This window comes from Apodemus sylvaticus, chromosome 14, assembly GCF_947179515.1.
Source record: "Apodemus sylvaticus chromosome 14, mApoSyl1.1, whole genome shotgun sequence".
NCBI lineage: Eukaryota > Metazoa > Chordata > Mammalia > Rodentia > Muridae > Apodemus > Apodemus sylvaticus.
The window spans coordinates 82,071,520-82,143,044 of NC_067485.1; the positions used below are offsets into that span (position 1 = coordinate 82,071,520).

At 44.9% G+C, this 71,525-nt stretch overlaps 2 protein-coding genes across 3 annotated transcripts; one reads left to right on the forward strand and one right to left on the reverse strand.

The window, feature by feature from the left end:
- Positions 1-20,540: 20,540 nt before the first annotated feature.
- Positions 20,541-54,819, reverse strand: Net1 (neuroepithelial cell transforming 1). Of its 2 annotated transcripts, XM_052157386.1 has the most exons (12): positions 54,539-54,819; positions 49,024-49,090; positions 44,765-44,824; positions 26,453-26,560; positions 25,924-26,091; positions 25,523-25,585; positions 25,112-25,208; positions 24,914-24,990; positions 24,077-24,334; positions 23,548-23,718; positions 22,664-22,850; positions 20,541-22,438 (listed from the first exon to the last, which is right to left on the reverse strand). In XM_052157386.1, the coding sequence occupies exons 1-12, from the start codon at positions 54,664-54,666 to the stop codon at positions 22,035-22,037; spliced, it is 1,788 nt and encodes a 595-aa protein (XP_052013346.1). In that variant the 5' UTR covers positions 54,667-54,819; the 3' UTR covers positions 20,541-22,034. The 2 variants fall into 2 exon arrangements, with proteins under 2 accessions (XP_052013346.1, XP_052013347.1); XM_052157387.1 differs by lacking the exons at positions 44,765-44,824; positions 49,024-49,090; positions 54,539-54,819 and adding an exon at positions 30,516-30,757.
- Positions 54,820-62,633: 7,814 nt separating this feature from the next.
- On the forward strand, positions 62,634-71,434 carry Tubal3 (tubulin alpha like 3). The gene is made up of 4 exons (XM_052157388.1): positions 62,634-62,689; positions 65,999-66,242; positions 68,592-68,744; positions 70,294-71,434. The coding sequence occupies exons 1-4, from the start codon at positions 62,687-62,689 to the stop codon at positions 71,232-71,234; spliced, it is 1,341 nt and encodes a 446-aa protein (XP_052013348.1). The 5' UTR covers positions 62,634-62,686; the 3' UTR covers positions 71,235-71,434.
- Positions 71,435-71,525: the final 91 nt, after the last annotated feature.

A 71,525-nucleotide genomic window follows, 5' to 3' on the forward strand; every position in this document is an offset into this window, starting at 1 on the left:
AGAAATATCACCAGAGCGGTCTCTCCGGTCCCTCAGTCCTAGTAGATGTTCTCGAGTCTCAGGAACAACCTAGATAAGTTTTCTTTTCTATTTTCTCAGAAATTGGAAGGTCATTAAACGTGGCTCTCAATTCATACTCTCAGTTTCCTGAGTCAGACTCAGTTGTCCTGTAGGGGGCGAAGACGGAGCCTGTTTTAGCGACTCCACCCTGCTCAGGCCACAGATGACCTCACCTTGCCCCTCCCTGGGTTTCTCTCTGGCTTGACAGTGATCTGGGAAAGGGTCCAAAGGCCACTTTTGCAAGCAAGTTCTTGCTTATCTACAGGTGTTCACTATCTCCAGGGATGCGCAGCTGCTCCCTTCCACTGGGTGCTCCCTCTCTACACTGGGGGTGGGTGGCGGCTTCCCACATCAGCTCTGCCTTTCCCAGTATCCCGCCACTGGGTTACCTTGACTTAACAGCGTACCCTCAGCCTTGGTGGCTGGGAGCAGAAATCGGACGTTCTCATCTCTTGAAGCTCTTCTCTAGCTGGCAACTTTGAGTTAGATTGTAAGACTCGTGCCTCAGTTTACTCAACTGTAAAATGGGATAAAGGTCATCAGTCTTAATGTTGTGAGGACAGCGGGAGGGTTTTATGACCTATCCTTATTGAATACATAGAAACGCCCAGAGGCTTTTTAAAATGCCACCCGTGTGCCTACACCTATGCTGACACCCCCCCCCCCCAAACAGAGGGTTTTGGGAGAGGCCTGGGTGTGGTTGTGTTTTTTTTAAAGGTGCTTGCTCAGCCAAGATTGAGAAGGCAAGATTAAGAACCTCTGCTCTAACTTGCCTCTGGAAACTATGACTATATGAGACGCTCCCCACACCCCGCCGCTCTTTTGGTCCCCTGGGCAAATTGCCTCTAAGGGAGAGGAAGAAACTGGGGGGCAAGCATCCCACTCCATAGATCGTCACTAGTGGGAGATCTGTGGGTTGACCACATGAGTTTGAATCACTTTGCGAACATGGGTGTTGCATTGTTGGCCTATTGCCGAAGCCCACTGGCCACCTGGAGACCTGTTTCTGCCTGCTGTTTTTACTGATGTGGGAGCCCTGTCTTCACGTCCCAGCTGACTTCCCGGCTCAATGGGCACTGCTCCCCGTGCTCCCAAAGAGCCACAGTTGACTGTATTTCTCTGCATTATTGCAGCCCGGTATCGTGACAGTGTGGCAGAAGTGTTGATGGTCCTCATTCACCCATTCAGTGATCTCTCGGGTGCTCCACAGTCTTGTGGGACTTGGAGGAAGGTCCTGCACACGCCTGCGCCCTATAAGGGAGCCTAGATGAGATGCAGCCATGGAGGAACATAGCCAGAGGGAGGCAAGCACCTGCTCATGGTGTCCAGGCCTGGGAGATGGCTCAGCAGACAGCAGAGATGTGGGGGAGGTGGTACCACTCCAGTGCTGTAGAGGTGGGGTAGCTTTGACCAGGCACAGGTCCTGGATGAGGGAAAGCGAAGAGCTGTGTGTGTGTGTGTGTGTGTGTATGTGTGTGTGTATGTGTGTGTGTGTGTGGTGGTGGTGGTTACAGGCCTAGAGAGACGAGTTCCAGGGTGCAGGCTGCCCTGGTCAGACAAAGGAATATGGAGTTGTTGATTTTTTTGTTTTTTTGTTTTCCAAGGCAGGATTTCTCTGTATAGCCCTGGCTGTCCTGGAACTCACTCTGTAGACCAGGCTGGCCTCAAACTCAGAAATCCACCTGCCTCTGCCTCTCAAGTGCTGGGATTAAAGGCATGCGCCTCCACTGCCTGGTGGAATACGGAATTGCTAAATCTCGATAAAGCCACTCACTAGCTCTGTAACCCTGTGCAGGTCAGTGATATCCACGTGTCTCAGTTTACTCAAATCTAAAACAAGGGATACAAATCATAGCTGCCTTGACCTTGCAGGAAGACAACGTCTCAACCACTGTAAAAATATAATACAAACTCGGAAGCTGATTAAGTGAGAAGCATGTCGATCACATCTCTACATTTCTCATCTTTCTGACAAAATACAGAAAAGAAACAATGTACCGGGTGGTGGTGGCACGCACGCCTGTAATCCCAGCACTCAGGAGGCAGAGGAAGGAGGATTTCTGAGTTTGAGGCCAACCTGGTCTACAGAGTGAGTTCCAGGATAGCCAGAGTTACACAGAGAAACCCTGTCTTGAAAAACCAAAAAAAAAAAAAAAGAGAGAGAGAGAGAGAAGAAGAAGAAGAAGAAGAAGAAGAAGAAGAAGAAGAAGAAAAAGAAGAAGAAAAGAAAAGAAAAAGAAAAGAAAAGAAAGGAAAAGAAAAGAAAAGAAAGGAAAGGAAAGGAAAAGAAAAGAAAAGAAAAGAAAAGAAAAGAAAAGAAAAGAAAAGAAAAGAAAAGAAAAGAAACAATGTAAGTGACCAAGGGTGGGTTGGGCTCAGGCTTTAGGAGGGTTTCAGTTCATTATGAAGGGAGGACAGGAGAAGACGCTCTCAAGGGCCAAGAGCCTAAGGCAGAGAACTCAGCAGCAAGGAACGCGCGTGGGAAGCAGGGGCGTGCAAGCCTCCAAAGGCCTGTCCTGAAGTCTCACCCCATAAGGGCTCCCCGGCTTTCAAAATAACGCTGGAAATTAAAGACCGGGATTCAGAACATTCGCTTTGGTGGATGCTCTAGATTCAAGCCACAGTAAAACCCAGACCCTTTGGAGTTATATTACCAGGTCTCAGATTAAGCTTTAACATGCCTTTGTATTATATTTATCTGGTGTGTGTGTGTGTGTGTGTGTGTGTGTGTGTGTGTGTGTCTACATATGTGCCACAGTGCTCACGTGGAGGTCTGAGAACAATTTGGAGGAATCGGTAGGTGATCAGGGTTGACAATAAGCAACTCTAACCACTGGGCAGTTTTGCTAGCCCTCAGATAAGGTTTTTAATCAGAGCTGTGTGGTGTGTGGCCACATTGTGCATTTAGAAATGATTCAGGATAGAGTCAGTAGTGGTGTGAAGACCCTCCCGTGGGGGAGGAGGCGGTGAGTGTGGTCACTGGAGTCTGGGCAGATGGACACCCCTGGAGGCTGAAGGAAGTGGAATGTAACCTGAAGCAAGCCTGCGGAGGGTCTGGCTTCGCCACCTGTGGCTGTGAGGGTTGCGGGCTGAGTCAGAGGAAGGGCTTCTAGGAACGGGATGATTTCATCTGTGCCTCAGCCTTCAGAGTTTGGAAGGAGGAAGAGCGTGAAGCAGGCATTGCAGGGACTAGGCTGAGCCTCACCCCTGCACCCCCCGCCCCGCCGCTCAGGTCAGGTGTCCCTGCTGCTGCTGGCCGTCCTGGCGGCTAACAAGAGGCCACGTGGCCTCTTGCCTCATCCGATGGTGAAAGCCCACTAGAGTTCTCAGAATCCTGTAGCTGCTGAGAAGCCGGTGGTGTCTTGTTGAGCTTCTAGATAGAAACAGGGCAGAATGTGCTGTTTCGGAGCCTTTGAGCCAAGCCCAGGAGTCCCCTGGAGCCTGGATAGTGTTGGCCAAGAGCTGGGAGCGTGGGAGTTCCGTGTTCCTCATACTCGGCTCAGAGAATCTGGCTGTGGGGGCCAGCCTGCCTCACCTCTCCCTGCAAACCCAGGGCTTTCCACCTCTCTAGAGGTCACAGCGAACCTGAGACAAGTTCTGAATACCACACTTACCCCTCCCCTACGCTATCTTTAGAGGGAAAAGCGAATTTCTGAGATACTGTCCACAATTGTCCTGGGGCAGGCTGACCAAACAGCTAAGATTAGGGAGCTTTCCCAAACATGGGGTCAGAAGGGATGCTCAGCCCAGAGAGGGAGTCTGGTGTGGGAGGGCGGTGAGCTCTCCTCTTTCCTCCTCCCGCTCTGTCGTTCCTCTACTTCTTTGGTTTTCTTCCTTTATCAAAGACTCGCCACTACCATTAAAGATGGCCACTCTGGCCTATCTAGAAGAGGGCTTGGCTCAGCCCTGGCGATTCAGGAAGAACTCTCTCCACAGGATAGCTGGACACAGAACAAATGACTGGAGCTGGGGGAAACTACCAAGATAAGACTTTCAAACTGATACTGCTGTTGGGCTGTTGGAGGCTTCAGGTGGCTCCAGATTGGCCTCAAACTCGTTATGTGGCCAAGAATAACTGAGCTCCCCCCACCCTTTTAAGTGCTGGATTAATGTACCACACGATGCCTGGTTTATGTAGCACTGGGGATTGTGCCCAGGACCTCGTGTATGCCAGGCAACACTCTACCAACCGAACTATGCATCTCCAACCCCTAGGCACAATTTAGACACCAATTGTGCACTGTGAGCTTAGGGGAGACTGGAGTTTCTTGGAGATTTGGGGCTGCACTGCACTTTATTTCGAAACTGTCTCACAGGGAAGAAGACCAAGCAACACGGCGGTGGCTCTGAGAAGAACCTCTGGTTGCATGTAAGTGGAGCAGGGGTTAGGCTGCATCTAAGCTACCTAATCCTTTCTTCATGCTCATTGAAATTCTAGGCCGACGTTACTATTAATATTGGTATCCAGAGGGCTTGTAAAAGAGGTACTTCCTTTCCAGCGTGATTATCAGGGCAGGTTTGTACCTAGCAGTTCAGCCACACCCTTCTGGGTTGGTCCTGTTTGAGGAGAGGCTGCTGTCAGGCAGCCTGACAACCTGAAGGGATCTCAACCAGGCTGGCTCAGATCTGAGAGCTAAGTCATCAGGAGGGGAGAGGGCGGGGTGTTGCCCCATGACTTGCAGGCTTCCTGTTTTAACTGGCACCACCACCAGGCTCTTTATCTCAAAGATCTGGGTATAACTGTCAGCCCCTCAGATAGGCCAGACAGACCCTCTAACAAGAGCTGCCATCTTGTCACTCTTCACTGTAAGGCTGGACTTAACTCTGCCAGGGCCTCCTCCTCTCCTGTTTTTTTTCTTCTTGTTTCTCTCTGACTTCGTCACTCCTGCCGTCACAGTGAGGGGACAGCTTGTCCTTGCTCGTCCAGCTTATCCCAACGCCAAGATCTGGCTCTTTTTGACAAACAACTTGGAGATCCCCTTTGCTCTCCTTTCTAGGTACAAATGATTCTTCTGAGTCTGTCCAGACAAGAATGACAACAAGGCCTACTGTGTGTGTGGCAGTGGAGGTATTGAGAAGGGATTCAGCTGTGGAGAAAACCTGCACCACAGTAATAAACTGAATGAAGAACAGCTGTATTTGGAAGCAATTCCTACCTGTTTCTGGTAGCCTGCAGGCAAAAATTAGGGCTGTTTGTGGAAGCTTCTTCTGGATGCTGTGTACTAAGTCAGCACAAGGATGGGTTGTGTGGTCCCTTGGGAAATGGATAGGGGGGAGGGAACCTGCAGAGAAGGGTTTTATCCATGCCATGAAGGGATTCAAACATCTGCCCTTCTTCTGCAGTGCATGGACTGTTTCAAGAGCCTTGTTTTACTGAAAGTAACGAGTTTGCTCTAATTCTCAACATTGAGTTGAGTCTTTGCAACTATTACAGTTTCTCAGGCATATTCCTCTTTACGATTAACAGATGTTAGAAAGAGATGTTTGTAACGGAAAGCAATAGGTTCACCTTTTAATGAACACAAAGCCAAAGATCTGCACCGTCAAGTAGAGACTTTTGCAGGAGGTACGTAAAGCGTGAGGCCCGTCTCCACAGTAATTCCCCCTCACCCCATTGCATAGGCGAGGCTGCCAAAGGTTCCGTGTGCCTGAAGACGACCGTTACCGGTCTGATCCTCTCACCTCCAACTTCCCAGGAGACCAGGCACAAGTCACCATGCCTGGCTCATGTGGTGTTGGGGACCAAACCCAGCCAGGGCTTTGTGCATGCTAGGCAAACACTCTACCCCAACTGCTATGCTTACTTTAGAATACACAACATATGTACTGTGTACTCTTTCCATTGGGGCTGAAAAGTCCACATGGGCTTTGAGAAAATTCAAGAAAACAGCACCTCGTGGACTTCTCACACTCCAGAATTCAACAAAAAGGAAACAAGGCAAAGCAAAAAACGCAGAGAGTTTTCGGTTCACAGGGAATCTTAGTCACCGTCCGTGTTGTCATGGCTGCTCTGGTCTTTCTTACAGAACATCTACTCTTCCCCTGTGTAGCTGAGGACCTAGCCACAGCTCCACCATGAGCCCCTTGATCTGTTGCCCTAAGGGTCTAGCCTGGTGTGGGCAGGAAGGTAACAGAAGGAAGTGAAGAGAAAGGGAAATATTGGTTAGGGGATGGAATGGGCTGAGGTGTCACCCGCCGACATCGGTACAGGAGTCGCCCAGGATTTGATGCATTCCAATAAACCCTTCTCATGCAAAGATGTCCAAGTGCAAACATTCCCAGAGAATGGAGAAAAAATAAATATGTGGCATATTACATATACCATGCAATTTAGGGTCAAGTTTGGGGAGAAACAAACAAAAGACATCGAGAATGTTCCTTCATCCACACAAGCTTCCCATTGCCGGATCCTTACCGTTTGGAGCGTGAGCTAACTGGCCATGTCACCTGGTCAGGCTCACGATGCCCAGAGCAGATGAGGTGGATGATGATGGCCTCATCCCTGTGGTAGATCATTTCTACATTCTTTATGTGAGAGAGGGCACGGATGGCAGGATAGACAGTTATTCTGAGTCCCTTTACAAACCACTTTGTGATTCTCATCTTTCTTGTAGTGAGACTCCCAGGGAGTCACTAAATTTCTTTCTTTTTTTTTTTAAAGATTTATTTATTTATTATATGTAAGTATTATATGTAAGTACACTGTAGCTGCCTTCAGACACACCAGAAGAGGGAATCAGAGCTCACTAGGGATGGTTGTGAGCCACCATGTGGTTGCTAGGATTTGAACTCAGGACCTTTGGTTGAGCAGTCAGTGCTCTTAACCACTGAGCCATCTCTCCAGCCCCAAGTCTCTACATTTCATGAGTCTCTTAGTCCATTTGATGCTGCCTCACAAAGTACATGAGTGGTGGGTATTGTAAAAAGATGATAGGTTTCTTCCATTCACACATTTGACGGTTGAAGAGGCCACGCCAGGCAGCCACTTCTGGTGAGGGCCTTGTGCCCTCTGTCATAGCACAGTAGATGGCTTCGTGTGGTGGGATCCTGTGGGAAAGCAGTTAGGGATACCTAAGGAAGACACTGAACATTTTGTGAGGTGTCCTTGTTTTATAACAACGCACTCCCAGCAACTAATCCAATCCCAAGAGACATAACCCATGCCTTTAAGATGTGCATTAATTCCTGCTTCAAATGGTAGCCCTTGACCAAATCAGGTGTCAGGGTTTGGGGGTTTGGTTTCGGTTTTGTATATAAGTGGCATGTGTTGGCATATATATGAGGCCTCGTATTTATGGAGGCCTGAAGCTGATGTCAGGTATATCCCCATCACGCCCTCCTGTATTTACTGAAGTAGACCTCTCGCTGAACCCGAGCCTCATTGCTAGCCTGCTCACCCTAGGAATCCTCCATCTCTGTCAAGTGTTGGGATTATAGGAAGTCCTGGAGCCTGCCTAGTTCTATGCAGATTCTGGGGATCCAAACTCTGGTCACTTGTACTGCAAGAACTCTAGCCACTGTTCTGCCAGTTGTCTCCGCCTCTTAAAGGGCCCATCACCTCTCCAGATCATTGCATTGGGGCCCGTGCTTCTTCCCCAGGAGCTCAGCGGCACACACCATTTCCAAACCACTACAGCAGCAACTTTCTGCAGCCGAATAGGATGCCAGCCTGTGCTGATGGAAAATTTTCACTTCTGGAGCCTGGGTGGAGGCTAGTTTACCTCCCCAGGGCTGCTCCACTTCTCTCGGTTTTCCATGAGGCAGAAGGGGATTTCCTATCAGGAACCACTATGGTATCTGTCTCAGCCAGCAGGAGGGGATTTTGGAAACAGGGTCCTTTATCTCTCTCAAAACACAATGCTGGTCTCTTGTTGTATGGGCTGGCTGTGGAAAAAACAATAAAGGTCATTTAAAGCATCTATACTCGTAGACCAGGGAATTGTGGTTTCTCTGTGTGTTATAATTAGTGCAGCAAAGTGCCAAGAGCAGCTAGGAAGGAGACTTAAGGTTCATAATCAAGATGGCAGCCCCGGAAAGACTGCAGAGATGCTCAGAGGCAGTGCTCTTCACAACTGGGACACGTTCCCCTAGTGACATCTAAGGTGATTCGAGGGCTCCCGTGGACAGAGAAAAGAGGCGCATGGATCTTACACTATGAAATCAGCAAATGTAGCCACATCTCATCAGCGTGGTTTGCCTGCAGTAGGTTATTGTAGCTCGCTCTAAGTTATTGTTACTCTTTTCTTCCTATTTTTAGCAAAGGAAGCTGGCCTTCCACTTATAACAATGACATATGGTGTTCTTTTAAAATACACTTCTTAAAAACGGGAAGTGTAGATGAAAAATGTCAAGGAGATAATGTTTTTTAAAGGTGAAAGTATGATTTGCTACCCCAATAAAATAGCTTTTGAAAATAAATAACTCCAATCTCTCATGCTTCTGAGAAGGGTCAAGGCCAGGGTCACAGAAGACAGGCTGATGGTGGCTGGCCAGGGTCTCCTGAAGAGAGGCAGGGTGTAAGGGAAATAAAGCAGGTAAGATCATGAGTTCCCCACTTCTGATCTTGGTCTGCACCCCAACTTGGCTCCTGACACACCTCCAGGATGGTGGTCTCCCAAGTGGGGCACAGAACTACTTGCTTCCTTCCCATCCGTTGCTCAGATCCAGACAAGAGGTCATGGTCTGTGTTACCAGTGTAAGAATGGTCCTAGCCACTGAAGGGACTTCATGAAGCTTCTATTGCAGACTTTCTGATTCATTTCACCAAAGCTTTCCCAGAGTTCCTTGATGCCTCAAAATTGGTTTTTGTTGCTCATCAAAAAAGGTATAGTGGGTTACTTTTTATCTGTGACCTGTCAATTTTCAGCATACCTAAAGGGCCTCAGGGACAAAGGGCCTTTAGGGCTTAACACTGTTTGGCCTGCATAAAAAAGGAGAGATACTTTTTGTCCTTGAGGTCCAGGGAAACTTGACTCGAAGAACAATTTAATGAAAAGAAGAGCCTGGGGTAGATATCTAACCAATCTCAACAGCTCCCAAGTCATCTGGAAACATGTGTAGGTTCTGAGAGCGGGAGATTGAAATAATGCCTGCTAGAAGTCTTATTATGTCCTAGGAGTTGCTCAAGATAGAAGGTTCTGATGGAGGTGGCTGGGGAGATCTTGCACTGGCCACATAAGTATGAAGATCCGAGTTCAATCTCCAGCAACTATGTGGGTAAAAGGCTGAGTGTGATGGTGTGTACCTGAACTTATGGTAGACAAATGGTAAACAAATGGATGCCTGGGGCTCAATGCCCCAAAGAGTGAGTGAGTCTGTCTGTCTGTCTGTCTGTCTCTCTCTCTCTCTCTCTCTCTCTCTCTCTCTCTCTCTCTCACACACACACACACACACACACACCTACCTCCTTTGAAGGTATGGAAGGATGTGAATTTTTCCAAGGCCAGTCGTTCTCTCTGCATCTTATTTTTTGCAGGTATAAGCTGCAAAAAACTGGGCTCCCCATAAATGCATGGGCTTCCCAAACATTTGTAGAGGACTAATAGCCATGCAAGATGTAAGGCCAAAATACTTTTGAAATCCTGAGCGTAGGACCAAGTGAACTGCATGCTTTCTCAGAGGGATCCTGAAGGCAAACATGGGAGCCACGACCATCCCTGAAGGTCTAGGATCTTCAGATCACAGGAGTCGACAGCCAAGCCAATGATTTAGCTCATGTTTAGTTGTACAGATTAATATCTCTATGGAAGAGGTCTCTTGGTTAGGGAGGTGGGAGCAGGATGGGCGTGTGAGGTAGGCATCAGTGAGCCTGAAGAGTAAATGAACTGAACACACCCCAGGTGACCCGGAAGGGTCAGCGCACAGGAAAGGGGGACTTGACTGAAATCCTTGCTTCCTCATTATTTCTCACGTTACCTGAGCAGCCAAAGAATTTTGCTCATGTTTTTTGTGAAGTTCCCTTAGTGTTTTAGTTAGAGTTTTACTGCTGTGAACAGACACCACGATCAAGGCATCTCTTATAAGAGAACATTTAATTGGGGCTGGCTTACAGGTTCAGAGGATCAGTCCATTATCATCAAGGCAGGAACATGGCAGCATCCAGGCAGGCATGGAGAAGGAGGAGCTGAGAGTTCTACATTTTCATCTGAAGGTTGCTAGGAGAAGACTGACTTTCGGGCAGCTAGGATGAGGGTCTTATCTCCCATATCCACAGGACACACACCTAGTCCAATGGGGCCACACCTTCTAATAGTGCCACTCCCTGGGCTGAGCATATACAAACCATAACAGTTTTGGTTATGCAATTCTCTTCTTCAGATGTAAAATATTTTAGCATTGATGTACCTTAAAAAAATTCAGACAGGGTCTGGTGAGATTGCTCAGTGGATAAAGGCACCCATCGGCAAACCTGACGACCTCAGTTCAATCCTGGGGCCCATGTGGTAGAGGAGAGAACCAACTCCTGAGGGTTGACCACTTACTGCTGTATATGTATGTGACCCTACCTCAAGAAATAAATAATTATTTGTACAATCATAAACAATGAGCAAATATACTTTAAATAATAAACATAATAATAAATAAGTAAAATATGCTAAAAAATCAAAATCATGTGTGGAAGAACTCAGGGAGAAATGGTTAGGACATGGTATACATTTATTCTTAAGAGCTAATCTGTAATGTGAACTTGGGATGAGCTGGCTTCTCTGGCCTTTTCAAGGAGAGTCTTTTATTACAACATAAAATTTGGACTCTTCCTCAGAAGTAGCAGCAGCAAGTAATCTATTACAGCATATGCAACAATTTTCTTCATCCTGTGACACTTCTGTCACTGTTTCTTATAAATATTGTTATTGAAGCCCATAGCTGCATATATAATTGACAATGTGTGCACATGCATGTGTATGTCTTTGCTTAGGCTGCTCCATGAGATGAGGTTTCTCCATAGCTTCTTAACTTGAGGCACCATTGAGAGCTCAGTGCCATCTTGGCCACTCCGGATACAGCTCACAGCACTGGGACTTGAGATATCAGTCAATATTTGAAACCCCACTTTGTTATCTCTATCTGTGACATCTTGACACATCATGTCTTGATCATGACATGTCACAATCACAGACCCTTGAGGGAGGTGAGGTGTGGAGAATCATTGTCAGTCTCTTTGACATCTCATCTAGGTCCCTCCTGGTTTCCCAGAGTACATGTTGAGAATTTATAAACTCTCATCTGTGAATTTACGTCACTGATTTTAAAGTTCAGAAGAAACACCAATGTTCTTATGATGCAGTAATAAGGACAATTATACGTATGGACACAAGTGTTTGTTTGGGTAATTCACAGAATTAAATGAGAAATAATGGAAAAAATCATAGGCTCCCACCAGCTGCTACGTTCATTCATTACAATAGTGTGTGTGTGTGTGTGTGTGTGTGTATGTGTGTGTGTGTGTGTGTGTGTGTGTGTATGTGTGTGTGCACATGTGTTTGTGGTGTCCTGGTGTCTTAGTTAGGGTTTTACTGCTGTGAACAGACACCATGACCAAGGCAACTCTTATAAGGTCAACATTTAATTGAGGCTGGCTTACAGGTTCAGAAGTTCAGTCCATTATCATCGAGGTGGAACATGGCAGCATCCAGGCAGGCATGGTGCAGGAGGAGCTGAGAGTTCTACATCTTCATGTGAAGGCTGCTGGCAGAAGACTGGCTTCCAGGTGGCTAGGATAAGGGTCTTAAAGCCACACCCATAGTGACACACCTACTCCAACAAGGCCACTCTCTAGCTGAGCACAAACAAACTATCACACCTGGCAGGCAGAAACTATACCACAGACTGACTTCCTGAAGAGATAGAGGTGAGTTATGTGAATTGTTGAGGTTTTGCTGCTGTAGTCACTGACCATCTGAGGCCAAGGCTAGCATCAAGCAGGGCCTTGAAGAGACTGATAGGACTTGTTGGATCATATCCAGGGAAGCTTATTTCTAACTTCTAGAGTAATCGTAGTGGAGTGCTTAGTTTTAATTGTGTAATATAACCTGGAATCACCTTGGAAGAGAGTCTCCAGAGACAAAATCCAGATCAGGTTGACCTGTGGGCATATCTGTGGTAGACTGTCTTGGTGACGATGATGATGATGATGATGACGACAATGATGATTTTGGATTTTTGAGACAGGATTTCTCTGTACTATAATATCCTGGCTGTCCTGAAATTCTCTCTGTAGACCAGGCTGGCCTCACACTCACAGAAATGCCTCTGCCTCCCAAGTTCTGGGATTAAAGGTGTGAGACACCCTAAAGCCTGGCTGTCTTGATTATTTTAATTGATGTGAGAAGACTACTCTCTGGAAGTAGAAGATACCAGTCCCAGGTCCAGGACCTGGATTGCACAAGAGTAGAGCAAGCCAATCAAGCACTAATTATGGGACTAGAGTCCCTGAATTCTTACCTTGAGTTCCCAACAATTTCAGAGTGTAACCTGAGACTGTAAGTTCGATAAACCTTTCTCTGCCAAGTTGCTTGTTCAGGGTATTTTATCACAGCTACAGAACTGAAACTGGGACACTAGTCAGGAAGGAGGAGGGGTTGATGGTAGGAAATTTCAGGACCTGGAGATGAATGTCAAGGATATCTCACTGAGAAGAGTCTCTTCAGTCTTCCCACATGGCCATGTGGCCGCCACTTGAGTGATGAGGAAGACTTTGTATTGTTGCTGTGCATTGAGGCTTGGGAGGACCAGAGTGATCCTCTTTTGGAGAGTGGCAGGTAGCAAAGATCAGGGTGGGGGAGATGGAGACAGAGACAGAGAGGGGGAGGGAGGGAGGGAGGAAGGGAGGGAGGAAGAGAAAGAGAGAGAGAGGGAGAGAGAGAGAGAGAGAGAGAGGGAGAGAGAAGAAGAAGAAGAAGGAGAAGAAGAAGGAGGAGAAGGAGGAGGAGGGGGGGGAGGCAGGGAAAAAGAGGCTTTCTCTAATAGGTAGCCACCTTGGTTTCAGTCGCCATCTTGACACACAACTGAGTTATTGCCTTCACCAGATTGGCCTGTGAGTGTGTCAGAGGGCATTTTCTCAATTGCTAATTGATGTGGGTGGTACCAGCACACTATGGGTAGGTGGGCCTGGGGTATATAAGACAGGTAGACAGAGGGAGCAAGTCACTAAGCAACACTCTCCCATCTCCTCTGCTTCAGTACCTGCTTCTAGAGTCCTGTCTTGAGTTCTTGTCCTGACTTCTTTTCATGGTGGACTGTAAACTATGCTGAAATAGACCCTTTCCTCTTTAAGTTGCCTTGGTTACAGCAACAGAGAATAGGCTAGGGACATCCATTCGGCAAGAACCAGAGGCAGGACAACTGCCTCTTAGGGGCTATATGTCCAGGAACAAACTGATTCCCTTCAAGGTCTGCTTCCATTATAGCATGAAGGCAGAATGAATGGGAATCAGGTTAATCGACTGTGCTCCCTGAGACATGGGGTTTGGCTATAGAGGACCTGGGCCTCTGGTTTCGGGCCATGAGCAACACCCGGCAGATCTGTGGCCTGCTCCTCTGTTACAGGCCTCAGGGTCTCATTCTGAATTTTACTTCTTATTCATTTTCTCTCATTTGGCCTGGATATTAGGGGGCTTTCTACAGTTCCTTCACCACAGGTACAGCTTGGTATGGTCTTTAGGATATATATTTAACCAACATCATGAAAACTTCATAGCTTAAAGGAATAAGAAACACATCATCTGTTTATCTAACGCAACTTAGAGTGGTTCCATTCTGTCTTAGTTTGGGCATATTCACACACTTTAACAGTTCCAATAAGCAGCCAAGACTCCAGTGCGTGGAGTGACATTGGCCTGAAGGTTTGACTGGGCCACCTCACTGGCTGTCTGCTGTAGGCCATGGCTTCTCTACAGGCCTGTCCCTAACGCAACTTCACTGTCTTCAGTGACACAAAGGTTTCCTTCAAAGTAGAGAATTAAAACAAGAATATCAACTTTTTCTTTCTTTTCTTTTTTTTTTTTTAATGATCTGACTTCAGGAATCATACTGTCACTTCACCCTGTGCTACTGGCCTTATTCTAATGTGTTATCCCCAGTGCATTGTGGGTATGCATACGGCCCTGGAGATGGCATCCTTGGGGAGCCATTGTGAAGGCTGGCTGCACAGGGTTGTCTCGGGTATAAAAGGTTAAGTCTCTAATCAGTTTGCCATTTATTATATAAACTCCTGTTAAAGGTCCAGCTAAAAACCAGGCAGCTTTCGTGATTTGTCCAGGGAACAACTCTGAATGCATTCTCCATGTTAGGAAAAACATGGAGTTGGGGTTGGGGAGTAGGAAGCAGGGAAGGCACATAGATCGCTTTCCAGGCTGGAGCAACAGAACAAGCAAAACTATAGGGCCATCACTGCCCAGGCCCAAACCTTGCTGGAGTTACCGATCGCTAACTCTAGAGTCTTCTCCAACAATACATTTCTCATGCTGCGAAGCCGGCAGCTGCTCTTGTCTGTTATGGCAAACAAGAAATTCATCAGAAACTCCTGGAGCGATTCCACCGTGTTGGGCCTGCCGTCTGTCATGTCAGCACACCGGGGGAATGATGGAAACAGTTTCCATTGTGGAAATGACTGTCTCACGCTCCTTGGCTGGAGGCGAATGTAGTCCCATCCTTTGGAACCCCTCCCCATCTGCCCTCAGACAGGGAGTGCATGTATGTGTATTTATAGGCCTAGGTTACTATTTTCCTTTGTTTTGGAAGAGGCCTCTACCGGCTGGGATCACTAGAGGTCTGTAAAGAACACGTGGCAGTCACAGGCCCGCTGGGACTAGAGAGTCAAAAAGCTGTTTTGGGTTTCAGCCACCTCAGAAATGCAATTCTACATGCCTTTGTTTGGACGGAGAAATGACATGTGCTCTCGCTCTAATATTTTCTCTGTGAGCCTTGCAAGGCTTGCCCTGTGGCCTGCTTCGTTGTTGCCTTGGCTTATATATACCATCAGGGCAATATGTCCACTAAACATCTTCCTTCTGACCTGTGTGCTGAGAGCCCTTGACACATATGTAAGGCAGGACAGAAAAGGAGAAGGAAATGAAGGCCTACCCTGCTTCCCTCACGTCTGGCGTCAGGACGACTCACCTGCTTCCCTCTCCCTCAAGGTTTGCCCCTCTATCTCGTAGTCTTTACCAAATACCCACGGCCCCCAGGGAGGGAAGCTGAGGAGCTGAGCGCTGAGCTCACACCTGGCAGTCCCCCAGGATAGACTTGTTCAGGCCTGAGACTTGGGTGGGGAGATGTGGGGACCAGCAGGCCTGCACTCCATGGTTGGCAGCGGTGAACAGCGTCAGATAACAGTGGGCGGCTTTCCAGCCCTGAAGCGCTCACGGTGCAGGTGTGCAGAGAGGCCAGATCCTGGTGCCAACTTGCCCGAGTCAATTCAACTGACAGGTGAGGTTTGGAGTGTGGAGAGGCCTGGCGGGAAGAGAGAAACGTCGAACAACAGACACGTGGCCTGATGGCCCATGACCTCACGGTGCAAGTGCAGGCCTTCTAGGGTGGGAGAGGGCTGGGTTGCTGCTGATCAAGTCCAGTCCCACAGGGCGCTTGTGACCTCAGAGAGACGGCTGCTTCCATCTGCTCTCACAGTCAGGGAAGAGACAGGAGACACAAATGCAGACATAAAAGCTGTGAGAACAGGTCAGCCAGAAACAGACCAACTCCTGTCAGACTTGACTGGAGGAGGTTAGAAGGGGTCACGAGTCTCCTCACCCAGATGCGTGCTCTTCTGAGAGTCAGGAAATCTGTTGCCTCTCCTCCCCTGGTTGTTCTGCCCTCTGCCTTGAAGAACAAGTCCAGGCAGATTTCTGCACATGGTCGGAATCCAGTGCCCACAGGGTGCTGTTCTTTCAAAGGCTGTGCTTGGCCTGCGTTAGGCACCAGGGCCCCTGATCCTCCGGACAGAGTTCTCTCAGGAGCCACGGGAGTGACGGCTGTGACCCAGATATCCGGAAGGACAAGCTCAGGCTACCTTGCTGAGAACTGACATTCAGTTTCTGCCTACAGAGCTACATATTCAGGCACGTGGATAGTAGTTGAGGGAAATACAGACACGGTCCTTGAGTCTGGGTCATTTCTTTTGTTAAAAAGAGACTGTCTTCTGGAGGCCGAGGAGATAGTTCAGTGGGTAAAGTACTCGTGCAAGTATGAAGACATCAGTTCAAGCCCCAGCACCAGTGTAAAGGGTATGGTGGTATATGTTTGTTCTCTCATGCCGGAGGGGCGGGGACAGGTGACATATGGGGCTTGTAGGCCAGCCTGACCAGCGAGTCACTGAGCTTCCGGTTCAATGAATAGATCATTTCTCAGAAAAGAAGGAGGAACAACAAAAGGAAGACATTCAGCCTCAGTCTCTGGACACACATGTATGCATGCATGCAGGAGCATACACGCGTGCACACTCACACACACACTCACACACTCATACACACACTCACACACTCATACACACACACACACACACACACACACACACACTCGGAAGGAGTTGCTTTGTTCTGTCACTCTTCCCATGTGAGGATACCCATACATATTCCCATGTGGAGACATCTCGAAAGCAAATGGCGGCCCTCTTAAGCATCAGATCTGTTTGCACTCCGTGAACAGACTCCAGAATGATAAACAAATGCATGCTCTTTATAAATTATCTAGTCTCTGGAGCTTTGTAACAGCAGCACAAATGAATTAAGTATATGCATAAGCTATAGGGGCCTCTAGACAATGTTATTCAGCACTAAAGAGAAACGATCTAGCAAGGTAAGACAACACACATAGAAGCATGGATGGTGTGATACCAGCAGACCAAAGCCAAGTGGGAGAGATTACTGATACGTTTCAAATGTATCACACAGATGAAGAGGCAAAACTATGGAGGCAACAGACCAGTGATGTCTGGGGAAGGGAAGGGGGAGCACGCAGAGAAGGGGAGTCATGGGATGGCGGCAGTGCTCCTCGATTCTCACATTTGTCAGAGCACAGCAACGCTCGTCATGTAGTGAACGCTCCTGTAAATCACGGCCTCTAGGTGATGAGGAAGAAAGAGCTATCGGAGAGTGAAAGCGAACACACGGCCAAGGTACCCAGGGAGGCTGTGCCTGTGTGCGGACAGGAGCACATGGGAACCCCACACTGTGCGTGCATGTCCGTGCGTGGGTGGGCCAGGGCCATCTCCCAGTGCTCGCAGGGACCCTTTAGCTCTTTACAAAATGCACTCTATCACTGAGACCTGGGGGATCACCGGATGGGCTAGGCAGGCATCGTGGCTGCTCTGGTCTCCTCCCCAGTACTCGATCATGGCACACCACCACACCTGGCTTTTCTACACGAGCACTGGAGATACAAACGCAGGTATCCTTGTGGGAGTAGGTTCACTCCTTCTACCATGGTGGTCTCAGGGATCAAATTCACATCATTAAATTTGGCAGCAGGCGCCTTTGCCAACTGAGCCAGCTCACTGGCCCACGAGCTTTTAAGAAAAGACCTGACTTACCTTGTAAAGGGCTCCCCCCCACCCCCATGCTCTCAAACTGGCCATTAAGTTTCAGCATGAGAATACCAGGAGATACGTTCATAAAAGGGGCTAAGAAAAGGTGCTGTGGAGGGAGGAGAACTCGGAGAATATGCAGGGGCAAAAGACAAGAACTCTCTCAGAAATCTGTCTGCTTCTGCCTCCCAAGTGCTGGGTGGGCATGCACCACCACGGAGCAAGGCATACGGCAGCCCAGCCCAGCGACCGACCGGCTTTGGAAGGTGTGAACCTTGGGCATGGGAGGCATGCTAGGTTAGCACTTGGGAGTAGCTGAAGAGCTGGGACACAGGAGTAGGTTGTCACGGACACCAGTGGGATGGAAGTGTAGTTGTGAAAGCTCAGCATGGTGGTACTGAGGGAGACAGAAGAGAAAGCAGCAGTGGCTCAGGAGGCCAATCACCCAGTCTTCGGAGGCCGCAGCAGAGGAAGTCCACTCGTTCTCTGAGGCCTGTGCCCAGGATGGGGCTCACTTAGTAGGGCATTTGCTGGTTGTCTATCTGGATACCACAGAGTAGGGTAGGGAGGAGGCCCCGCCATGGAAGGGAAGGCTGGCAGAGACTGCACAGCAGGACAGGCTGTGCAGAGGACAGCGTCTGGAGGGTGACAGGGAGCAGAACTCTGGGGCCTCAATCTTCGGTTTGGTCTCCACTACTGGCCATTGTGTAATGAGACCTGGAAACTTTATCTTCTCAGGCTTGTTGTCTTCCAAATGGGAGAGCGCAGGGCCTCACAGAAACCCCTTAGTTTCAAGATTTTGACTTAGCTCCAAATTGGGTTAATGCACTCTGTTGAACAGATCTGAAGTCTTCCATTTCCTGCCCATTTCCCTCTTACCTACCCACCTCCATCTCTATCTTGTTGAAGAAACTTTGTCTTAGCGTTCTTGGGACTCAACACAGGCTCGAACTCGGCAGGCCTGCCTCACTTAGCTGCCCGTTTACCCGTGTCATGTCCTTTATGAGCTACATTGAGGCCCATGATCCATGAAGGTCCCTAGATGGTGATATATTACTCCTTCACTTAACAAGCTAGGCTCCTGCTGTGTAAAATCTTCCCTTCTTTACCCACTGGTTATCCTGGGTAATAGTAGTTTGCATAGGAAAAGGCAGGAGAGACACTTGATTATTTTCTTTCACTAAACAGTTATAAAACCAATAAATTGGTCCACTGAATTATTCAGTAGGGAATAAAACGTTGCACTAAAACTTAGATTTATTTTTCTTGCATGTGTGTATGCACGCGCACATGCATTTGAGCACACATCCGCCATGGTGCAGGGGCGGAGATCAGATGACGATCGTGGGAGTCTCTCCTCCATCACAACCATCGGGTTGTTAGGCCTGGTAGCAGGCTCCTTTCTACCCACTGAGCCACTTCCTGGCTCAAAATTCATTTCTAAAAGACTCATGAAGGTATGGGCTGTGAAGTGCTGTGATTCATTGTAAGTTTCTCCTTATGGATTCTCAGTTGTTTCAAGATCTTTTAAATCATCAGTTCCTGTTCTGCATGAGTTACTGCTCTGGGAAGTTCCCAGACTGTGGCTCATCAGGGCCAGGGAGAAAACTAGGCTCTCTTCAGATCCCCGCTGAGTGGCCAGTCCATCTTCTGTAGACACAGAGGGGGACATGTTGACAAGACTCAGAAAGTCACCATTTTGAAGCTAGGATGTATGGGATCAAATTCAGTTTTACAAAATAAGAAAAATAATTTTTTTATGGTATCTTGGAGAAAATTACATCGACAGTCAAATGTGTCACAGGTTTGACAGTGAAAGATGATACATTTCAAACAATTATTTGAAAGGGAGGGTAGGGGCATGCTTCGAGAGCCCACGGGAAGAACAAATTCTTCCTCTCTAGGTTGTAGGGCCCTACCAGGACAGACAAGGGCAGATCTGAACTTGAGTTCAGCGGGATTCTGGAAAATGCCTAAAGCTCCTAGGTTGTGTGGATGTGTATGCATGGCGACAGTTCTTCCTGGAGGAAGGGTCTGTGACTTTTCCTAGCGTTAAGCAGGCTCTGAGTGTGAGCTGGGCGTGGTGGCTCACACCTACAATCCCAGCTCTTGGGAGGCAGAGGCAAGAGGACCCGCCCTGAAGGCAGTGTGGGCTACACAGTGGGAGATGCTTAAAAGAAAGCCTGTTTTGGAAAACCATTAGGTCCACTTAAATGGAGTGGCCTCATGCAACCATGAACATTCAGTTAGCTCTCTGCTCCCTTGCAGCATCTGGATGCCGTGAGACGGTGTGAGTGAGGCCCAGGCACTTTACTTTTTAAAGCAGCAGTAATTGGTGGTGATGCCCAAACAAGTCTGGGAGCTGAACTCTGTCACAGTGCTGTCCAACAGAAGCACGTCTCCCGAAGAACGTTCACCTCACGTCAGGACTGTTTATTTTCTCCCAAGAGAAACCAAGCATCATTAGACCAAACATCATTCCATCACCACACTGGAACCATTTGCTCCTATATAACTCTAGAAGCTGACCAGAGCCACTCGGAGAGAAATTAAACGCCACACGACGACCTAGACAGGGTCACTGGCTTGCTCTCTGGTGTTGCAGATCACAACAATGGGTGAGGCACACTTCTGGATTTGAATTTCCAAAGAGAGGAGGCTGAGATACCTACCTCAGAATTGGGATTTAACCACATTAATGAAGATGTGTGCTCTTTGCTCTACTACGGCATCTAGAAGAAGGCCATATGGTCAGCTGTCTGCAGTACAACGGTGACCTCTGGTTACACCATGCCCTTAAAAGATCACATGACTCATGAGAATTAAACTATGGACCTTTCTTTCTCATCAACACATCTCAAAAGGGTAAATTACTGGAATTTCCTTAACCATTCAAGGTTCAGCTAAGCCTTCATGTCCCAGTGCATGGCTCCCCAAATAACCACCAGGACAGAAATGGTTTGGGTTCTTATGTGTGTGCTGTTTTTTTTAATTGTATAATTCATTTATACAAAGAAATCATTTGATTGATCTATTTACAGCCTTTTCCAATTTTCATTTCCACTGGAGATATATTTCACATAATGGTTAACAATGACTTGAACTGGTCACCAGTATCACCCTGGCTGACACGGGGTCTGTCCTTCTCCCCCCTTTAAGGAACACGACCCCATTTTTAACACAAACAGTTTGCAGTGAAGAATCACAATTTTTTTTTAAGTGAAGAGAACCAACCAGAATTAACCTAATATGGCCACATTTCCAACACACTGTACAGCTTCTTTTCAAACACAGCATTTGCAGGTCTGAGAAACCAAAGCAAACACAGTTCACCTCCCCTCTGCCTTCTGCGACTTCCTGTATCCCTCAGTCAGGCTGCTCCTACGCCATCCTCTGCCTCAGCCGGGCGATTTTACTTCAGACAAGCTACTCTTCCCTTTCTTCCCTTCCCTTCACTATCCCAGTCTCCTGCCTTCTCTCTTTTCAGACAACACAAAAACTTCCACCCACCCCTTCCTGTGGTTCCTTTCAGTAATCTAGAATATACTAAGTCATTTCATGGGACGTCACCACCCTGACATGATACACTGTAAAAAACTGCAGTTTTCTTAATTGGCTCAAATAATATGGCTTGGTTTCACTTGATAAAATTGACACACACACACACACACACACACACACACACACACACACACACACACAAAATTAGGAGAAAACTTAAAGGACATGCCAATTTAAAAAGGCATCAACGTAAAAAAATAAAAGCAAATAGTAAAAACTACTTTACAATAAAAAAAAAATTAAATAGTTGGCAGAATAAATGGAGAAGGCGACCCGTGCAGTGAGGCTGCCCCGGGCGGCGCTCATTCCAGTTGAGACAAAGGGGAAGAGATCAAGGTTCGCGCTTGTTCTCCAAGGAAAAGGAAGCAGGGCTTTGCTGTAAAAACAAAAGATTTCAAACTCAAATCTCTTCCATGTAGATTGTAGGTGCCATTATTAAAATTCCGTGCTTCATTTGAGGTTTAACAAAGAACACTGATAGTTTCAGCATTTGCAAACGTTTAAGTCTGGCAAACACTGTGACATTTGGTCAGTCCTGGAAAGTCATGGTGAGCCCAGCGTGAGGACAACACCGGCTCAACACCCGCTTCTTCTGATAAAATGTACCAGGTCGGTATGTGCCAGATAATCCATGAAGATACCTTTTTAAAGTCTTCAATTTAACAGTAATCTGTGTATCTTTAGCTGCCATTAATAACAACGACAACGACAACGACGACGACAACATGACGATTGGGGGTTGGGGGGAGAGGAAGGGAAAGAGAGAGAAAGAGAGAGAGAGACCCAAACCATGGACACATTACTTCTGGTACAGAGTAACCCTTGATGCTCCCATTACAAGAAGAAATATACACATTTATAAATAAACAGTTCCCACCAGGGAATACACACTTTATACCAATGTCTCTTTCTTTTTGCCACCTGACTGCACTTTGTCCCTTGCTCTCCGTAAGCCAGGCTGAGGCCGCTGAGCCGTCCTGTCCCCGGTGTCTTCCGCCGTCTGTACACTGGAACCACAATCTAGGGCGCTTCCGTCGTCTACCTGCGTGACACCAGGAGCCAGGCATGACCGTCGCTGGGCTCTGAGATTCCCAGCGGAAGGGTTGTTCTCCTCACACTCTTCGTGGAGGTCTGGCAGGCCCTGAAGGCCCGGGGGACTGGTGGCCCGCTGGACCGGGGCGGTGGCCGAGCGAATGCAGTTGACCCATTGCTGCTTGTGGAACACGTCGTTGGCCTGCAGTGTGTGGGACTGGCCGGGAGAGGGGTCCTGGAAGCGGACCCTAAAGATATTTTTAGCTGAAGGGAGGAAAAAAGAAACCAAGACTAAGAAAGTGGTCATGGAGTCTTGAAGAAAGTTTCAGTACTCATGAGACTCACACTGTTACAGACAGCTGCCAGCCAGAGGTCCCTGACCACCTCAATGCTGTGCCACCACAGGACTGGGGAATGCTTTTATTTTCAAACTTCTAAGGGTTGAGTCTAATCTCGTTTAGGACATTTGTTTCTTCTCTGGCCCCTCACCTTTGTCTGAGTTGCCGAAGGCCCCTCGGAAGGAGCCGCCCATGCGCACGTCGCCGTCCTGCAGGTCTTCCAGCACCAGCTCCTGCACCGGGATGGGCTGCCGGTAAACCTGGTAGGAGTGTCGCTCATTTCGGATGACAGGCCGAGTCAAAACCAAGATGTCTTGAAATAAGAAAATGTACAATTTCTGCAGAAATGAAGAAAAAAACCAACACCCAAAACTTACTAAATAAAGGATTAATTATTAAAGAACTGGATGTAACATTCAGATTTTCTAATTTCTCCTTTGTACATGGCATGTAACAGTGATCTATCTCCCGGCTCTGCAGGCCTGACTTGGAGCAGTCAAGCTCAGGCTACCGGAAGCTTCCCTTTCCCTTCTTCAGGCCGCACTGCTGGGCTAGGCAACACCTGAGCAAATGTGACGTATCTGAAAGGCCTGGTGTCAGCAGAAACAGTTTCAACTCCAGTTCTGCGCACTGCAGTTTCCAAGACACAGGGAGCCCACGTGTGTGTCGCCACAGCGTTCCGGGTTCCACTGTGTCTACACAAGCCTGAGCCCTCCCAAACAATTACGCTCTGTGACAGAAATCAGATAGGCTGGATTTCAACTTTTTTTTAAACAACCTCCAACTTACAAATGGAGCTGTTGGAAAGCACATATAAACCAAAAATAGCATTCACCACTCCTTAATTCCAGAAGGTTCTTTTGTAATGAATATTTTAAAAAGTGAAGGTTTTCTGCGTTGACCTTGCTGCTTATTTTTTAAAAACCTGCCTCACAATTTGCAGAGCTTGAGGGGAGGTGGGGAGGCAATGGCGCCCCTCCTGCTCACAGGGAAGCACTCACATGGCCGCCCTCCTGCTCACAGGGAAGCACTCACATGGCCGCTTTTGTTCTTGAGCTCCCCGTGGCACAGCAACACCTTGCTCGCCTCGATCCTGGGGTCCTTCTGCTTCTCATCCAGGTACTCCAGCTTGTCGATGTAATACTGACACTCAGATTCACCCTTCTTCAAGTTGATGTCAGAAAGAACTCCTTGTATTATAAATATCTAGAAATGATGAAGACAGAAGAACAGAGCCAGATGAAACAAGTGCGCCATCAGCCCGCCGGCCCTCCCTCCTTCCCTCCCTCCCTCCCTCCACAGCTAACATCCACACAAAGGACAGACTCTAAAGATCTATGGGCTCCAGAGATCAGTCCAGCCAGTCCCTTCATTATCCATGGGAACAGCCATACTGGGCATATGAATGAACCATACTAGTTCATACCTGAACCATACTAGTTCAGTGCCACTAGCCAGTGGGAGGGACTAGACAAGACCCCAGTTTCTTGATGACGTGAGACTGAAAAGTCCCCCTGCATGCTTTTCTAAGGGGCCTGCAAGGCTGCTTTATGGGTTTACTTACTGCTTCCTCCAGAAGCTGAACATCACGGTGGTCTTTGGGAGTGTGTCTGAGGATCTCCTTTAACAGTAAGGGGTACTTGACGAGGCGGCTTCGAGGGATATCTAGGAAACTCCAAAGATCTAGTTTTCGACTGAAAGGCGACTCCAGACAGCGCTGGAGGAAGTCTTGGACTCTTGGGTCTTGTTTCTTCTGATCCAGAAGAGCCTTGGCCGCCAGCTGGTTGCTACAGTAGCCTCTGTAGGCGTTCAGGCCGGGCAACTGGAGAGCAAAGACAAGCATGACGTCCCCACATGACCGTGCCTCAGGAGGCCATGAGCACAGCCACAGAAGACAGCAGGGCTCCATGCGTGTAGCCAGCTGTGGAGATCCTCCTGGCTCAACTGAGGACTCATGGCCTCACTAAGATGTTAGCTATCTGTGTGCCCAGGACATCGAGTTGCTTCTGTCACATGTCACAACGCTGATGCTGTGACAGGGCCTGCTCATTCTCTTGTTTGAGTTCATAAACATAGAAGCGGCCTTCATTACTGAGTGCCAAGCAATCCTCCTTCAACAGGTCCTGGCATCCAGTAAGCACGCAAGCATTTATTTACATGACAGATTGCGTACGCATCATAGCATTAAGGAAAGTCTGCTCAAGCAGAGACATTATTTGCAAGCAGATCTGTAACACAATAAAGTTCTGTAATTTTCTCAAGGCTGTAAGTTCTTATCATCATAACTTTGCTGGACTTTAATGTTTCATTGCTCTTAAGAGTCTGGTGGCAGACAAAGCTGCTGTGAGTGACCCTGAGGGTTGCAGCATCACTGGGTACACGGGACGACTTGTTTACGTACCCAGTTCACGAGAATGTGACCGATCTGCTCCACAGTCCCGTCAGGCTTGGTGGCTTCTCCTATCCTCGCTAACAGATCTGAAGGGCACAAGAGGGGAGACAGCAATGACACACTGACCAGAAAGGAGCAGCGATCGTGACATCATTGTTAATTCAAATGGCTGCTCGGAGGCAAATGGAGATGAAGAGCAAAGCTGACCTTCGTGCAGAGGTATGTAAGCATCCAAGTCCCCAAAAATTTGCGTGAGCTCCTCCTCCGACATGATGGACAGCTTCAACATGGGGTCATGGTAGGCCTATCAGAGGGAGAAAGGTGTCACACGAAGAAGCAGCCAGGGAAACTCTTGGGCACCCTGTCCTTGAGCACGCCCTAGGGACTCCATGTCAAGGACACAGCTTTTGGAGAAGTGCTACAGTCTACACTCACACCAAAACGTGAGCGTAGTTTACTAGTGGTCACACTTGAAAAACTGTGTTTTAATCTCGAGTCCAAAATGCAGCCATCAATCAGTAAAGCTCTGCCGCTTTCCACATGCAAGGTTAAGGAGCTGCCCCCTAGAAGCTGTGCGGTGTCCTTGGAAGGGCTAGCCCAGGGTAATGTGACACTGACCTTCCTAGCGAGCTTGAGATCCTCGATCAAGTCCTGTTCTCCTCGTGACAACTCATAAATTGCCTAAAAACATACAGCAACACCAGAAGTCAGACGTGAAAATCATGTAATTGATATTTACAGTGCTTGATTAGGAGACTTGGTCTGAAAATACTAATTTAGGATGGAATTTCAAGTGAGCTTGAAACCTTTTTCTATCATTTTATCCACAAGAGCTGCCAAATCTGATGACTACCACCACCCATTATGAATTGTAACAGACTGGGTGGCTATGAATAGTTGCCCAAATAAAAATAATCAGGTATTAGTTTCCCATTCCTCTGGCAAGATACATATTTAAAAGCATTTCTTCTTTTTAGTATAACTCAATAAACATGGCCTGGGTACTGAGTGCCAAGTACCTCCTGGCGTTTGATCTCTCGAGTGGTCAAGGACTCCTTCATACTGATGTCTAGCATCTCCGACCATAGTACACTGCTTCTTCTCTTGGTGGGTGTGGGGACGGTGGACCTGCTGAACGGCTTCTGGGCAGAGGCTGGGGATCTGTGGTCACCACGAAGGGTAAACGACTAAAGAGGCAAGCAAACAAGGTGAGGTTTGAAGGCTGCAACAGCTATCCTGCATTTAAACAATGCATCGTAACAAATTAAGACACATTTCTGAGGATTTCTCAATCTATAATGCAATCATTTAAGGTTTAACCTAACAGTAGTTGTGGGGAATGCCAAGGGCCTAAGAGGAGCTTTGACAAAGGATCCAAATGAACACGGCTTACACAAACACTACTCTAAAGTATTCCCCACCAGCAGACTCCAAACCAAACACCATGCATAACAACACAAGCTTGTTTGCACAGCTCAAAGGAAAACACGTCTTAGGCGTCCATAAAACCTGCCCTAGCACAAGCCCCCCTCCTTCCCGCTTTCATACCTGTATGGTTTGACCAAAGCGCCTGACTGCTCCATTTCTTACAGGAGAGATTAAGTTTGCCAAGGACGTGACCCGGGCTAGAGGCCGCACTCGTTTATTGCTTGGCTCCTGGGAAAACAAAACCAGATTATAATAAATATGTGTCGAGGTGTAACAATTTCATACAAGCCCAGACAACGCTAAACCGCTTACAAAACAGTGTTTGTATAAGACAGGGAGACAGGGAACTAAAAAAAAAGATTGTTGTTCTTCATGCTAAACTTGAACAACACCAAGTAACAACAGCTTAAGAAAACCAGTGTTTCATCTCTGTCCCAGTACTGTGTATTTCCACTCTTCACTACTTTAGTTGTAGGATAACTTTGGAGCATGTCGAATACTGAAATGGGTCAAAAACTGCTCAAGCCAAGGCAGAGGAGAGGCTCAAGGGACTCCTGGGCTGGGCCAGGCCCGGAAGCCTGCCTGGTTCCAGCTCTTACAATGGCACAGCCAGAGCCTCACCTGTCAGGGCTAAGAACCAGAACAACGTTTAAAACAACAAGAGCATAGCAAATGAGCCCTTAGCACCCTTGGATTTCAAAAGTTCACCAGGCTAGTATGAGCTGCATAGGACATGCTGTCCTTGAAATAAAGAGCTCCGAATCAAGTGTGTCTACAAGGGGAGCATACACTGTTGGCAGTGGTGCCTCTGACAAGTCTCACACGTGATAAAATGTGAGATAAATGGTGAGAATTTGGAAGGACATGTTTTAATATTATATTAAAGATCACCCAAGCCAGACATGGTAGTGCACACCTTTAATCCCAACCCAGGGAGGAAGTCAGGTGGATCTCTCTGAGTTCAAGACCAAAGGCCAGGGCTTATTTTAGACCCTGCCTCAAAACTAGATCAGCAATAAATTAAAAAGTAACAGAGAAACACGCTTGCCCCTAAAAATTCTGACAAGGCCCAAATTACTGTAAAAGAGTGGGGCAAGGAAATCAAATAAAAATAACCCTCATATAATTTAGGAACAAAGTGGGAAAAAAAGGACAAAACTAGGTAGAAGCTTAAATGATCCAAGAGCCCAGGAAGGTCCGTGCACACACGGGGACCAGAAAGGACGCCAACCACCGAAGGACTTCAAAGAGAACCCAAATGCTGGAGGCTTTCAGAGACAGAGTTGTAAACCACTCCCTCCCGCCTCCAAATAACTAACTGCGAAGCAGAACTTCAACTATAAAGTGCAATGCGCTGCACAAGGCGCCGCTGAGACACGCAGTAAAACCGCATATGCCGTCTGACAGGGCACGTGCGAGTGCCTTCAGCACACATCTGTGCAGACTGAGTGACACATGCGTGTGCAGGGCCAGCGTGAGGCATTCCTTTCCATTTAGTAAAGACAGCACAAAGAGTCTTCTGTTTGATGGAGATAGAATTACCTCACACAGCAAGATACCAACACGGGTTGGAGCGAGGCAGCTGCCTCACTCACTTCGGCTGTGGAAGCAGAGGTTAGCACCTCTTCCCTGGTCAGAGCATAAAAGTTTCACTTCCTAGTAAATCACCAAATATTTAATTTCCATTTGAAGGTCTTTAGAAAGGTGCACCTCCCAGTGAGTTAGAAAGTAAAAGTCAGTTTACCTAAGAAGACATTTTGTATTATTTTATTAAATAGACAAATTCTTGCCTTTTAAGATTAGTTAATATAAAACTACTAATTTATTGGTAATTAAAAACTATGTTATGTTTAAAATGAAAGAGAAATTATTCTGATGAATCCTGTGCTAAGGACTAAGCGGCCCCCTCACCTGAGAGCTACGACATTCAGACTTAGGAACTAAGTGTTTATCTAAAAGCTCTTATATGGCACCAATATAAATTTTGTGCCCACATTTCTTCAGGCTGCACTTGGTGGCTAAACACATTCACAGTTCTTTAAAAATAACTACACTATCACATCTTAAAAAGGACACCACTGTTTGGTGTGTCAAGTTTAAAATGTTTGGTAAGAAAGTATGGTGTGTGTAACTTGGAAGGTTTAAATAGAGGATAGCTAATAGTTCCAGGCCAGTCTGACTTAGCCTGGGCTACTCAGTGTGAACTGATAAAACAAAAACAAAAAACCAAACCAAAGCATACAGACAGAAATGGCAAACTTGGTGGGGCAGTGATGTGGGAACTCCTTTTTTGATAATGAAAAACTTTAAGGAAAGGTAAAAACATGTTACTGGAAATGGCCTACTGTCAATTTCAGGACAGAGACATTAGTTGAAGAAAAGATCATATGTAATTTTATTTTATTTTAGGTGGAGTCACAAGTAAAATGGATTAGGCATGCACAGTCAGCACAAAGGTAGGAGCAAAATCTGGATTTTTAGGCATAAGGATTACGATCTGAGCTGTGTAAATTATAAGCAAAAGCAGTCCCGAGGGTCCCAGAGAACCACCTCAGTGATCTGATTTACTAAGGACATGGCATCTGCATCAGGAGACTGCTGTCACACCCTCTTCTCCCAGACAGCACTCAGCAGGGATATTTGGACGGGATGAGTCCCCGCATTCAGACACCCACAGCATTCTGGCTTCCCTAAGGACTAGCAGCAAATCTGGGCGCATAACCACCAAGTGCTGACCGGCAGCTTCTACGTGGGCAGCCTTTTATGAGGGCTAAGGTTCGCTTGGGAGGGGACGCGACACTCTCAAGAGTCTACGCTGTTTACTTAGGTTAATCTTTAGTCAGACTATTATCTAGTTCAGCTGGCCAGAGCACCCACCCCACAGGGAAATCTGCCTGACCTGGGCTTTGAGAACTCGGTTGGGTTCACCTCCACCAACTCTGTGTCCTAAACTATTTCCAGAATATCTGTAAGAAAATTAAGTCTACTTTAAAGCTTTCCTGGGATGTATCTTATTTATAAACACAGCAGCCTGGATGACATCCTTTGGTGAATTTAGCTTTTTGTCACCCCCCCCCCCATGATGTCACTTCATTACAAGCCACACTGACACTGTGAAGGTCAGTCTGTGTTTCAGTTTTATTCTTTCTGGATTGCTCAAACATAATCTCTCACTTGGCAACAACTTTAAAAACAGAAAAACAAGAATAAAAAAGTTTTTTTGATAAAGATAAAGTCAAGTTTTGATCACAAAGTAAAGAGGCCAGGAAAGTGGCCCCTGTCACACTACCAAAGAGGCTCAGGCTTGGTGTCCTAGACCATAAGCTTCCTTGGGTCACAGAACTGTGTGAGGAATCATTCTCTACCAAGACAATGCTTATTCATTTTATAAAATGTAAGAAAAAGTGAACCCAAACAAATAACAGCATTCAGTAGCAACCCCCCCAAATAAAAGCACACTCCCTGGCAATTGTGCCCCAAGGTATAACAAAGTTTCCTTGAGGCATGCGATTAAAATGCTCATTTTTTAAAATGGACAATTATATGTATTTTTCACAAAAAAGAAAATCACTATCTTCAAAAGATTTGGTAGGCTGAAGCCATAACCATTTCTACCATGGGCGGGACTGGGCAGCAGGGCACACCGCAGCACCAATCAACTGCCAAGATTACAAAAAATTGCATTAAATAATTTTTTTCATAAATGTTCATAAAGACCAAAGTCAAAAGGACTTCAAGAAAAGCCAGGCAGGCAGAGCGTGGGCACGGCGAGCTTGACTACACGGGGAAGGAACACGGATCCCAGGTCGGACTTTACTCACTTATTCACCAGCATTGAGAGGAAAATATTTTTATTTTTCTTTCCTTCCTTAAAACAGTCCCCAAGACTTAGTAATGTAAGTTAGGAAGAAAAAAAAAAAGCACAACCATATTGAACATGAGAAATGTTTACCCAGAGACTCATATATTTAAAATCTCCTTTGTATGTAACTTTTCACAATTAAGCTATGCTAAATAAAAAACTGCTTAAACTTAGACCACAGTTCCTAAATACATTTCAGCCTTGCTTATAATAGTTACACATTTTAGGATGTAACACGATTAAAAGTTTGAAATGAACTTTAAAGTCTCCGAAGTTCTGGCGAGCTGGGAAACATTCCTTCGGCCGTTCGGTCGCTCTTACCTCCTGCTCCCTGAAGGGCTGGTTATTAACGTCTAGGACTCGGATCGTCCTTTTAATGGGCAGGAGACCTCCGATCTCATCATGCGCCACCATGCTTTACAAGTGTCCCTTCAAATCTTTCGGGTTAGTCCACATGCGAGTCAGCCCTGCAGGGGCTTTTCTTCCGAGAGCTCAGCCTGGCCCGGCAGCCATGCGCCCACACCTCCTGCTCGCTGCCGCCGAGCTCTGCGTCTGCAAAGGCAGCGGCTCGCATGCAGAGCTCAGGAGTCCGGGGCGGGGCGGGGCCGGGACCCACGTGACTCCCGCTACCCGCCGAGGGGCGCACCTAGGCTGCTCCTCCCGGAGCTGGGAGCAATAAAAAGGCACTGCAACTCTCACAGGAAGAGCAGAAGTCCACTGGAGGGAGGCTACACTACCAGAGAGAACGAACGCCAGAGGAACCTACCTACCTCAGTTACTTCTCCAGCACTTACTGACAGAGACCCTGTTCTGTAAAACTAGTGCCTTGGAAAGGGCTGAGTATGGGTTAAAAAACAGCAAAGACTTCTGGGCTAAAAAGTTGTGTGTTAAAGAGGAGCCTAGTTACCCAACAGCACTGGCTTAAGCACAACTGTAAAATCACCTGCCTCTTAAAACAAGGTTCCTATGGGGGCCAAGGGAGTAATGGGGGGAGGGGCATATATGAAAATGTCACAGTAAATCTGTTACTTTGGGCACTGAAAAAACTAAAGTAGTTCCTGCCCCCCCCCCCCCCCTTTTTAATTCAAGGACTGCTGGAACCCCAGTGAGCACCTTAAGTTTATTCCTGCTGGACCATCTACTCCTGGGTAAAGCTACACTGGCTCTGTATGCTGGTCACCAGACACTTAACAACTCACAACTTGGTGTGAGACATTTTATGCCAATACAACACGCAGCAGGACCCTTCCCTAAACTTATCTTGATGTGGTCGTAATAGAGTCTGTAGTCCAGCTTCCAAAGCCTGGCATTTTAACAGGGAAGGATACACCCACCCCAGGGAAAGTCACCCAGGAGAGGCAAGCTGCTGACTTTGCATAACTTCCCTTTATGGAGGGCTACTATAGCTCCAGTCAGGGCCTGAGATAAAGCAGACTTCCTCCTGTATTGTTTTGCATAGAAGGCTCATCTTAACAGTGTGCAGATATGATATCTAAACTGCAAAGCTATTGTTAAGTATTTATGAGCATAAAATAAGTCCGGTATGAAAAGGCACAAGTCCAGATACCAGGTGACAAAATGGTAGGCTTTGTAGCTGAGATCCTAGTATGTGGCGCAGGCTACATGGAAGGCAGGGATAAAGGCTTCTGGGAGTCCCAAGTAAGTGGTGCAGCTAGCCGGCAGTGCCACCCGGGGCCCTCCCCTGACACGCGGGTGGGAAAGCTCGCAGGCAGGACAAAGTCTAACAGTGGCGGTTCTGTGGACCTCCGATGCCAGGCTGCTTCACAGGATTGAATAGGAGCACAAGGATGAGGAGACGGACTCCTACCAGGCCACTGGCTGACAACAGTGCAGAGCCTGGCTGCTAACGTCGGGCTGGAGGTGTTGAAGGTGGTTAAAAGGTGACTGGGCAAACAGGCAAGTCTCCTGCGGCGCAAAGTACCAGGAGCTCTCTCTGCCTGAGGCTGGGGCAGTGGGAAAGGAGAGGACACACGAAATGTCAATGAATTTAAAAATATGAGCAACTGTTTCACAAGTACAACAATGATTTTGCAAGAAAATACTCAATTTCATTTTGATACACTGCATCTGAAGCAACAACAACACACACGTGAAGCCAGCCACTCAGCCAGTATTTGGAGTCATTCCGGAGGGGTGTGCGGAAGACATTTGCATGGATTTTCTTTGGGAAAAAATCTGAATGAAAACACAGTCCAAGGGGTAAACAGAGGAACGACTGTCAAGGGAGAGAGAATTTTGCAAGAGAGAAAGAGCAAGAAAGAGGGGAGGAGGGAGGGGTCTACACGTGCTCACTGAGCGCCTCTTGCCCGCCTGTCAGCAGGGACAGAGGTGAGGCCTGAGGGGAGGTGGTGGAAAACAGGAGAGGAGACTAAAGCCCGTTACCAACGTACCGCCTAGCAGCACCCCGTCTAGGAAGGGTCAATGCTGTGTCTGTGACTACCAAGGTGGTTTTTCTGGGGGAAGGGGGTGTGTCTCTAAGGAGCCACGGCTGGCCTGGAACACACTACGCACTTTCGGGCTCTGCGTCTGCCTCTTGTGTGCTGGACCTCAGGCCTGCGCTGCCACATTCAGACATCGACGGGACGATGCACCTGGCTGTTTTGAACTTGGAAATTTTGAGCAGTGGCGAGTGCTCAACTCGGCCAGTCACCTGTTACTTGGCTACACCCGGCTGACGGTGACTTAGCTTTAAAGCTGGCTGTGTATACACAGAGTCTACACAGCTCTCCTTGGAGGCACCTAGAGATTGTGGACTTTCAGGTAAGATCAAAGGTCTGCTTAGGTTCTTCGAGATAATACCAGTAAACAGTGTAGGCCAGGACGCGCTGAGACGTCTGGTCCAGTTAGCTTCCTCAGTTAAAAAACAATGCAAGTGAGGCCAAGCCCATGGCCACAGTCTCAGTAGGGAAGAGGACCACGTGCAGTGGCAGTTAGGAAAGAGGCGGCCAGGGAGCTCTCATGGGTCCCTTGCCCAATGTCTTCTCCGAGCTGTTTTTCCACTCAGCTCTGTGTGAAGTACAGCCAAGGGAGGGAGGGGAAAGGATAGCTCTCATCCCTCCTTCAGCTGGGACCCCAGAGGGAGGGCTGGCGTCTCAAGCACAAAGTCTATGTGGAGCAAATCGGATCTGGCATAATGGACCAGTTAAAACCAAAACAACAGCAAACAAACAAAAACGGAACTCTAGCTCTGTGGTACAGCTCCATGCCTGTGACTTTAATGATGCTACAAAATACCACTGCCATAATCTTAAAGACAGAAAGATGGGGATTTAAGAAACTTGTCCAAAGGTGCAGGTGACCAGGAAAGAGTGGAATGTGTTTAACTTTGTGGTGGTTTATCTTTCAGATAAGAGACCAGGCATAAAGCCCTGAGCATCTGTTCTGGTGCCTACACAGTGCCTAGAAAGCATTATTCAGTAGAACTAGGTTTCAAATATAAACCTCCTGAGTCCTGTGCTGATATTCATTTAATAACTGCCAATGTCTTATGGAGGAGACCACGGGTGAAGGTTGGGACTTGAGGTGACTTACAGTAACAGGACAGGCACAGAGATGATTCTGGTTGTTTAATGTTGGGTCTTATATCAGCCAGGGGACATGGCTGACGAGGCTGTCAATACCAAGTTTTTCACGGCTCTTGACTGACGGCACCATGAGGTAATTAGCTGATTCAATTTCCATTGTGTGGGGAATAAGATGTAAAAATTAAAACTTACCCTTCACTTATATAAAAATAACACAGTTTGGTAAATAGAGTCAAGTTTCTGATAAAACTACTGGTTGCCAAGGCCCAGATTTAGTTATAGATTCTTTGTTCTGCCTTGATGGAGAGAACAAGAGAAAGGTCATATTGTGTCCTCTGTCCACCACAAAGGGACTGTTAGGCGATCCTTATTACACCCCTCCCACATTTAATGTGAAGTAAACACGACCTTGAAAGTAACCACAGCTTTTACTGTAGGAACTGATTCCATTTTCCTTATCAGTAAGTTGGCAAGCAGGCTGAGGACTGCCAGAGACCAACTAAGTTCTCTGCTGCCCTCTGCAGGAAATACTGTGAAGTGCAGGGGCAACCTGCTTTTCTCAACAAGGCAATCATGTTTGTTTAGGTTATTATATAGATGATTACATAAGCAAATTTTTCATTTGAAGAAAAAAATAAATGACAATTAAAATGCATACTTCCGACCCTCATGTATCTAGTTAATAAAGTAGACTTTTTTTTTTGAATACCGTTGCGTAGTGCATGAGGCACTCTGCAGGTCAGAAACGCTTCAGCACTTTTTCCAAGTGCAAGGAACTGCTCTATTTTTAAAACTCTAGAGTTAAAATTACAAACCAGTATTACTTATCTAACGAAAATAGTTAAGTTATAAATAACATTTAAAATGTTACTAAAAAAGGAAGCATCAATAAAGACCTGGGAAGTTTTGGAAATCCACGCTTCTCAGTAGGAATACGCCGCTACCAAGGGCAGGCGCTCCGTGCAGGCCACGAGTAACAGAGGGGTTTGTGGATTTGTTTTTTTTTTTTTAAAAAAAAAGTCACTGATTTTAGAAGTGTGTGTATTCAAGCTTTAGTAAGCACTTTGGTTTAGAAAAGAGCTTAGCTGAGATCAATTAAGTGCTATTGTTCTTTGTAAAGACAACACAAATACCAAAGAAAGTGGGTACTGCTGTCTGTGGTGACTTTGTCTCAGATACACAGGATAATAAAAATCACAAGTACAGTGTATTATTTCCTGTCTTGAAATCTTTTATTACTATTACTGTTGTGTGTGTGATAGGTATGTGTGCAGATATAATTCAGAGGACAACTTTAGGGCCTCCTTCCACTGTGGTCCTGTGGATCAGACTCTGGGGGTGTGGCCAGTGCCTTTCCCCCTGCATCCTCTAGCCAGCCCACATCTCTTCTGATGCAGGAGGATGCTGGAGTCCTCCCATTTTCTCTGACCCTCCACCGGCCCAGGCCACGTCTGTCTTCAGCACTCTTCCCCGGCCTCCACACAGCATCACGCCTCACCTCAGAGCATTGCTTGCCCTCCACTGTGCTCATTAAAAGCTGCTGTGTGCGATTTGTGCTTAGGCTATGTGGAATAGGTGATGCAGAGGGCGTGCTAAGCCCACAGAGCTGGCCGTGTCATTACCCGTGTAGGTAATAAGCTCTCCTCTTCAGTTTCCTGAGGAAACCACTCCATGGTGTATTTTACATGCCTCCTCATTGTGTCCCAGCAAGAACAGCTCTGCCTAGGGTGGAAACTGGCTTACACACATCACATGTTCATCTCCCGGTTCACTGTCCATCTATTACGTGAGATGACATCTCAACATAGGCCATCTGTCAGTGAGAGCTCATTCCAGGGCGGGACCCCAGGCTCCGTGACCTACACTGTGCCTGGCCTTACAGACAGGAAATCCTTACAGGGTTTCTGCAATCGAATCCCTCAGCGCTACAACGCCGAGAGGACTGTAGATGAGGGTTCTACTAATGCAGGGCAAGGCAGTGGCCTTATAAAAAGTGCTGACAAACGAATAATGGGGGAAACTGTAGTTTTTGAGAACTGCTTTACATTTTAAATTTTAATTACTTTTTATTAATAAAATTAATTTTTACCATGAATCTTTAAAAGTCCTGGAAAAAATATTCAGCAGATCCTTCTGAATGTTTTCTGAATCGTGGTGGCAACAGCCAACTTCAGTGTCCTTGTTGTCTGAATCCTTACATTTAGGCTGAGATCTGAAGCGTCAGTACTGCCTGCTGGGAACACACTGAGAACAGCCATCAGGCAAGGAGTGGACTGTGGGCGTGGTGGCCTCCTACACACACACACACACACACACACACACACACACACACACCTCTTGAGAGCTGCTTGGCGGGCTGTGGTGAGAGGCAGTAGGCCGCGGTAACCGGATGTGGTGTTTCTTCCTCTGCCCGCGTACAGAGTGCTTGGTCTCACTGGGACAGCGCCTCTGGCGTCTGGTCTCTGACTGTTAACCTGGTCTGTGTTCTTGGAACTGTCACCGGGTGACCGCAGAGTCAATCAGTTTATGAGGGGAGGATGGGAGTCCGTATTCTTTCATGTTCTGAGTCTGCTGGCTGTCTTGTTGCTTGCCACTGACTTTGCAATGACCCCGATAGTCCATAAAACATTATGTTAGTCTTAGTAAACAGGAAGTATTCTGGATGCCTTAGGAAATCAAATACATGCCATGACAACTCAGAGTTCCCACACTGGGAGTTTTAATAGAGCCAACGGCTGGAGGCTTTCTGGACTGTCCTTTGAAGGACAGGCAGTCCGAAACTGCATCCACCAGGACGAGAACACAGCCGCAGGCAGGGCCCAACAGTTTCTGAAGGGAGCAGTCTGCTGCCTCTGGGAATTCTTTCATCCGAGAATGAGATGCCTGAAAGGCTGACTACCAAGGTACTGTCAAAGTCTTGAGGTTTGAGTGGGACTGAGCCAGAGAAATCCCTGCAGCAGGCTGTGATTTAAGCTACCTACTTTGTACAACTGATCTGGTCTGATGTGTTAATGGCAGACAGGAATGCTGTGTGACACCTCTGGCAAGGTCAGGAACAGAATGCAGAGGCCTAGGATGTTCGAGCAAGGCTATGCCTCCCATGATAGAAAACTGCTGCTGAAAACAGCTCCTGGTGTGCTGGCGAACCAAACAAGGGCTCAGCTCCCTCCTACAAACAGCACGCCATGACGTCAGAGCTGCCCCAGAGGGGCAGTGCCAGGCGTGTCAGGGCAGTCTATGATGCGACAGAAACGGGCCACGGGGAACCATGCTTGAGCAGGAGTACAGGACACCAGTAAGTTACAGTAAGTCATGAGCCAGACTGCCAGCTGTCTGGTGTACCGGTGGTAGGTGGCCATTCTCTACAACAAACCGACAGAAGATAAACGGATTAACTTCACACACTGCTGTGAGCAGAAAATGGATCACTCCCGCACTGTCTACGGGAGAGAGACAGAGGCTAAGGTGCACACTCAGCTGCTCATCCCATGGGCTGGGAGGAGGGGGAGAGGAGGCCCAGGAGTCTCCTGAGCAGAGGCAAACACTTCAGCTAATTAGTCAGGGGCTTGAGGAGCCACACTGAGAAGCTAGACAGAGGAAACTGTGAGACAGACATGGATGACGGCACGGAGGTGGCCACACAGGAAGAGGCCTGGCTCATGGTAGTCAGAGCTGCGGACAGAGGACCCTGTGCGCAGGGGCGTCGGCTCGTCCCCTTGGGGTGACATCTTTCGTTTGTCTGCACTGCCGCATGCCCTAAGTGCCTTGTCTTTAGTTGTGAATGATGTTCTACTGTGTGCATGTCCTTCCAATGCTCAGTGAGGTGCGAGATTCACACTGCTGGATCCACTCTTAGTATCTTCTTGTTGAGATGCTATGGAGGTGTTTCTAAGATACTGGTTTACCGTGTTTCTTGTGCCTTCTTTAGCTCTGTCATCAGAGTGATTCTGGCTTCGGAATTAGGGAGCAGTCCCTCTTGCTTTCAGTGGTTTTTTGTTCTTTTGTTTTTGTTTTGTTCCAGAGAATCGGAGGATATGGTAATTCTTGAAACACTGAGCGTACTTTAAGCAGTGAAGCTGTCTTGTCCAGGCTCTCTCCGCCGTTTGCTGGGCACGGGCGTGTCCGGCTTTGCTCCTGCTGCGTGGGTTGGTTTGTCTCTGCGCTTGCCACGTCTGGGTGGTCCAACAGGCGTTGTTTCTCATGGTGCTGCTTTACCAGTGCTTTGCTTTTATATAGTTGGAAGTAATAGTCTTTTCCTATATTTAGCATTTTAGTCATTCGAGCCTTCCTTTTTCCTTGCTCAAGGTATACAAAGGTTTGTCAGTTCCGATAAGCTTTTCCAAGAAATGAATTTTGGTTTCAGTGAATTTCTGTGGCTTTTCTTTTCTATCTATCTATCTATCTATCTATCTATCTATCTATCTATCTATCTATCTATCTATCTATTTTCTATATTCTTTGTTTACATTCTAAAAGCTTTCCCCTTTCCCAGTCTCCTCCCCATATGTCCCATCAGTCCTCTCCTCTCCATCCATTCTCCTATCTTTCCCCTCCTTTTTCTCTGTCCTGGAACTCCCCTACAGTGCTGGATCAAGCCTTTCCAGGATTAGGGCCCTCTTCTTCCTTCTTCATGGGAATCATTTGATATGCTAATTATATCTTCAGTATTCAGAGCTTCAGGGCTAATTAATATACACTTATCAATGATTGCATTCCATGTGTATATTCTTTTGTGATTGCGTTACCTCGCTTAGGATGATATTTTCTAGTTCCATCCATTTGCCTAAAAATTCATGAATTCATTGTATTTAATTGCTGAATAGTACTCCATTGTGTATATATACCACATTTTCTGTATCCATTCCTCTACTGAGGGATATCTGGGTTCTTTCCAGCTTCTGGCTATTATAAATAGGGCTGCTATGAACATAGTGGAGTATGCGCCCTTATTGCATGCTGGGGAATCCTCTGGGTATATGCCCAGGAGAGGTATAGCAGGGTCCTCCCAAAGTGTCATGTCCAGCTTTCTTAGGAACCGCCAGACTGATTTCCATAGTGGTTGTACCATCTTACAATCCCACCAGCAGTGGAGGAGTGTTCCCCTTTCTCCACATCCTCGCCAACACCTGCTATCTCCTGAGTTTTTAAACCTTAGCCATTCTGACTGGTGTGAGGTGAAATTTCAGGGTTGTTTTGATTTGCATTTCCCTAATAGCTAATGATGTTGAACATTTCTTAAGGTGCTTCTCGGCCATCTGAATTTCCTCAGGTGAAAATTCTTTCTTTAGGTCTGTACCCCATTTTTTTAATAGGGTTATTTGGTTCCCTGGGGTCTAACTTCTTGAGTTCCTTGTATATATTGGATATTAGCCCTCTATCAGATGTAGGATTGGTGAAGATCTTTTCCCAGTTTGTTGGTTGCCCTTTTGTCCTTTTGACGTGTCCTTGCCTTACAGAAACTTTGTAATTTTATGAGATCCCATTTGTCAATTCTTGATCTTAGAGCATAAGCTATTGGTGTTCTGTTCAGGAACTTTTCCCCTGTGCCTATGTCCTCAAGGGTTTTCCCCAGTTTCTTTTCTATTAGTTTCAGTGTGTCTGGATTTATGTGGAGGTCCTTGGAGTTGAGCTTAGTACAAGAAGATAAGAATGGATCAATTCACATTCTCCTGCATGCTGACCTCCAGTTGAACTAGCACCATTTGTTGAAAAGGCTATCTTTTTTCCACTGGATGTTTTCCGCTCCTTTGTTGAAGATCAAGTAACCATAGGTGTGTGGATTCATTTCTGGGATTTCAATTCTATTCCATTGGTCCACTTGCCTGTCCCTGTGCCAATACCATGCAGTTTTTAACACTACTGCTCTGTAGTATTACTTGAGGTCTGGGATACTAGAACTCCTACAGCTAGCTGATAAACAACTTCAGCAAAGTGGCAGGTTATAAAATCAACTCAAGCAAATCAGTTGCCTACCTATACTCAAAGGATAATCAAGCTGAGAAAGATGTTAGGGAAATGACACCCTTCACAATAGCCACAAACAATATAAAGTATCTTGGTGTGACTCTAACCAAACAAGTGAAAGATCTATACGACAAGAACTTCAGGTCTCTGAAGAAGGAAATCAAAGATCTCAGAAAATGGAAAAATCTGCCATGCTTGTGGATTGGCAGGATTAATATAGTTAAAATGGCCATCTTGCCAAAAGTAATCTACAGATTCAATGCAATCCCCATCAAAATCCCAACTCAGTTCTTCACAGAGTTAGAAAATACAATTCTCAAATTTATCTGGAATAACAAAAAACCCAGGATAGCTAAAACTATTCTCAACAGTAAAAGAAATTCTGTGGCTTTTCAATCGCACTGTCCGTTTCTGCACCCTCCTTTCCTTTGCTTTACATTGAAACTGCTTTTCTTTTGCTAGATCCTCAGAGTGAAGTTAGGCGGTGGCCTTAAACTTGTGATTCTCCTGCCTCTGCTGTTCTAAGCACTGGAACCCAGGCTGTGACGCCCGTGGCCAGCTGGGCTTTCCTTCAAGAGCCTGCAAGCGTTTACATGTCCCCTGAGATCTGCCTTTCAATGCACTGCTGTGTTTTAAAAACAGTGTACTTTTTCATATACTTATGGATTTTCTATTTTCCCCTTGATAATTACTTCCCTGTTTTATTTTACTAAGACCAGAAAAAAAACAGTTTGTGTTATTTCAGTCTCGTAAAGTTTATCAAGGCTTGTTTTCCAGTCTAACACATGGGTACCTGAAAAATATCCTTTGTACATTTGAGGAAAATGAGGATTCTGCTATTGCTGGATCAGATTCAAGTGGTTTAAGTGCTCTTTAAGTATTTGATTTCTTTACTGATTTTTTTGTTTGGGCACTATGCCAAAGTTGGGAAAAGTCTAAAAAAGTCATAAAATACACAGTGAGGAAGAATGCAGCTGTGTGCTTATCACCACAGGCTGACAGTGAACTAACTGTGAAGCTATAATGTTTTTGGAAGGTAAATGCACAGAATTAGCAAACTGAAACTTTCAACTCTGTAATTATAGCTCCAATTACCTACACTCCAGACTACACACAGGTCTTCCTGACTCAGAGAAGCCAGTTGACACAGAATGTTTAGTACATACATACATACATATACATATACATACATACATACATACATACATGGCTACTCTGAAAGGGTTAGTGGATTATGATAGCCTCTGTAATCCTATTGTACAAAGGGATTCATATATTGTCAAGTGTATACACGAACAGAAGTTGCCTTGGTGACACATTAAATAGCTGACCACTTTTTAAGTTTTTTTTTTTTTTTTGGTAAGAAAAATGTTCCTGTGTATTAAGAAGCATAATATAAATGAAAAAGGTTTAAATACATACCTAGCAGTCTAAGATAATCTACACTTATATACTGTGGGCACAGCAACAGTTTCTTAGAACATTGATCATGAACTTAGCTTTTACTTTTGACTGTGAACCACGATTTCCTTGCATCTATATCCAGATTGTCTTACTTTCATCACTGGGGCCGGGAGCTGGCTTTATTTTATGGAATTTATCCCAGGGAAATAATATTTGATAATTTACAAGATAGAAGGTGGAGAAAGATCAGCCATATCAAAAGGCAGATGGCATGCCCAGGGCACTCCTCAACAGAGACTGGCTAAATCACTAGCGTTCCCATGCCAGCCACATGCTGCTGCCTCCAACTGTTCATACGTGTGCCTAGGAATAGTACCAAATTACTTACCAAGGTTCCAAAGAGGTCACTTATCAAAAGAGGTGTTTACAGGGTTAAGTTAAAAGCTGCCAAATCATTATTTTCATTCTCAATGCCTTAAAAACTTAATCCCGATGCCTTAAAAATAATTTCTCATTTGTGTATTATTTCATTATGCTTAATCCAATTGGCAGAGTATACCAGTACTTAGAATGTAATCTCTGATACACTTTTGAACTGTTCAAAGAGCTGAGCTCCCTACATGTGAACATCACAAAAAGAATTAAACACTTGCAGAGTTAAAAATGTTTTGAAGCCCTCTGGTTTTTAAAATCATGTTTTCTACTTAAAGAACCCTTTCATGGGGCCAGCAGAAAGAATGGAAACAGGCAACCTCAGGAGGTAGGAGGTGGGGGACCCTCTAGAATGTACCACAGACCTGGGAGGTGAGAGACTCTCAGGACTCAGAGGGAGGGATCTTAGATGAAATGCCCTACCGTGAGAAAGGGGACTTGTAGAGTTCACCTCCAGCAGAAAAGGACATCAAGTGGAGAGATGGGGTTGCCATATCAATGTCAAAAGCTCTGACTCAGAATTGTTCCTGTCTGAAAGAACTGCAGGGACAAAAATGGAGAGGAACCTGAGGGGAAGAAGGTCCAGTGACTGGCCCAACTTGGGATCCAGCTCAGGGGAGGCCCCAAGGCCTGTCTATTACTGATGCTATGGTGTTCTTACAGACAGGAGCCTAGCGTGGCTGTCCTCTGAGAGGCCCAACAAGAAGCTGAAAGAGTCAGATGCAGAGATTTACACCCAACCAAGGACCTCTGTGGTTGAATTAGGGAAGGGCTGGAAGATGTTGAGGAGGAGGATGACTCCACAGAAAGACCAGTAGTCTCAACTGACCTGGACCACGAGATCTCTCAGACACCGAACCACCAACCAGGCAGCACACACCAGTCAATATGAGGCCCCCAACACATAGATACCAGAGGACTTCCTGGTCTGGCCTCAGTGAGAGAAGATGCACCTAACCCTTGAGACTTGAGGCCACAGGGAGTGGGGAGGTCTGGTAGGGTGGGGTAGAGGGATGGGGACATCCTCTTGGAGACAGGGTGGGAAGTTGGGGGAGGTATGGGATGAGGGTGGTCAGAGGGCAGACTGGGAGGGGGATAAAGACTGGACTGTAAAAACAGGTTAAAGAATAAAAAAGAAAAAGAAAAAAGGAACCCTTCCATGCAGTATTGCTCACCCCAGAGCCTTTCTTAATAACAAAATCAAGGGCCACTTTTGACTTCATGTCAAAAGGCAGAGGCAAGTTTATAGCAGGTAACAGTATAAAGGTGAGAAATGCCTTAAAAAAACAAAACATGAACCCAGATATGAGCTATTTTACATATGATACAGAATAAGGCTCTTTACTCTCTCTCTCTCTCTCTCTCTCTCTCTCTCTCTCTCTCTCTCTCTCTCTCTCTCTCTCTCTCTCTCACACACACACACACACACACACACACGTTTTACCTGAAGAAACTTGTAACAAACAATCACAATGATAGGACAATGTAGTAAGGATTTCTAATATGAAAATTCAACTACCATCAGTATTAAGTTCTAAACACCTGATGTCCAAAATCAAACACACAACCCAATGATCGCACCATCTACTTAGGGACTCTGGTCTTCTTTAATTCTTCTGACCTTTATTACTTGATACATTTCGTCTGCCAAGTGTTGTTCTGATTACTTACTACACATCAGGGTGTGTGGCTAGGTTACAGAACATAAAGATAAATAAGGTAGCTGGGCAGTGGTGGCACACGCCTTTAGTCCCAGCACTTGGGAGGCAGAAGTAGGCAGATTTCTGAGTTGGAGGCTAGCCTTGTCTACAGAGTGAGTTCCAGGACAGCCAGGGCTACACAGAGAAACCCTGTCTCGAAAAAACAAACCAAAACCAAACCAAACCCATAAATAAAGTAAATCAGGTCCCGGCAGTAGGACTGACATAAATTATACACACTGGTTATATTAGAAAGGCAAACACAGAGAACATGCGTAGTGTGCTTCTCCAGAGAGAACTGTGAGAATGCCACACTCTAACCCAGTGCTTTTCTATTCTGACGACTTAAAATAAAAAATCACTTGAACAGAGAAAAAGAAAACCCACCCTGTAAAAGCAGACGTTCACAGGTCCCAGGCCACTGACGCTCCATGCCCAGCATTTACCAACTGACAAAACCTGGTTAATTCCAAGGACACTAGATTCTGGCTTAATAAGTTTTAATAACAGAGTACCCAAGTATTTTATATAACTGCGAATGCTTTATACTACAGGCCACATATTTGAGGCCAGTTAACTTGTAGGCTTGCTTAGTTTTTGTTTTAAATGAAACAAAACAAAACAAAACAAAACCCTAACTGACCTAGCATTTAGTGTTGGGGAGATTTTACATAGAAGTTTTGACTCCTCTGAGTCTAGTGCACACCAATGAACAGGCCAGAGCAGAGAGAGCCTGGTCATCCGGGAAGGAGCGACATGCTATGACGAGCCTACTGCCACCTTTGTGTCCGCATAGACCGTAGCCCCTTGGCTCTTTACTGTTACTTGATTCTTATCGCTGTTTTATTGTTTTTAGGTTTATTTTATTTTTTATTTTGTTTTTTCAAGACAGGGTTTCTCTGTGTAGCCCTGGCTGTCCTGGAACTCACTCTGTAGACCAGGTTGGCCTCGAACTCAGAAATCCGACTGCCTCTGCCTCCCAGAGTGCTGGGATTACAGGCGTACGCCACCACCACCCAGCAACACTGTTTTGAGAATGGTTTTCTTTTTACCCTCAACAAGAAGTAGAACCACAAAAAAGAGGGTGTCTTATGGTTCTATTGCTGTGAAAAGATACCATGACCAAGGCAATCTGAGAGAGAGAGAGAGAGAGAGAGAGAGAGAGAGAGAGAGAGAGAGAGAGAGAGAGAGAGAGAAATGGGAATGCTACAGGGCCTGGTATGGCGTTTTGAAACTCCAAAGCTCACCTACATTGATATACCTTCTCTAACAAGGCCAATCCTCCCAAATCCTCCTAATCTTTCCAAACTGTTCATCAGCTGGGGACCAAGCATGAAAATATATGAGCCTGTGAGGGACATTCTCACTCAAACCACCGCAGAGGGAATCTGTAGCCAATACCATTCAGTTTTGAACTTTAAAAAAAAATGGAATGACACCTTTGCCCCTCGCGAACCCAACACTCACCGTCCCCACAGCACAGGATGAAATGCTGCTCGTACTTTAACACGGTCGCAGGGCTTACCTTCAAATCAAGGCTGCTAAGGCTTACGACGTCGTCATCTTTCTCTTTTCGTTTTCTTTTCTGTAAGAAAAAAAGAGATTTGGCTCATACATAAAACTATGCTATTGCATCAAACAAAGACTTCATTCAACCGGTAAAACCACTCCAAGGAGCTGGGGCAGTTAAGACTGATGGCCGCTCTTCCATTGGACAGGGGTTCTGGTCCCAGCACCTCTGTCAGCAGTTCACAATCTCCTGCGGACCCAGCTCACAATCTCCTGCACCTTTGTGGGCACCCCTATACCCACAGGCACACACATAAACAGGATAAATATTACTTTAAAAGAAAAAAATGATTTTGAATAGGGAGATTCACAGATGGTCTCTGGTGTTGCATGGCCTCAATAGGCCCCTCTGACTGCCTGCTCACGTGCAGAAGAGACTCTACATCACTACAGAGCTCACTCGTGGCATTTGCAGACTCTCTTAAGTTATGAGCCATCTGAACTGTTACAAGAAAAAGAAAATATTCAATCAGAAGTGCAGCGGGTTTCTAAAAAGGAACTTATTGTTTATAAAGGGGTGAGGGAAGTCTTTTATAGGGGGAAAATCTTTCTCATAGCCTAATCTCAGGTTTATTGCCTGAAGCAGGATTTATCAAATGCAAGAGGACCCGCCATGTGCCGGAACAGTGTGAGTAATCTCTGAGCTCTGCTTGTTGCCAGTGCTGCCCGGCCTAGGACACAGTTCCTCGTCAATACTTAAGGAGCTCCTTAAGGAGCATCTTATCTCCCCACACCCCAAACAGCTTAACACATTCTCTCTCTTCAAATACCCAAAGCTGACCATCGAAGGCTCTTTTCTAGTTCCTGACCCAGGAGAAGGGCTTGGAGTGCAATTAGAACTGAGCAGAGTAGTTAAGAGAGAAGAGAGAAACACCTCGATAGATGGAGGGGGGTGAGAGAGCTAGAAAGCAGAGCAGACAGAGCAAGCCGAGTCCATTCACTGTGAAAATGGAAGGAGCTCTGTGAAGGTAGAAAAGCTATCTCCCCCTCCCCTCTCCCTCTTGTGCAAAGGGGAAACAAAACATAATTTAAGTGGGGGAAAAAAACCTCAAGTTCAAATCCTTGGGAGCTGGAGAGACAGCTCAGCTGTTAAGAGCACTTGTTGATCGTGCAAGGACCCAGGTTTGATTAGCAGCACCCACACAACGTTTTACAAACACCCATAACTCCACTTCCAGTAAATCCAATACCCTCTTCTGACCTCCAGGAATGGAGCATATCCACTCATGCAAGCAAAACACACATAAATGAAGGCTCACCAGAAAGAAACATTCAAGCAGCAATGCTGCACCACAGCATTCCCAGCTGCACCGAGAAGACACCGGGAAGACGAGATAGTAATGAAGGAACGTGGTAAGTCAGTACCGGGAAGAAACTCCAAAACCAAAGTCACAGACTGTAAGCCAGCTTCATTGACTGGAAGGTCATGCTAACCAGATGGCAGTGGTGCACACCTTTAATCCCTGCACTTGGGAAGCAGAGGCAGGCATATCTCTGTGGGTTTGAGGCTAGCCTGGTCTGCAGAGCAAGTTCCAGGTCAGCCCATGCTACACAGAGAAACCCTGCCTTGAAAATCTAGGGGGAAAAGAGGCCATGTTAAAAAAAAAAAAAAAAAAAAGAAAAAGAAAGAAAAGAAAAAAAAAAAAGATCATGACTGTGAAGCGAGCTAACCCCAACTCCTAAATGTTTCTGTCTGGGGAACCAGCATATTAGCTAGCAAACAACTTGCACGGAATCTAGAGCAACATATATGGAGTGCCGACATGGGTTACGACAGACCTGCGTAGGAAGGAGAGGAGAAGAAAACTCATTAACAAGGGAGTCTGTGGGGAAAGAGCGCACACGACCTGACCTGTGAGCACATATGAGGCACATGACCATCTGCACTTGTGCTCACAGGAGCAGAGCCAGCTGACAGGATCTGAGACAGTGGGCCATTGCTCCCTTCAAATACATTCAGGCTTCATGTCCATCCCTCTGGAGTCACTTGTTAGGACAAAGCATGTGGACACAGAATCAGCTGCTAGTACAAAGCACGTGCTCATATAATCAGCTGCCTTCTTCCACCCTGACACGATTTGCCAAGAGCCCTGTTCTCTTATCGTACCAGCAGATAGAGTAAATTCTCAAACACGGCGACTGTGGTCTGGATATGAACTGTTCTCTGCAAACTGCTCATGACTGGAAGCAGGCAGTGTTCAGGGGGTGACTTTGGGGGAAATGTCTGCATCATGAGGGTCTGACTCTCATCAATGACTACTCCAACTGTGGCTGGAGGGGCCTAGTTGGAGAGAGGAGGTCTGTGGGAGTGTGCCCTGGAAATGCAGACTACGTCTGGTCTCCTGTTTCCTACCCACCACAAGATGAAGAGATTTGCTCCTTCAGGTCTTTCTGTTCAATATGGCCCAGGAACAATGGAGTTGCCAACACTGGCTGAAACCTTGGGAACTGACAAAACAGTTTGCTCCTTTCAGGAACTTGTTACAGTAAAGGAAAGGACGAAGGAACGGGACCATTTTCTGGATTCTCGGTTTTGTTTCTTGGTCTACTTACCAAATGGGAGTCTATCTCACACTAAGCCTTAGCCACTAACAGCAGTTATGTGTTCCCAATCTGTACGCTTGTGGTCTGAGTCGCCTGCCATGAGAATTGTAGAGCAGGGACCAGGAAACTCTAATCAGAGCACTTTTAAAGCCACTCAAAATGTGGAGTAATTTGAAGGGAAGGGACTTTTTTTTTTAATGACAGTCTTTTCCTGTATGAAGAGAAAGCATCTCTCCACTCAACCAGGTCCTCCATGTTCTTCAATGTTTCCAGGATTTCCCCATAAATGTTGCACACATTTTTTCAAGGCCTTATTTCTATTAAATTTGATCCCATTTCTACAATAAAAATATTTCAAATGAGTATACAAATTGTGCTAAAATCATAAAAGTTTCTATATAACATTGGATAAATGATACATGTAATGGGTAAAAAAGTCTAGGAATGCCCAACAGAAATATGAAATACAGAAGAACAGGATACAGATTAATCATGTTTTGTTGAATCCATCTAAACATTCAGACATACAAATAACACTTGGAAAAACAGAAAATGAATCACTGTTTTGTTATTTTCCTTAAATAAGAAAAACATAAAAAAACAAGATTTATTTATACGTGCATTACGGTATACTAAGTTTTAAGTACCAAAACAAAACAAAACAAAAAACAAAAAAACAAAAAAACAAAAAACAAAAAAACAAAAAACAAACAAACAAACAAAACCCAAAAAAACCCAAAAAACAAAAAAAACCAAAAAACCTTTCTTCACCATATCACAGAAAACTAAATGCCTCTGTAAAATCTTGTCTTAGGTTTAGAGAGATGGCTTAGTGGTTAAGAACACAATTGGCTCTTATAGAACACAAGTTCAACTCCCAGCATTCACAAGGCAACTAACAACCACATGAAACTCTAGTTACAGAGGATTCTGGCTTCCATAGGCAATGTATGTGCATGGTGCACAGACATATATACATGCAGGCAAAACATCCATATACCTAAAATAAAAAGAAATAAATCTTAAAAAAAAGACCCTCCTTACCCTAAAAATGGTTTCTGTCTTGGGGGAACCAATAGCAGATAATTATTCACTTATTATATATGTATGTGTATGTATTTACACACACACATATATACATACATGTATATATGTATGTATGTGTATAAATATATAACATCAGCAAACATTTATATATTCTTAACTTAGTATAAAAAGTTGTTGGAGCTGGAGAGCCGGTACTGACTGCTCTTCCAGAGGTCCTGAGTTCAATTCCCAGCAACCACATGGTGGCTAACAACCATCTGTAATGGGATCTAATGCCCTCTTTTGGTGCGTCTGAAGACAGCATCAGTGTACTCATAAAATCAATCAATCAATCAATCAATCAATCAAAAAGAAGTTGTCAAAGAATAAAGTAATGTCTTACTTAGAACACTCAAAGGAACTAAACAGTTCAGTGTTAAAGGTGAATTAATATGAGTACTTTGAGAAATGTTTTATTTACTTGAAATAAAACTTTCAGCTTGTTGGGAATATAGGACTAACTACAGCTTTAGAAGCTCCGCTTCCTGAGATACTCAGAAGCACAAGTGAGCTGTACAGCAGAATGAAAGATAACCCAGGAATGGAGTCTAATGTGTGGAGATGAAAACCCAGGTAGCTACTCACCAAAGTTAAGTCCCAGTGTGGGCCGGGGGTTAAAAATGTGAAGGAGTTGCCTCTCCGAAGGGAGCATCTACGGACAGAAGAGTCAGATAAAGAGAACAATTTCAAAATAGTAAGATACTTGACAGATTAAAAAGCCATTATATTTACAGTCTTAGTCTCAAAACGAGTTAAAATAGTGATCCAATGTCAACAGCCTGAGAGAAAACTGCTTTTCCTGATAGTATCAAAATATAGCAGGGTATATGCCATCCCCAGAATCTTTACACTGAAAAGAGATTATTTTCCAAACCAAACACAGTTCATCTCATGAGTGTACACACCACTCAAAACTATAAAATCATTAATATGACAGCAGCCTTAATAATCATCTTATTAATGATAAAAACCAAGTGAACTTATAAATGTACGTGGGACAATTCAAAACTTATGGCTAATATTCTAAAATAAGTAAAGAAACCATTAATAAAACCCAAATCCTCTTATTTATGTTAATGTAAATTTCTCCTGATTTGTAAAATCTGGAGTTAAAGCAAGAGGAACCTGCTTTTACCTTTCTAAAATATAGGCCTGCATATTCACAAAAATATGTACCTACATTGACAATACACACACACACACACACACACACACACACACACACAAAATACACATATTGACCAAAGCATGGCATAGATGATAACCACAAGCTACACTGCTAATCACGTAAGGTGTATAGAATGTGGAACAAAGGTAAGTTTCCAATGTGGATAAATGCCAGCCAAAGGAAAGTGAAACAGTCTGAGCTTGCTGACACACAGGAGGCAGCCAGCATCACTTGCCTTCAGCAGGGGTTCAGGTGGTAAAGGGGGGGGGTAAGTTTTATAACGGACAAAAGTGGGGAGGGAGGTGCAGGTATAAGCCGGCTGGAGCTGTCCTGGGGAAGCTCCCGGCTAAGTAGAGAACAGGAAGTGATAACCATTGTGACTGCAGATACAGTGTGCATCTGGCCTTTTCTGGTGGATTCTAAGATGTCAGGGTGGGGCTGGAGAGATAGCGCTGTCAGTTAAGACCACTTCCTGCTCCTGTAGAGGACTCGAGTTCCCAGCACCACTTGGTGGCTCCCAGCAACCTTAACTCCAACTCCAGGGATCCAATGTCCTGGTTTTTTTGGTCATCATGAGCACTAGTCACACACATAGCACATATACATACATGCAAGCAAAATAGACATTTTATTAAAAATAAATCTTAAAGAACAATTTAAGAAGCAGGACAAAAACTTAAAGCAGATAGTTGGTAATAAAATTCTAGCTATTTACATCAATTTTTATATAAGTTACTATTTAGCCTTGTGGCCAGGTCCATTTGTAAGTCTGACTCTTACCTTGACTCTCAAGCATGATCAATATTTATCGTACATGACACTACAGATGCATAAATACATAACACTACAGACTGCAAAAATTACAAGCTTTTCTAAGTTACAGAGAAAACAGAAGTGTGTATGTCAGCAAAGACAATAAAGGTAAGATGGCTATCAGAAAGGCTTCACCAAAGAACAGTAAAACTGACTATTCAGATCGCTTACACGGTACAAAGCTCCTGCCATCAAATCCGCCACTGTTTGATCTCTAGGGTGCACATGGTGAACACACATGCCTATACCCACTCCCTAAACCACCCAAACAAGTAAAAGTGAAATAGGAATTTCTCCTCCACAGACTATACTTTGATCATACTCTTTTCCCTCTCCCAGCCCCCCCTAGATCCTTCCCACCTCCACGCTGCCCAACTTGTGATCTCCTCCCATCTCAAAACGAACAGGAAAAACAACAAAAAAACAAAAATCAAAACTACTTAAAAAAGACATTAAGACAAAAATACCAAAACAAACTCATTTATCTGCAGGATACACATATCAAAACAACCAAACAATCGACTACATGAAAACATGGTATCTGTTTTGTGTGGGCCAACTATCCCTGCTGTGGTGGTCTGAATAAGAACGGCCCCTATATGAAGTAGAAATTGCTGGTTTCTTTGGAGACTCACTGTGTCATGTAATGTTTTTTTGGAAACTGCCTTATGAGAAGATGTTTTTGCTGAAGCACACATGAGAAGATATTTTGCTGAGAATAGACACATGATGTTTTTCTGGAAGCAGCCTGGAAAAAGGGCATGTGGTGTTTTGCTGGAATGGACGCTTGAAAGGACACAGGATGCTTGGAACAAGCATAGGTATAACCCAACAGACAGTGGATGACTCTCTGGCATTGTTTTTTTTTTTCTTGCCTTCTTCACTGATCACGGCTTGTCATGACTTCATGGAGAGAAACGCACCAAAGAACTTTTCATGATATTCCAGTGGTTTCCTGCAGCTTCCTTGGACTTGAGCCAATTGGTGCCTGGCAAAGCCTTGTGGTTTCTCCTAGATCAAACAGCCCTTGTTGATTAGTGAATGGTGTTTGCCAGTGGATCGAGCTACCGCTGCTGATTCCTGTGAACTAACTGACTGAGCTGCTGATATCCTGACAATGAAGATTGGATTCTCCTCATCCACATCTCTCTTTGTCTTATTAACCTTTCCTTTCCATTACCTCTGGTAGGTGGCAGGCCAGAAGGGAGGTTGAAGCATTTAAGAACCCTTATTAAAGTAAGTTTTGAAAAAAACCTAAGCCAACGCCTTTGGCTTATATATATGAATGCAAACTCTTTGAAAAGATTAGGATTAAAAGGTGTGGCCTTGTTGGAGGAAGTATGTCACTGAGGATTAATTTTGAGGTTTCCAAAGCCCATGCCAGGCCCAGTCAGACTGTCTTCTGCCTGCAGATGGGGATACAGAACTCTGACTACTTTCCGAGCACAATGTCTGCTTACACGCCACCATGCTTCCATGGTGATAACGGACTGGACTCTGTAAGCCAGCCTCAGTTAATCTTTCTTTTCTAAGAGTTGCCTCGGCTGGGCGGTGGTGGCGCACGCCTGTAATCCCAGCACTCTGGGAGGCAGAAGCAGGGGGATTTCTAAGTCTGAGGCCAGCCTGGTCTATAGAGGACAGTCAGGGCTATACAGAGAAAGCCTGTCTCGAAAAAAATCAAAAAAGAAAAAAAAAAGAAAAAAGAGTTGCCTCAATTATGGTGTCTTTTCACAGAAATGCAACACTGACTAAGACACTTGGGCGTGGACCTTGCTCTGAAGTGTGGCTGATATTCCACTGGAACAAAACAAAACAACAATTTTCCTTTCCCCAGCAGGTATCAATCACAATCAGCTTCTTGGTTCTGGGTGGGAAGGTGTGTCCACTCTCCCCATTCTCAGTGCTAGGATTTTGTCTGGTTTACCTATTGCAGGTCTTGTACATTCTTTCAATGTCTGTGAGTTTAGATGTGTATCATAGCTCTTATGTCTGGAAGATAGTATTTCCTTGGAGTCACCTACCAACTCTGAGTCCTAGAATCTTTCCTCTTCTGCACAGAATCAAAACGGCTTAAATCCACTACATGGTGTGACAAACTCCTCCCAAGAGCAAGAGCTCTGCTTGTTTTTGTTCACTAGAATCCTCAACAGTGTCTGATATTAGGGCAGGTGCAACAGTATTACAGACTGAGTGTGGAATGAAACACTGCTTCCGTTCATCTGGAGTCCACCTTTTCTGTTCCTTAACTGGTCCATCCTAATTCTTGTAATTCTCAGCCTCAAAGATGACTTCTTTCTTGAAGACATGGGTCTGATTGGACGAGAGTAAGTTTCAGAAGGCAAGAATTTGGGTAAATATTACCTTAAACTTCAAACTAATAAAAATCAGCACCAAGTGAAAGAACTTAGCTTCTTTATAGAGTTACTTAATACAATGGGTTTACCCATGCCTAGTTAATGAAAGTAAGGTGTTTGTTTATTCCTCAAAATCATTTGGCATGAATGGACTATAAGTTATATAAAAGATTAGTTTAACATCATATCAAATGACCTGGGTAAGGAGGTTCACACTGCAATCCGAGAACGGAGGAGGCTAAGGAAGAAAGACCAGTTTTAGGCAGTTGGAGCCTGCTTGGTGGCATTTCCTCTCCTTACTGACAATTCTGATTTTTGGAACTGTCAGTAAGGAGAGGAAATGGATTTTTGTCTGAGCACCTGCAGTCCACCAGTTTCCGGTGGAGAATAGCTCTGGCACAGAAGGACTGAATGAGTTTGCGGCCAGCGTCTCTACGAAGTGATTTCTGGGATGACCGAGTTACACAGGGAGAACTTGTCTGAGAAACAAAACCCAAAAAACTGAAATCATGTCAAGTGGACTGTGGGGACACCTGAAAAGATGGGGCAGACACAGGTCTGTTATTTTTACAGATTAAAATCTGACAGCCAAGATTTATGCGGAGATCTGCACAGGCCCATAAATAATGAAGTTCACAATGCCTTATATGAAAGCAGATATTAGCATAAACTCACTGCACAGACACAGAATCCGAACCAAGTTACATATTTTGTAACTTCAATGTCTAACATTATAATGGGAAACCACTATACTTAGTACTTTGAGACAATTTCTCGTATTTCGAAGGTCCAAAGAATGACAGAGTAGTCCAGACAATGCCATTTCAATTTCCCATTTAATAAAAATATTGTGACTTCCACAGCCTCTCTTCCAGACACAGATTTCTGAAATCAGTCTAGGGTTCATCTTTTCCAGACACATAGAAATGAAGACACAACACAGAATGTGAAAATGTGCTACTAACTGAAAAGCCAGAAAGTGCCTTGTCTTTCTCTGATCTCTTCTTTTTAGGAGCCTGTTCTGGTCGGCAAAACAAAAACAAAACAAAACAAAAAAACACAAAAAACCAAAAAAACCAAACAAAAACAAAAAACAAACAAAAAACCGAACAAACAAACAAACAAAAAAACCCAACCCATTTTATTTGCAAAGCTGCTTTTAAAAGCAGGCTGAAAGGGTTGGTGTCTGCTCAGGTGACAATTCCTCTTCTCACCACAGTATCCAGGACGGGCTTGAAGGGAGAGCCTGCACCCACAACTAGCTTCTTTTTTGTTTTTTGTTTTGTTTTTTGATTTGTGTTTTTCAAGACAGGGTTTCTCTGTGTAGCCCTGGCTGTCCTGGAACTCACTCTGTAGACCAGGCTGGCCTTGAACTCAGAAATCCCCCTGCCTCTGCCTCCCAGAGTGCTGGAATTACAGGCGTGCGCCACCACCACCCGGTCCCACAGCTAGCTCCTCGTAGAAAACAGCTCTGGTGCAGAAGTACGGTTCCCCAGGGAAGGGGTTAAAGGAGACTGTCAACAAGTCCAAGGAGTCCGCCCTTTCTAATCAGCCCGGGCAGTCGCCTTTGGAGCCTGGGCTCAAGGCTAGCCCTTGGTGCATCCCGCTGGCCAGCGCACTCTCCTCCCGCGGCATTCCTGCTCGGCCTTCCCCACCCTCCCCTGCACCATTGCCAGTCCTCCGTCACCTCCCGGCTCTCCCGTCCATCCCTGTCCTGAGACTCCAGACCACCCGGCTCTCCCTGCCCACCTCCGGCCACCCTCACCTCTCGCTCGCCGCCGGCCGGGGTAGGTCCGCCGGAAGCCCCGCGGCTCGTTCCTCGCTGAGCACTGAGGCCCTGCGGCTTCTCCTCCGCGGCCGGGGCTGCTTCTGAGCCACCGGCTCTGGCTCCATGTCCGGAGAGGGGGTGGGGTGGGGGCTGTGGCCCAGTGCCCAGGAGACCGATCGTGGCGGGCACGGTGCCCGCCGGCTTCTGCGAGGCAGCAAGTTGCCTTCTAGCAGAGAGCAGCTACCGCCATCATCCGGGGATTTGAAAATGGCGGCTGCCCAGCGATCGGCCAACCAGAGAGCGGGAAGCGGTTGCTAGGCTACGTGGAGTCCCGCCCCAGTCAGAAGACCTTACCGCGCACTTTTAGGAGCTTGAAGGACAAAGGGAAAGTGGTGGGGTGAAAGTTAAGTGTTTGGGGATTTTTATTCTAACTACACACCTTACTCTCCCAAAGGCAGTCTCTATTCACTAGAACGGTCACTTGCAGGCCAGGAAAATGGATCCTAAGCCGTTTACCATTTGAAGTTGCTTAGACAGGTTGAAGGTATTGACCCCAAAGCAAGGGACAGTTGGACATATAAACACTTATTCGTGTGGGATATATGCCTAATTGCCAAATACAATACCTGTAGGGCTGGAGAGATGGCTCAGCGATTAAGAGCATTGACTGTTCTTCCGAAGGTCCTGAGTTCAAATCTCAGCAACCACATGGTGGTTCACATCTATCTGTAATGAGATCTGACGCCCTCTTCTGGTGTGTACAAAGACAGCTACAGTGTACTTAGATATAACAATAAGGCCGGAGATAGAGCGAGCAACGCTGACCAGAGCGAGCAGAGGTTCTGAATCCAAATTCCCAGTAACCACATGATGGCTCACACCCTACAGCAGCTACAGTGTACTCATATACACAAAATAAATAAATAAATAAATAAATGAATAAATAAATAATTTAAAAGACAATACCTGTGTTCTCCTGGACATCTCTAGAGAACCAGTGAAATCTAGTTATGTCTTCCTGTCTTCCAGTAAGTAGGACACAGTGGCCTTACCAAAGGGAAAGGGCTGCTGCTTTCTCTGCTTGCAAGACTGCAAAAAGTGTAGCATGATACAAAAACCTTCTCAGGTTTTTATATGAATATTGGTAAATAAAAATGTTCTTTGATTTTAAATATTGCTAATGGTCTTAAATGTAGTCTCTTTCTCTCTTGTATACAGGAAGATATTAATGACTTTCTGTATAATAGAAAAATTAAAGGCAATCCAAATGAATGACTGGGAGATGCCAAAATACAACTCATTAACTGTGAAGACTGCATTCAGCCAATAAAGAAATGGTATTCTTCAGGGAAGAACACACCCATTGTTTATCCAATACTAACAGCCAGCTCTGAAAACATACAAGGAACATCGTACAGACCCAGCCGGCTGTATTTGTGTATTTAGGAACATATATGTATATGTGTATGTACATATGTGTATGTAACTAATTAATAAAAAAGAGTCCATGAATTTGAAAGACAGGAAGAAGGGGCATAGGAGAGAACTAGGAGGGAGGAAAGAGAAGGGGGAAATAATCTTGAAAAATAAAAGAAAATTAAAAATAAAAGGTATATAGTAAAGCAAAACATTGCAATTTTAAGTAAGAGCATAAAATATGAAATATAGAATTATGGTGCCTAGTTTTATGTCAGTTCGGCACAAGTGATGTCATCTGAGAGGATGAAACCTCATGTAAAAATCCCTCTCTTAGTTAGGGTTTTACTGCTGTGAACAGACACCATGACCAAGACAACTCTTATAAGGACAACATTTAATTGGGGCTGGCTTATAGGTTCAGAGGTTCAGTCCATTATCATCAAGGTGGGAGCATGGCAGCATCCAGGCAGGCACAGTGCAGGAGGAGCGAGAGTTCTACATCTTCTTCTGAAGGCTGCTAGCAGAATACTGGCTTCCAGGCAGCTAGGATGAGGGTCTCATAGCCCATGCCCACTGTGACACACCTACTACTCCAACAAGACCACACCTTCTAACAGTGCCACTCTCTGAGCTAAGCATTTATAAACCATGACAAACCTTCTCTAATATTAGGCTGTAGGTAAGCCTGTAGAGCACTTTCCTAATTACTGGTTGATGGGGGATAGGCCAGCCCATCATGGGTGGTACCATTCTTAGCTGGTGGTCCTGGTTTTGTAAGAAAGTAGGCTGAGCAAGACATGAAGAGCAAGCTAGGAAGGACTCCTCCACAGCCTCTGAGTCAGCTCCTGCCTCCAGGTTCCCGCACTGCTTGAGTTCCTGTCCTGACCTCCTTTGATGATGAACTGTGAACTAGAATTATGAGCTGAATAAACCCTTCTCAAGGGTTTTTTTTTTTTTTTTTTTTTGTCACGGTGTGTTTTTTTCACAGTAATAGAAATCCTAAGACAAATCATGAACTCTTATAGGGAAGTGTGAGTAAAATAAGCCCTCCTCCCCACCCCAAGTTGGTGTTTCATCATTGCATAGTAATCCTACCTTAAAAATTATAATTAATTATAAATCACTCTATAATTATACAGAATAAAAAGGATGAGATTAATACATTAATCTTTTTCTTGATGGTAAGACTTGACATTTAAAAATACTTTTTATTTTTATTTTCTTGATTTAAGAATTTCTTAAACGCAGTGAGATACTGAAGAAAATATTGTTTTTAGCAAATACAGTGTAAACACAGAAATGTCACCCAAACAATTGATCTCTACCCAGAGTTTAATAGAATGCAGATATTTTAGTGGAACCATGCACTTTTACCTACAGAAGCAAGTCAGTTTGTCTCTATCCCTGAAGATACTGAAGCTGGTTGTGGTGTTATCACCACTGGTTCTTAGAGAACATTTACTGTCAGTGTGATACATAATACAAGATACTGATATGGGGACTGCGAGGAAGTTGTCCAGAAAAACTCTTTCAATGTTCATTCACTTGGGAAGTTGTTACTTTTTTTTTAACTACTCACACATATCTATTGAATACACTATAATACTAGACTTTCAGCTCGGTTGTAGCATAAGAAAAGGAATTGAAGACACATTTTAATCAGAGAACTGTCATGGTATATTGAAGCAAGTGGAAGGAAGTTGGACTCTTGTATTAGTTGCTGTTCTGTTGTGATAAAATACTATGACCAAAGCAACTTAAAGAAGGATGAGTTTATTTGGGCTTCTGGTTCCAGAGGAATGAGACTCTATGGTGGTTGGGAGATGTGGCAGCAAGCTGCAGGAATGGAGTTAGGAGGAAAAAGGGGCACATCTTTAACTGCAGCTGCAAGGTAGAGAGTGAACTGGAAATGGAGTGCTCTCTGAACTCCAAGAGCCAGCCCACATACTTTCTTCACCCAAGAGTCCACCACATAAATATTCCTTAAACAGTGCCACCAACTGGGGACCAGGTGCTCGAAGACAAAGCATCATAACTACATGTTGAGGATTGGTCATTGTCATAAAACCCTGGAAAAGGCCAGTGAAATGCATAATAGATTGATCTTCTATTGTCTAAATGTCCTGTCCCTCTGCTCCATAGATTCGGTATTTTTCTCTGCCTAGGACAGTACTAAATATAGGACCTATGAGTCATTGAGTCTTCAATGCTGGACAAATGGTTCCTCTGTTACAACGTATTTTTTTCAGGTTAGGGTGGAGAAAATCAGTTGTATTTAATCTTTTTTTAATATAAAATTGGATGCCAGGTCTCTCCCTAAGTAGATAATCTCACTAATTTGATTGGAGCGAGGTGTTACCTACCTTCAAGTGTTGATTTTTTTATTCTCCTATAATAGTCTTCAGGTTTATGCATTGACATCAATCACTGTGAAAGCTGGGAAGAAACATCTGTGAGCTGAGACAATTAATCAGAAGTAGGGTAATTGCTTTAGATTCTCTCTCTCTCTCTCTCTCTCTGTATGTAAGTATGTATGCATGTATGTTTGTATGTATGCATGGATGGATGTATGTAAAGAGGCTGGAAGAGGACATTGGATGGCCTAGAACTGCAGTCACAGGTGGTTGTGAACTACCCAGTGCAGATGCTTGGAGCTAAACCTGGGCCTCAAGAAGCCGCAAGTACTCTTAAGCCTTAACCCAGGTGATCTCTCCAGCCCGTGTCTGGATATTGTTATGTCAACTTGACACAAACTAAAGTTATTGGAGAGAAGTGAAACCTCACTAAGAAACTCTCTCCATAAGACTGGTGTAGGCAGGCCTGTAGGGCATTTTCTTAATTAGTGATTGATGGGGGAGGGACCAGCACATCATAGGTGGTGCTGTCTCTGGGCTGGTGGCCCTGGGTTCTATAAGAACGAAGACTGAGCAAGCCATGAGGAGCAGACCAGTAAGCCTCAGCTCCTGCTTCCAGGTTCCCGTCCTGCTTGAGTTCCTGTCCTGACTTCCTTTGATGATGAACTGTGATGGGGAAGCATACAATAAACCTTTTCCTCGCCAACATGCTTTTGGGTCATGGTGTTTCATTGCAGCAATAGAAACCTTGACAAAAACATTGTGTTTGAGTGTTTGTATGTGTGTGTGTGTTTGCATGTGCTTAACTATCTCAGTCAACGGCATTCAAGACTTAAAAGGTCGAGTTGTGACCCTAATGGGTGGAAAGGATGGAGGGAGAGGAGAGGGATTTGGGTACAATGAGGACAGAATGACAATGAGCCCACCAATGGAGGATCACCAAGCACACTTCAAAAATGTGAGGATATTAGTCAGAATTGTTTCTCAGAGCGGAGTGATTTAAAACAAACAAACAAACAAACAAACTCTCAAATCACTAGTTTGTTGCTGAGAGGTTTTTCCTTAGCTAAATGAGGTTTCGAAAGCTTGTAATCTCAGGACTTGGGAGGTAGAGGCAGGAAGATGGGGAGCTTAGGATAACTTGGTCCACGTGGTGAGACTTTGTCTCAAAGAGCCAAAGCCAGGGCTGGAGAGTTAGCTCAGCAGTTAAGAGTACTTGTTGACCCTGTAGAAGATACAAGTTTGGACTTCAGTACCCACATTGAGCAGCCCACGACTACCTGTAACTCCAGTTTAATTCAGTGGTGCCTTCTTCCCTACACAGGCGCCCACACACATGGGGCCCAGGCCCACACCCACCCACACACATAAAATAAACATAAATATTAAAAACAAATGAACTCAAACAAAAACAAAACCCATAGCCAACAGAAATTCAAGACCACTTTTCGGCTTGCTGTATGTGGAGAACTGACCACTGAGATCACATTTATTAAAAAAAAAAAACAACAACAAAACAAACACGTAAGCATCCTTGAAAGGGAATCCTAACAGCAAGCACCATGCTTTTATCAGCTTAATTGTCTTCATTTTCTCAAGACATAGCTACCAAGTGTGTTCAAACCAGTGCTGTATGTATACATGATCTCTTTCAAGGACTTACTGTATGTGATGTAGTGGGCTGTGAGATCTGCCATCAGTAGGTGCTCTGTGGACTGGAACTCTTGACTAGGAGTTGTTAAAGACACAGATACTATTATCTACATCAAAATTTTCTTTTTTCTCTGGAGAGCCTCAGTTTTGGCCTTATGGCCTTTGAACTAATTGCATAAGGAAGGCACACATTGTGGAGAACTACTGTAGTTTATATGAGAGATGCTCCAAATAAAGGCTTAGTAATTTGAACTGGCTTCCCAAAGAAAATAAACATAACAAATTAAAGTACTATCTTAACAAAGTAATAGCACAAATCTAGATAATCCGCCCAGGTCTTGCGGTGCTGTTGGACAAAGTGTGTGGGATGTGATTGCAGAAAGAGTGCATCTGACCGAGCAATGGCGACGCATGGCTGTAGAGGTAGATTTGGGTTGCACCACTTTGTGCTCTTGTCCGGTTATGCACTTCCACCCTCCTAAAAAGTCTTTGGGTTTATGAATTGAACACACACACACACACACACACACACACACTCACTCACTCACTCACATGTGTTCACCAGTTAATTTGAAAATGCCCTGGTTACCTCAAAGGTTGGGCATTCCTAAACCTTCCTCTGCTACCCCAGTCCCAATCGGGGAAGCGGCCAGTGACCACCTACCTGAATTCTCCCATGACTGGTTGGCTTTCTCTCCTGCAGCTCCTGCATCCATCCATCTCCACCCACTTCATGGTGATCTCTCGGTCTCTTCCCCCATGTCTTAGCCCTCACAACTCTAAGGGTCCTGCCCCATCTCCTTTTGCTCAGCTATTAGTCGCTGGCATCTTTATTATACGTCAAAAACCAACTGGGGACAAGGACCTTTAGCTTTTAGACATGAAGATTCCCGATTGAATAAAAAACATTAGAACCAATCTCCAACACATGGCTTTAATCCCAGTGTGTAAGAGGTCAGTCAGTGTAGGCTGACTGTGAATTTGAGTTTCATACAGTCTGCATAGTAAGAGCCTGTCTCAAAAGAGAAAAGAAAACAAAGAAAAATGAAACTTTGTTCTTCCTCATTGTTTAGGATTGATCTATGTTTATAACCTACTGGGTGTGCCTGGTCTTGTCTGTATTGCGAATGATCTGAACCTTATTCAAGGAGAAGATACCTATGAAATCCATATGGCACAAATGGGAAAGGGTTGATTTGGGGCTGGAGAGACAGCTCCGTGGTTAAGAGCTCTTGCTGCTCTTGCCTGAGACTGAGGTTTGGTTCCTAGCACTTCGAGGCTGACATGCAAGTGCAGCAAGTGTTACCCATATGCCTTCATTTTCTTCATGAACGTTGACTCAATTCTTTTTTCCTTTTTTTATAAATATAAGTGAATAAGCTTATAAAAGAAATTCTCATTTTCATATTTGAGAGTTTTACTGGTCTTTCTAAAAGTAATCAATTCTGAGCATACACCCAAAGTAGATCCAGCCCATGTCATGTTGGCATGATATTATTGTGTTCATTAGCAAACTGTTGATATTACCTTTGAAAAATGTTTTAAGGAGCTAAGAGGAATACTTATTTACCATGTACAAGACCCAGAATCAGAGTCCCAGCACGACAGAGAGTAAACACATGAATGGCTATTGCTTGCCTCAGAGTGCATGGGAAATCCCAGAGACTAGAGTAACCTTTGCTATAAAGATAACAAAGCTGGGCAGTTAACTCAATTCTTAACACCAAAGGAAAAGTTTTGGAGGACATTTGTGAGGGCTGCAAAGATAGTCAGAAAAGTGCTTGCTATGCAAGCATGAGAGCCTTAGCCATATCCTGCATTATTCCAGTGTGTTGGAATATTAGTATGGTGATTTGAATAAGAATGGCCCCCATAGGCTCATAGATTTGAATAGTTGATCACCAGGGAGTGGGACTATTTGAAAGGATTAAAAGGTGTGACTTGTTGTTGGTGGAAGTGTATCTCTCTCTCTCTCTCTCTCTCTCTCTCTCTCTCTCTCTCTCTCTCTCTCTCTCTCTTTCTTTCTCTCTCTCTCATGCCTATGGATCTAACTAGAATGTCTGGCTACTTTTCTAGCACCATATCTGCCTGCATGCTGCTGTTCTTCCCACCATGATAATGGACTGAAGCTATAAGCAAGCCCCAGCTAAATACTTTCTTCTATAAACGTCACCTTGGCCATGGCATCTCTTTGCAGCAATAGAACAGTGACTAAGACAATCAGTGATGTAGAGGTGGTGGTAGGGGGGCAAATGGATCCCTAGGGCTCACTAGCCAAGCAGCCTAGCTTAATCAGCGGGTGCCAGTCCAGTGAGAGACCTTGCAACAAAAACCGAGGTGTGTGGCTTTTGAGGACCAATACTGGAAGCTCCAAAGGCATGCACGTACACATGAATGTAAGCCCTCCTCCCACAAACACACACAAAGTCATTTATTATATTCAACATACACATAGTTTAGAAGCAGTTGTGGTTAAATTGTCACTAACTTTGTAGACTAAGCTGTAGTTGGCACAGGTTTAATCACAGCTTGTTTAGGTCCAGTATATCTGGGTCGCCATCAGAGAACTGAAAACCTTAAAAACTGGGTGTGTTGCTTTAAGTGAAGAATGTTTTCAGCCCTCAGGTGGAGTCATTTCCGGGCCCTGTGATAAGGCTGAGCAAGAAATGACTGCTCCTCTATCGTTACCAGAGGGCTGTCGGGGCACCTCCAGATCATCATGGTAAGTGGGCACAGGAGTCGATGAACTGTTGGGATGGTGGCAGATTTTATAACTTGTGTTTAGGCAACCTAAATCCTTAATAAATCACTAACCTGAGGCATAGCATATCCTTTACCCTCTCTTTAGTTCTGTGTGAGAGTGAATATAGTTACTTCTAGTAGTTCTGTTATGGGACTACATTTAGAAGATCACTTTCCTTCTGATGTTCTCCCTCCAACCCTCTTGCAGAAATCACAGTAGTTATTAGTATCTTAGAATTTTGAATTTTTCAGTGGAAGTAACCTTTCAAACTGGGTTTTCTTCTCTGTCCTGCCCCAGTGGGCTTTCTCCTCAACATTAAGTTGGCTCAAGTTGTTTTTACTCTTAAGGAATCATGGCTTCCAACATGAAAGGTACTTGTGGTAGAGGAAAGTTCTGTGTCTTGAGTGGATTAGTGTCAGTGTTCTGGGTGCGATGTTGTCTTGCAAGCTGTTTCCCCTGAGAGCAGATGAATGAAGGGTATGGGAGGCCTTTTGTCTTATTTCTTAGAATTAAGCTACAGCTATCTTAATATTAAAGGCTTAATTGAAAATTTTGTTTTCTTGGTAACCCAAAATCAGTTTTGGAATGGCATTTATCAGTGTGCTGAGACTTGTTGATTGCCGATACTTAGTGGATAGTTACGATCTTAATCTCTTAAATACTATGATGAATGTTCTTAGAGAGAGCTGAGAAAGGCGACAGAGGCTGAGAGAAAACTAAAGTCAAACTAGTCCTTTCTACCCTTATTTGCTTCTGAGGGCAGGAACAGGGTTTGTCAGGCCAACTTATTTGTGCCGTGTTGAGAAAGAACGGCACTTCTTACCATGTTGTCTGAGCACCCAAAGAGCAACAACTTATCTCTGTTGGTGATTGTTTTGACTGTAACTTTCTGTCAGCAAATAAGCCTCTCAACAGAGTTCCTGAGGTGGTAACTGACAGCTGGAGAAGGGGGTTCCTCAGAGCTGTCTGCGTGTGAATTTCATAGCTGAAGAGGGCGGGCGAGGTGCAGAGACGATGAATAACCCTCCTTTTGAAATCGTTCTTAAACCTGGAGGACAAAGGTCTGGTTCGGTTAATGTGTTTACAGCTTTTAAAGTCCAAGAGGAGGGGATGAGAATGAAATTACTCTTCACAGATAAGGATTTACAAACCTTGTTCGTAATGGAATGTACTGTTTTGATTTCCACATGCCAATAGTTGAAAGGCTATTCATTCATTCTAAGTGACGTTGATGTTAAGTTCACAGCTGTTGACCTCAGAAACAGAGTTGCAGAGAGAAGAAACAAGGATGAGGTTCTAAGGATTGAACCTGAAATTCTCCTAAGCGAAGACGTCTATGGTATGCCATGTCAGTGGAGACAAAGTGCAAGGTTTTGATACTGCTGAGGACAGCAGAATCCACATCAGATTGCCAGGGTGTGGCAGGTCAGAGATCTTGACCTCTGCCTCCGCCTTCTCCTCTACACTGGAGGGCCATGAATACCATAGGCCAGTGATTGGTGGGAAGTTGGAGGTCTGCAGTTGAGTTCAGACTTTGAGACAGTGCATGTGGCATTGCCCCTCAGCTTACAAGGCCGAGCAGCTTGAAGCTCCTGAGAATGTAGAAGGCAGTCCAGCCCAGGGCAGACTTGGTCCAGGACATGCACATGCATGCATGTGTGTGTGTGTGTGTGTGCGGTGACTTGTGTATGTGGGAGTTCGTGCATATGGAGGCCCAAGGTTGATGTTAGGAATCATCTTCAATTGTTCTTCCATTGTATTCACTGAGCTATGGTCTCTCAATCAAACCCAGAGTTCACCGATGCAGCTGCTCTTGCTTTCTGGGGCATCTATCTCAGTCTTCCTAGGCTAGAGTTATAGGCAAGTCACTTATCCACACAGTGTTTATCTGGGTTCTGGGGATCTGAATCCCTATGCACATCAACACATAAAATAATAATAAAAAAATAAGTATTTTTTAAAAAAAGTATTTGAAAAATACTCTTGAAAAATAAAGAGTATATAAAAATACTCTTTATATAATTATGCACATGATAGAACTTTCTTTAAATTATTACATTTATTTTGTTCACTGTGTGTAAAGGGGTGAGGGCATTGGTGTGGGGGTCAAGGGCAACTTGAAGGAGCTGATTCTGGTTGTCTCCGTCCACCATGCAGATGCGGAGATCAAACCCTGTTCCTCAGGCATCTCTCTGGCCTCCAGTTTTTATGCATGGCAACTTGCTTGTTTGGAAAATAAGTGAAAATGTCTAATAGTTTTAACCTTGGAATACTCCTCCTCGTGGAAAGCCTATATGAATAACAAAACTTCATAAAATGATAACATCTTTGATTTGTTTGCAATGAGTTCTGACATAGCTGGTTGATTTAAAATTTATTCTTTCCTAATAACTTTTTTTTTTTTTGGGTGAGTGAGCCTGATGTCAACACCCACATATTACACTCCCATTTTACTCTAGTTATAGTTATGTGTGGGTTATATAAGACTATACAGATAGAGTCTTAGCTCAATTATGTATCCACTGCACAGTAGTTAAGTGCTTTGTTTATAAAGTAGATGGATTTTAAAAATACTTTATCCTGTTTATTATGATTGTGTGTATGCATGCATCTGTGTGTATGATGTGACTATATCAGCATTGCATACCACCACCCATTTGTGGAGTCTGTTCTCTCCTTCTAACTTTACCTCGGTTCCAGGGATCCAATTCAGGGCATCTGGCTGTCAAGGCAAACGATTTTACTCAATGAGCAGACTCACCAGTAGCACCATGAAAGAATGCAAGTACCATTTTAATTAGTCCTTGGTTCAGTTTTCCACGAACCTTGGCTACCCCTTGACATTTGTTTTTCTGGGACACTGTTGTGGAGATGGTCATCTCCTTTGACCTGTATGTGTGTTGCATGGATTAAATTTAGAGTGTCAGGTATAAGTGGCCAGCCATTGCTTTTACCTGCTGAGCTACCTAGCCCCTTTCCTAGAACAATTTAGAGGAGTGGTTTTCATCCTGGGGGTGCGGCACAAGGGTCGGTTACATTATGATTCATCACAGTAGCAAGTTACAGTTATGAAGTAACAACAAATACAATTTTATGCCTGAGGGTCACCACTACAGGAGGAACTCTATTCAAGGGTCCTAACATTAGAAAGATTGAGGACCACTCCTTTAGATGAAAATGAATTTTCTTTGTGATTTCTAAGCTTGTTTGGTCTTTGACATTTGTATTCAGTAGTGTTTATGTTATCTAAGTTCCAACTATGCTCTAACCCATTGTGGTTTATTCCAGAGGGAGTGTCTCTCCATTCACATTGGTCAAGCTGGTGTCCAGATTGGGGATGCTTGCTGGGAACTGTATTGCCTGGAACATGGGATCCAGCCGGATGGCTTTATCCTGAACAGTCAACAAGATCATTTGGATAATCTTAAGGTGGAATCTAGGAATGCATCTTTAGATACCTTCTTTCATGAGACAAGAACTGGAAAGCATGTGCCCAGAACACTCTTCACGGACCTAGAGCCAACTGTTATAGGTACTCTAAATTTGACTTGCTTTTAACCAAGACCCCAATCAAAAAAACCAAGTAGGTAAGATTGTGAGATTGTGATAAAATCTATGAACAGGATCATTGAGATCTTTGCCAGACCATAGCCTGTAACATGACAGACATACTGAAATGGGGGGCTTAGCCTTCTTTCCTGTGGGGTGAAGCTATGTAAAGCTTCTAGTTTACTTGCACCTGCACTTCAGCCAAACAGATTCTTTTCTTGGCTCTGAGAGCAAAGCCAGAAGCTATTGGCAAAGATGCTGAAGATTTGTCATTATCTGTAAGAGAGTAGAGTATTTGAAAATTATTCCACAGAAACAAGGTACCATGTAAATCTTTAAATTATGGGAGAAGCTAATGCTATTTTTAAAAATTTACATTAACCTATCCTCCCTCTGTCTACCTTTCTCTCCCTCTCTTTCCTGGTTCTTCTCCCCGTCCACCTCTACTCTCCCCACCCAATGTGTGTACACATTTGAACACACATGGGGCATGGTGGTGCTTGTGTGAAGGTTGGAAGAAAACTTGAAAGAGTAGTTTCTCTTCTTCTACCATGCAGATTCCAGAGGTCCGGCTCAACTAAAAGGCTTGGTAGAAAAGGTTTTTTTTTTTGTTGTTGTTGTTCATTTTTTGTTCTTTTTTTTTTTTTTTTTTGGCAGCCCCAATGCTATTTTATGATGAACAATGACAGATTTTGTAACACCCTGTCCTAAATCTTCTAAAATGCAGCTAGAGAGATGTTGGAGGTAGGAATTAGGTATTGTCTTAGAAGAGCAGCTAGAGATGGGTGTAGCTTTGGTTCTGATGTTGTGTGTTATCTGTTCCTACAAAACAAACTTTATTCAAATGCAGTAAGGCAGGGATAACTATTATTTTGTTCATACCTTTGTGATCTGTCACGGAGCTCAGGAGGTACAAATTTTCACTGTTCCACTAGATTCTTGATTCTAGATTCTAGATTCTCGAAGAACCAGATGGGAGCCAGGACACTCACCGGATGGTGGTTCACTCACCTATGGGTCAAGTTGGTGTTCTGAGTCCCAAGGCACGGATGTTGGTGGGGCTTCTAGTCCGTGTCACATGGCCTGCCTCTGAAATGCTTAGATCCTTGTCATAGCATGGTAGTCAGATCTCAAGAACAGTATCCCATAGTGTCTTAGTCAGGGCTTCTATTCCTGCACAAACATCATGACCAAGAAGCAAGTTGGGGAGGAAAGAGTTTATTCAGCTTACAGTTCTGCATTGATGTTCATCACAAAAGGAAGTCAGGACTGGAACTCAAGCAGGTCAGGAAGCAGGAGCTGATGCAGAGGCCATGGAGGGATGTTCCTTACTGGCTTGCTTCCCCTGGCTTGCTCAGCCTGCTTTCTTATAGAACCCAAGACCACCAGCCCAGGGATGGCACCACCCACAAGGGGCCCTCCCCCTTGATCACTAATTGAGAAAATGCCTCACAGCTGGATCTCATGGAGGCACTTCCCCAACTGAAACTCCTTTCTCTGTGATAACTCCAGCCTGTGTCAGGTTGACACACAAAACCAACCAGTACACATGGCTACAAGGCAGATAGATACTCATGGCATTGCTGCCCAACTCTGGAGGTCACCTTTTCTTCTGTTCTCAATGAGTCAAGGTAGTTATGAAGATACCAGGAGGGGATATGGACCCTACTGCGCCTTTTAATGCAAGCATAGAAAGTTTCTAGAAGCAAATGTATGACAGGAAGTGTTTTTATGATAATCTTTGGAAACTAGTTTGCCCTACCAGAGAAATAAAATCTGTTTATACTAGTTTTGAGTTGTTTTCCTTATTAGAATAGAGTTAGAACATATAACAAATTGAATGGATAAAGCAGATTCATGTCAAAGAATGTTAATGTAATGCAAAGATTAAACATTCTACTAAATGGATAGGGTCAAGAAAGGTAAGGCTGAAGATACTTACATACAGGCTATGTATTGCTTTGCTGGATGTTATGAAGAGATAAAACTAAGAAACTACTGGGGAGTTGTAGTTGGTAGAGTCATAGTCTAACATGCATGAATCTTGTAATCAGTTCTTTAGTTCTACGTTAAAGCAGATACGGCAGTGCACACCTGCGATTCCAGACCTCAGGGAACAGAGGCAGAAGGAAAAAAAAAGGGTCTTTTTGGAATACATAATACCTTGCCTACCAACACCAGCCAGAAGACTTCTTTGTTTTTCTAGACTAAGAAAGACCATTTTTTTGCAGGATAAATTCCATTCCTTTGCCACACCACGGGAAAGGGATGGGAACCATAGTTCTGTCAGAGTTAGGCAGAGGCAGCACTGACCACCCCTCCCTCTCTGCAGATGGGATCCGCATGGGGAAGTACCACACACTCTTCCACCCAGAACAACTTGTGAATGGGAAGGAGGACGCTGCGAACAACTATGCACGAGGTCGCTACTCCGTGGGGTCAGAGGTCATCGAGCTCGTTCTAGAAAGGATCCGGAAGCTGGCAAGTGTCTCCTCTGGGGTTAGGGATGGGTCCTGCTGGATATGCGTGATCCTGTAGCAGCATCCATCAGCCTTGCTTGCTGCCGTCCCCTCTCCGGGCCTCTCACCCTGGGCCTCCCGTAGATGCCTGAGGGGAGACTTTAGTTACATAGCTACATGGGAAGCTGCCAGGTGGCTTCTCTGTATGTTTCTGCTGTTGCATGATTGGTGCTGTGTGTGTTAGCAGACACTTTCAAAGCTCTCCAAAATGCATTCTTTTCCAATCGTCAGCACTACTTGTGAAGATGACAAGGGGCAGACATTTTGTGAAGGTTATTTACTGAGTTTTCTAATAGTTCTGTAAGGGTTCAATCTACAGATCCCTTCTTAGGTAAGTGGCTTGGTGTAGCCATGGGTAGCGTATTGCCTATCATAGTATCCTACATATAGGGTGTAACTTAAGAGGCACTTCATTTATTGTGTAGGAGATTTTATTTTGCTTCTGTACTTTGCTGATTTTCTTTTCTTTATTATTGACAAAACCTTCAGATTATACATAGATAAATTCACGGCAAACAATGAGAAGTAACCAAATATTTAAGCTTTGCTTTTATACACTGAACCTCCCTTATCTGTCATGGTTGGGACCAGAACTACTTAGATGGGTATTTTCTCCAGGTTTTAGAATATTTACACACACACACACACACACACACACACACACACACACACACACACACACACAAGAATTTTAGGGGACCCAAGTCAAATGTAAAATTTATTAATTTTAAATACTCCTTATAGGCATAGGTTTCAGATAATCGTATGCAGTACTTTTAGTGTGCCTGTGTGTTGACTGCCACTCATTTCTATGAGCTACAGAATTTCCATTAGTGGTATTATGTAAGTACTCAAGAGAGGATTTGGAGCATCTTGGAGTTTGGGATTAGTGCTACTGAAGCAGTAGTGAAACTCTGAAGACTTTCCCAACTCCAGGTGTAACACTCAGGTATATTTCAAAGTAGCTATGTTTGGTGTATAGCTATTGTGGCCAAAGAGGCCATTCTGAATAATTTTAAAGTGTGTGTATTCCTGTGTGTATTTGTGTACACAGGTGCATGTGGAGACCAGGGGACAAACTTGCCTGTCATCCTTCAGATATCATTTATTTTGTGGTTTGTTTGAGGCAGGGTTTCTTATTGACCTTGGAGTGGACAACCAGAATAAGACAGACAGTCATTAAGCCCTGGTGATCTGTCTGCCTTCACCTCTCCAGTCCTGGGATTAGAATCATTTGGCACCATGACCAGTTCTTTTCTCTTCTCCTCTTCTTCCCCCTACTCTTCCTCATTTTCCTTCTCCTCCTCTTTTCCTTCTTCCCTCCCTACTCCCTCCTCTCTCTTTCTAAAACAATGTAGCTTCTGAAGATCAACCTCAGACCTGCATTCTCATAAGGCAAGCATTTTACTGATGGAGCCTTTGCCCTAGCCTCCTTTTTGAGTCTTTGGTTCTTGGGAAGTTATGTTCTATCATTAGCATCCAGCTAACTGCCTGTTTTCCCCCCACCCAAGGCAGAACAATGCAGTGGACTTCAGGGATTTTTGATTTACCGCAGCTTTGGAGGAGGCACAGGGTCGGGATTTACATCTCTCTTGATGGAGCGGCTCTCCGTAGAGTATTGCAAGAAGACAAAATTGGAGTTCTCTGTTTATCCATCTCCTAGAATCTCCACTGCTGTGGTAGAACCATACAATGCCATCCTCACCACCCACTCCACCATAGAATACTCAGACTGTGTCTTCATGGTGGACAATGAGGCTGTGTATGACATCTGCCATCGCAAACTTGGTGTTGAACGTCCTTCCTATGCTAATATCAACAGGCTGATTGCTCAGGTGTTGTCCTCTCTTACTGCTTCGCTGCGCTTTGAAGGGCCTTTGAATGTGGACTTAATTGAATTCCAGACCAACCTCGTACCTTATCCACGGATACATTTCCCCATCACAACCCTTGCCCCCATCATCTCCGCCGACAAGGCATACCAAGAGCAGCTCTCTGTGCCTGACATCACTGCTTCTTGCTTTGAGCTCTCCAATCAGTTGGTCAAGTGTGATCCGAGGCTGGGGAAGTACATGGCTTGCTGCTTACTCTACAGAGGAGACGTGGTCCCCAAGGATGTAAATGAAGCAATCGCAGCCATGAAGTCTAGGACCTCTGTTCAGTTTGTTGATTGGTGTCCAACCGGTTTCAAGGTGGGCATCAATTATCAGCCACCTACAGTGGTGCCAGGAGGGGATCTAGCCAGGGCCCAGCGTGCTGTGTGTATGTTGAGCAACACCACGGCCATTGTGGAAGCCTGGGCCCGCCTGGACCACAAATTTGACCTTATGTATGCCAAGAAGGCCTTTCTGCACTGGTACATCACAGAAGGCATGGAGATTGGGGAGTTTGTAGAGGCCAGGGAAGATCTGGCTGCTTTGGAAAAAGATTATGAAGAAGTGGGTCTGAGTTTCTGATGAAAAGATGACCAGGCAAATGAATGCTGAGTTAAAAATCTCATGCTTAGTTTTCTATATTCCTAATGAATAAGAGGAAAGCAAAAATCAAACCAGCAAGATCCAAAATTCTGCTTTAGATATATTAATATCAACAATAAAGTAATATTTTCTTGTGTCCAGTAGAATTCACCTCTGCTAACTGAGAGCCTTTCGGGGGATTAGGGTCATTTGAACTACTGCATCTCCTCTAGGTAGAGTCATTTTCTGTTAGTTCTTATGTCATGGGGAAAGCCTGGCTTTATTCTTTGT

Bases quoted from the DNA above. Each gene is read 5' to 3' on its own strand.
- Net1 (XM_052157386.1), bottom strand. From the start codon at position 54,666: ATGGAGCCAGAGCCGGTGGCTCAGAAGCAGCCCCGGCCGCGGAGGAGA. The intron at 24,991-25,111 runs GTCAGCTTTGCT...TGTGCCCTTCAG, and splicing joins TTACATACCTCTGCACGAAG to ATCTGTTAGCGAGGATAGGA. The intron at 22,851-23,547 runs GTGAGTGCTTCC...TCATTTCTGCAG, and splicing joins TCAAGAACAAAAGCGGCCAT to AAATTGTACATTTTCTTATT.
- Tubal3 (XM_052157388.1), top strand. The intron at 66,243-68,591 runs GTACTCTAAATT...CCCTCTCTGCAG, and splicing joins CCTAGAGCCAACTGTTATAG to ATGGGATCCGCATGGGGAAG. The intron at 68,745-70,293 runs GTGTCTCCTCTG...CACCCAAGGCAG, and splicing joins AAGGATCCGGAAGCTGGCAA to AACAATGCAGTGGACTTCAG.